This window comes from Aristolochia californica, unplaced genomic scaffold (genome assembly GCF_029961685.1).
Source record: "Aristolochia californica isolate CCGP_79_NKW_82.1479 unplaced genomic scaffold, dmAriCali1.0.hap1 SCAF_7, whole genome shotgun sequence".
NCBI lineage: Eukaryota > Viridiplantae > Streptophyta > Magnoliopsida > Piperales > Aristolochiaceae > Aristolochia > Aristolochia californica.
In genome coordinates, this window is record NW_027182268.1 from 7,578,941 (window position 1) to 7,648,635 (window position 69,695).

Below are 69,695 nucleotides of genomic sequence, written 5' to 3' on the forward strand. Positions count from 1 at the left end.
TTTCTGTGTAAATCACATCTTCTTTTTCTGGATTCTGCTTCGGTTTTTGTTCTGGTAGAAACTTGGTGAAAATTCTGTGTCTATGAATGTGAGGTTCATTATCTGAGTTCAAAGCTTTCTCTGAGAATTGATCATTGTAACAATACATCACTGTCTATGATAGCATTTAAGTGGACTGTGGCTGATTCTAATTGTTTGATGTCTCAAATTGATTGTAATTGCTGGGGAGAGTTTTGACCTATATTATTGCGTTTCCTAGATGCATTTTAATGTGTGGATGAAATATATTGTCATACTTGATTCTTTCCCATGTTTTGGTTATTCTAAATGCTATGTACATCTGTGTTTTAATTCTTAACTCTGGTTCCAAGTTTGTCTGAAAGATGGTTGTAATAGGTAGTGCCCTTGCCAGCATAAAACATCATTCCTAGTATGCCTCCTGGGAAAAAGTTCATGTTGCTGTTTCTGCCCCCAAAGTCATTCAATAGTTAGAATAAGATGCCTCTTGTGCTGACCTGTTTCTTTAGGGGACCACATTAGAAATCCATAGGCAAATGCTGCAATGTCTTTTTCTTTTGTTTGCACACCTTAGTTATGTCACTGGACTGCTCTTAAGAAGCGTTGCAGTACCTAAATTGGGGGTGGGTTTTCACTTTGGATTCAACTTTGCTTTTCTGTTTAAATCTCATCTTCATTTTCTGGATTCTGCTTGTTTTTTGTTCTTTTAGAAACTTTGTGAAAATTCTGTGTCAGTGAATGTGAGATTCATTATCTGAGTTCAAAGCTTTCTCTGAGAATTGATCATCTTAACACATCACTATCTATGATAGAATTTAAGTGGGTTGTGGATGACTCTAATCGTTTAATGTCTTAAATTGATTGTAATTGCTGGTGAGAGTTTTGACCTATTTTATGTGATGAGTTTATTTTGTGGGTTACTTGATAGAAACATTAATGGGCATGGTCTTGTAGCCTTGGGTTCTCTGAAACTTGTTAGGTGAGCCATTGACTGGAACAAGCAGCAAAAACTCAAGAAAATCTCGATTTTGATTGATCAAATAGTTGTAACATACCCTATTAGTGTTTTTCTGATGCAGCTTCCAGTCTGGAGACGAACTCGTAAATCTCAGTATCAGTGATCCTGCTTGAACCAGTCGATCTCCTGCCAGCCATTACCGAACAGAAACTAGGACAAACTCGAATGCAATTTATTTTTTTCAGAACCACAAACAGATAGCACAATCTTTTTCTTTTTGGAAATATATGAAATAGCTCTTCATGTTGCAATTTATTTTACCCAGTTTTCAATCAACTGTTTCTTTTCCGTTTGCATTTCTGAGAGATCCCTTGCTGGACTTGGTACATGGAGATGTTTGGGTCTAACGGGCCTATCTATGTAATGAAAGTTGGCAGTCCATCACAAGTTTTTGATGGTTAGGGAGGCCAGACACCTAAAACATACTTCAGGGATGTGTTACTAGGCGTAATTCATTTTGGTTGAGTCGTTCCAGATTTTCACTATCTTGGCCTTTTTACAATCTGATGTGTTCTTAAGTCTTAAAGTCCCTGGTTAATTTTTCTTTATTCTTTAACCTGTTTACTGTTTTGAGTTGGAAATGAATGAAAAATGGGTTTAATTCTGTGTCTTGGATAATGATCTGTGAGTTGAGCCTCTTCTGTGTCTCTCTCCATTCCAATAAAAAACAAAGAGTAAGTGGGAGTAAGGAGTAGCTAAGCCCTTTCTCTGTGAGTTGAGCCTCTTCTGTGTCTCTCTTCCAACCATTTTTGGAACCCATATGCTTGAAACTTTTTTTTTCTTTTCTCAATTGCCTTCCCTGTTAACTCCGGTGGCTCCAGGCACTCATCGGATCGCTATTGAGTCAAGTTTCTAGTGCAAATGAAAATGAAAGAGTGGTTTCTTTTGGTGCCTACCTAAATAGAGTATAAAAGACATACATGAGGAGGCATGTGCCTTCGTTCAAAGATTCACTTAAACCCCTTAAATTTTTATTTTAAAATTCAAACTTCCCAGCAAAATGTAATTAAGAAACTGGAAGTAAATAATAAAATTTAGTTAGATTCAACCGATCAATCGTTTCGTGAATTCTTCATATCTCGGAGCAATGGCTTCAAAACCCCTTCGGCTGATCGACAGCGCTCACTGACTCCTGCTGCTTATCCGCCATGAGAAGGCAGTATTCTGCGATCTCCCTGAACCTGGGCACGCTTCTCAGGTCCACCTTCGTCCCGTCCGTCAGCGTGATGACGATATCCCCCCACTCCCCAATGAACCTCGGCACCACCTGCACTTTCTTTATGACCTTGTACGAGAAATCGCTCCGGTCCTGGCCAGTGAGGCCCGAAATGACCGTCACCCGGAGGTTGGTGAACCTGTACCGGAGAAAGAAGGCTCGCGAGACGGCGGCGAGGGTGAGCGGGAGCCAGAGCAGGGTAAAGCCCAGGAGGAGGTTGGCGACGAGGTCGCCGTAGTGGGCGCCTCCATCGAAGAAGATCCGTTCCTGGGCCGGGGCTTTCTTGGAAGTACCAGTACCGCTGGCGGCAGTGGCGGTGGGGTTGTTGTTGGTGGGGGAGGAGGAGAGGGGTCTCTGCTGGGCGGTGAAGAAGAAGGGCGCTGGCTTTGAGGAGAGGAATTGGAGGGGTTTGGGGATGGAGGAAGGGGGAGAGAGAATTGGAGTGGAGGAAGAAGACGACGCCATGGATGCTGGAGTCGATCTGGATGAGCTTTGGTTTTTCTAAATTAGAAGTTTCGTTTTCCTTTGCTCTGTTCGACGTTCCAGTGCTTGGGAATACTAGCATGACTGCTTTCTAGCGTGGGAAGCCTAAATAGATAGCCAAGTAAAATTACAAAAAATAAAATATTTAAGAATCATTCACTTGAAGTCCCTGTAGCCTTAACAGCTGAATCAGTATTCTGCCTAAAATCCTGATTCATCCGCTTGAACTCGTCCGGACGCTGCCTCTCACGACTCTCTTCCTCCCGAGTTTTTTTCCTCTCTCTCGCTCTCTCGCTCTCTCTCTCGGCATCGTCTCCTTCTCCCTCTGGCAATCGGCCTCCCTCTCCCTCTTGGCCTCCCTCTCCCTCTTGGCCTCCCATCGTGTTGCAGCCTCTCGCTCACGATCTCGGCGAAATTATCATCTCCCTCTTACTCTCGATCCGCAGCTGCACAACTCTCCCGCTCCGACCTTCCTCCCCTCTACGTCGTCTCCGACCTTCCTCTCCTCTAGCCTCTACCTCTCTTTTTCCCCCTTCTCTCGCTTCTCGCTCTGTTTTCCCCTAAAAATACTCCTGATTTCCTTCGATTTTCCCCATTACGGTTTCAATTTCCTTCAATTTTCACTATTTCGGCGTCGATTTTTTCGATTCTACTTCGATTTCCCTTGATTTTCCCGTTGGGCTTCGATTTTCCCCAAATTTCAGAAGGTAACCCTAAACCCTAATCTTGTTTTCAATTAATTTACAGTTGTATTTGATTTATTTTTAATTTCTATGTGCAGTATTTGTATTGATTGTTTAATTATTGCATAATTTCAAGATTTAGGGTTCAATTTCGTCTTTAGAGGGGTATAATTTTGGGTTTAGGGTTTTGGGTTAATGGTTTATGGTATTTAAGGTTTAGGGTTTTTTTTTTTTTTTAAGTTCTTGGTCTTAAGGTAGGGTTAATAGAAATTAGGGTTTAGGGGTTTAAAGTTTTGGGTTTAGGGTTTGGGGCTGAGGGTTTAGGGTATTGGTTTAATAGTATGGTTTACTATATGGAATTAGAGTTAGGGTTAAAAGAAATTAGGGTTTAGGGTTTAGTAGGGTTTAGGGATTAGGGTATGTTGGGTAATGGAGGGTGGATTGAGTCCAGTTCAAACTAGGCTGAGTCGCCTGCATGGGTATATATTAACTAATGAAACCTGACCCCCATCACTGACGTCGTACGGTTCATTGTGATTGTGAAGTCATATGGGGCTCTACCAGGAGTTCTCAGTGAATTTGGACTTTATGAGTGTGTATTTGCATTGTTTTAGTCATCTGCAATGGAATTAGATTGATTAATTTTTAAATGTTACAGAATGTTGTTGAATTATTTTGAAGTGTTATGGAATGATCTTGCCATGTGGTGTGGAGATTTGGGTATTATAAATATCCACCACATGGTATTTTTTTTCAATGTTTTTTTGTGTTTCCATGTGTTCCTAGTTACTAAGACAAGTAAAGGTTGTCTGATTAAGTTTTTTCCATGAGGACCATCTCGGATTTAGATTATATATGGCTGAAAAAAAAAAGCAGCAAAATGCTCAATCATATGACATTTGGACCTTCGAAGAAGACAACAAAATGCTCGATCTCTTGGTCGAGTAGGTCAATAGGGGGAACAAGTTGCCCCATGGGGTTTGGAAGCATGAGGTGTATAAGAACTCTGTCAATAAGTTCAATGAAGACGTAATCAATAAAAAAACTTGTGAGCAACTCAAGAATCGAACAAGATCATAGAAGAAAACTTACCAAACATTAACGAGTTATCTCAACACTAGTGGGTTCGGTTGGGATGCAACCACACTGCGAGTTACTGCATGTCATTCTGTACGGCAAAACTACATCAAAGTCAGTAAATCATGTTGTATTGCAAACATTTTTTATGTTTTTCGCATTACTAGAACTCTATTCCAAGATGTCTTAAAGATGTTTTTTTTTTTCTAGTAGGAGCATAGAGATGCTGAGAAGTATAGACGTGAAGGGTGTCCGTTTTACGAACTTGCGTAGTTTTGGGTGATGATCTCCTCCGTGAGTCAGAACGGACACTGATGGATGAGCTCAAGGATGTTGATGTAGGTAGGGATACTTCATCTCCATTCCTTAGGGGGGGTTAGTGCACATGACTCAGGACATGATCTTCATGCGCATTATGCAGGTCATGTTCTGATGTCGTTAGGGAGCGCCCAAATTCATGTCATGTACATGAATATACATGAATCAAGAGTTCATGTCTCAAGAGTGATTTCCGCCCAATTTTGAGAATCATCTACATGACTCTCGCGCGGGGCTGTCTCTCGGGGCTCTCTCTGCCATTGCATTCCCGTAGCCCTCTCTCTTTCTCTGCTCCCTCTCTCGTCTCCTTTCCCGCAGCCCTCTCTCATTCCCGCAACCCTTTCTCGTCTCCGTTCCCGCAGCCCTCTCTCGTCTCTGCAACCCTCTCTCGTCTCCATTCCCGCAGCCCTCTCTCATTCCCGCAGAGCACGGGAGGTCGAGCATTTGCAGAGCTTCTCGGCCTCCCTCTCTTCTCCCTCTCGGCGTACCGTCGGAGCGCCGCCTCTGTCGGCATTGCCCGCCGCCGTCGCCGGCCGTTGCCTTTGCCTAGCCGTCCCCGTCGCCATCGCCCCGCTGGCTCGCTGCCGAGGAAGACGAAGATGTTTAATTTTTCCTAAGTTAGGAAAAATTAAACTATCTTCATAAAAATTATTAATTTATAATTTTTATTTATAAAATAATTATTTTTATTTTACAATTACTATATTAAAATAGTGATTTAATAGTTATAATTAAAATATTATTAAAATAAATATTTGATAAATTATTTTGGCATAATTATCTGATTGTTATAGTTAATTAAACCAATGGTTTTAAATTTTGTGATAATATATTATTAATTAATAATACATAAAATATATTATGTACAAATATCTAGTGTGTTAAAGTTATGATTAGATCAATTTTTTCTCTTAAATTATTCATTTTTAGGTTAAAATATATCATATGTTATTAATAAATTAATAACTTAATGTATTACTTTTTTTTATAATGTTATTTATTTATTATTTGTAATTAATCATATACGTATTTCATTGGCTCATGTAATTACCATATTAATGTACAATAAAATATCTAATTCAATTAATAAATATATTAGTATATTTAATTATACATTCAATAACTTATTCGTGTAGTAATAATGGTTGTTTTACCTAATTTGGGGTTTAAGGATTATGTTGTAATTAAGTGCACTGTAAAGGTTTAGAAATTCTCTTGTTTTTTATGTTTTTCTCATGTTGGGGCACTAACACTGGAAACTGTTTTCCAGTGCACATGAAGTCGTCAACACTAACACAAATTCTTACTTGATCTTCATGTACATGACATGACATGATCTTCATGTTGGACATGACTTGATCTTCAAGAATCCACTTTGGGGCACTAACCCCCCCTTAGTGGGAATGAGTCGGCACCTGAGCAGTCTCTGAGAGGTAACCTATCTCCTTCAACTCGTCGTAGAAAGAGAACCAAAATGTCCATTGATGACACTGGCAGATTCATTGATGCAATGAAGGATATTATTGAGACATTTAGTGATGTCATCAAGTCTAAAGTTGGTAATGCCAATAGTGATTGGTACGAAGCCCTCCTAGAAGTCCTGGACTTGCCGATAGAGTTGAAGTATTGCACTCTTGAATGGTTGGAACGCCAAATAAGAAGGTCATATTTCTGAAGAGTGACTTGAGTGACTTAAATTTTGTTCTCATGAATTGTAGTAATGAGTTTTAAATATACTATCTACTTTGGGACGAGTGTTTTGTATTTTAATGATGATTTTTTAATTATGACATTATAAGACTCATCATATATCTTTTATGAATGTCATTATGGTTGAGATTTGTTTTCATGATAGTTATGTTGTTATTGTGTGGATGAATACGGTGAATGAGTATGGATGTGGACCATTGAATGGATATGGTTGTGTAGGGTTGTGATTAAAAGTAGGATGTGTGAATGAAGGTAGGAATGTGGGAATGTAGATGAAAATGGATGTGTGAATGGATATGGTTGTGTAGAGGTGTGATTGAAAATAGGTTATGATTGAAGATTGGGTTGTGTTTGTGTTTATGACTTTTAGGAAGAAACAAAAATTATTTTTGTCGTTGTGATTGTACTTATGGTGATTTTATTTGCAGGTTTCCATGGATATTATGACCGACGAAGAAAAGGAGGTGATGAGGTCTAATTAGGTGTAAATAATGATGAAGATAGCGATGATAACAATGGTCTTGTGGATGATGACAACTAATAAATAAACATTCGGAGGCAGTGAACATTACAATCCACAAGAACTGTACAATACCGAGATGCCTTAGTGACTCGCACGTGGAATGATAATTGATTGTTGTATTTTACTGTTTTTGAACATGTATCTTGTTGTTCATATGTACTAAACTAGTAATTTGATAATTTTAATATTAAAGGCATGAACTCGTTATCTTCAGAGAAATAAACGTTTGCTTTTATGCTACAAATTGTGGACTGTTACGAGTTAAGCATGTTTTTTTAATTTTTAATTTTATATATATATTATTAATAATCTATCTTATGTTATTAATACAATAGTTTATTTATTTATTTATTATATTCATTAATTTTATTACTATATTAAATTATATATTTAAGATTGGTAATTAAAATATTGTTAAAGTAAGCATTCGATCAATTATTTTGGTTTAATTATCCTATTTTTATAATTAATTAAAATAATCATTTTAAACTTTGTGAAAAAATATTATAAATTAATACTACGTAAAAAATACATCTTGTGTTATTAATCAAATAATATTTTTATTTATTTATTATATTATATTTAATTATTATATTAAATTAGTGATTTAATAGTGGCAAATTAAAATATCGTTGAAAGTAAGTATTTGATCAATTATTTTGGTTTAATTATCCTATTTTTTTAATTAATTAAACCAATGGTTTTAAATTTAGTGTAAAAATATATTTTGTGTTATTGATAAAATAACTTATTTATTTATTATATTCAATTTATTACTGTATTAAATTAGTGATTTAAGAGTGGTAATTAAAATATTATTAAAGTTAGCAATTGATCAATTATTTTTGTTTAATTATTCTTTTTTATGTTAAAATATATCTTAAGTTATTAATAAATAAATAAATTTATTTATTATATTTATTTATGTTATTTTTTACTTTTAATTTATTTTTTATAATTTATCAGTGCACAGTTAATTGTCACACGTAATTATTGTATTAATGTATGATAAATTGCAATCATTAATTAATATAATATCTTATTTAATTAATTAGTATATTAATATATTTAATTCTACATTAAATTGCTTATTAGTGTAGTAATCATGTTTATTTTGGTTAATTAAATATTTAAGTATATATGTTTTATTTAAGTATATTATAATAAGTTACTCATTTTCTTGTTTTGGTTATATTTTTCATTTTGGGGCATTAACACTAAACTGTTTTTCAGTGCACTTAACTCGTTTACACTAACACCAACTTTCACATGAACTTGAATTAGATCATTTACTTGAAGTTGAACCAAATGTGCACTAACCCCCCTAAGCTAGAAATTCGGAGGTGGAGCCCCCACCCCTATATTCACACATAGACTCAATATTAAAAATATTTGGTATATGCAAAATAACAATTTTTTTGTACCTATACAATAAAGAAGTGGTCCAAACTTACAATACATCCTTTTTTGGTGACAAGGCTTCTAATGGTAGTCTCATGGGAGAGAGTCTCTTAGTGAACCTTCCATGTGACATCCATAACTTGTGGTGGATAAAGCTTTTGGGTAAGGATATCCGGGAAGCTTAATTTTGCCAAGATAAAAAATCTCAGGTTTGATGAATCACATTTGAGAGGCTGTGATGCAAATAGAGAGCACAGATCACAGGCGGATACTCCTTAAATCATGGAGATAAGATCTATTTAGTTGCTAAAATTTTTAGGCGTTGTTAAGTTATTTAATTGATTTCCTGTAAGACTCGGTTGCTATATTGGCAATCATGTCATAGTTTGTTTCCTGATTTTCAGATGTAATCCTTTAAAGATGGAGAGTTGAGAGAAGAACAGTCGTTGCCGAATTTCAGAAAGAAAAAAACAGAGAAATTTCATTAACGGAGAGATTCTGTTCGTTTTTTTTTTCCCTCTTGGACGTCAACGGGAGGTTTTCACCTGGCTGCACCTCAACATTTTCTTAAAGGTTATGCAAACAACCCAATCTTCATAAATTAACCCACAACCAGCCCCAATTAAGGCAAAAACACTGTTGGCCGTTGACCCTTCCCTACACTCATGTGGCCTTGCTCCCTTCTCTGAGACAATCCCATGCCCCATACTCATCTTACTATATTCTCTCATTTTAATTACAATCAGAATCTCCACACATGCAAGGGGGATCCCTTATTCCTATCTATCTTAATCTAATAATTCCACCATCACTTAATAAATTAATGGTTCTTTTGCAAGGTATTAGGTCATCTAACCCTATCATCCCTCTACATCTTCTTCTTAATCTTTTCCTATTAGTTAAATCACTCTAATTGCTATTTCGAGCTGCATTGGCCCTAATGCTTTGCTTACTACTCTTAAACAACATTAAACACTAGTTTAAACAATGAAAAAAAATCTAAGCATTGGATTCGATGACTCGTGTGTCAACTAAACGATATTTTTTTTATTCTCTAATGATGCGTCTTACTAGTGAAGATTAACGGTTTTAACATTCTTTTTTCTAGTACTCGTTCTACCTTTGACCTGTCGGTGCTTAATTATGTGTTTACATTAGCATAACGAAAATATTATTTTCACGAAGACCATATTTCGATGAAATATTAATACAGATACATTTATCTTTTAACCCAAATTTACTATTTTTTTGTTAGCTTTTAAAAAATTCAAAGTACTTGATAAGGGATGATGTATCGACTAATACGGATTGATACTCAATTTGGTACTACCTCCGATCATCTGTAGGGTTTTCGGGTCTCCATTTACCGAATACAGATTTTTACATTACTATAACTATAGCTTATTAGTATTAACAAATACTATATTACTCATAGTTCATAAAATACATGCCACAAACATCTCTATTTTTTTTTTTATATTTTTTTTTCAAATAGAAGTTCATTCCTACTCTTGTTCGTGGAATGGAACTGCCATTGTCAAAATCAATGAAGGGTTGACAGTCACAGGCCATGCACCTTCAAGCATGGTTCAAACTCTTCAGCCACATAAAATTGGAAAGTTTATAACGTTTCTTAAACTTCCCGACATTAAAAGTGTCACAGAGATTGCAGAAAATAGCGCAGTATGTTATCCAAAGCCACTGCTCTCATTGAAAGATAGAAAGCTTAGGTTTCAAGGGACAAAATACACAGCACCTTTTTTCTTTTCTGAGGGGGATCATTCATGGGGTTGTTGCCATGTAAAGCTGCCTCTTTCCTTCTGTCTCTCAAGAGAGAGCCTGCTTCCCTACTCTTCTTATCAAATCCAATTAACTCACTTTTAAATAAGAAATTTTTTTGTTGAAGTGGGTTAATGTTTATTTGCAGAGTTGAGCCAAGAATGAGACCATTTCAACGATACACTCGAATCTTGATCCTGTAAACGCTTATTAAGGGTTTAGGGTTTAAGGTTTAGAGCTTTTTGTTATTAATTATTCAAGTTTTAACTAAGTTATATAGTTCAAAATGATATAGATATACTTGGTAAGATGCTTGAAGCTATCAAGGAACAAAAACTATGCAGTGGTAAAAAATACCATGAATCTCTAGTAGAATGTGGGTCCTGCCACAAAGCCAGGCTTGAAGGAATCTTCCCTGCCCAGCTTAAGTAACCTTTTCTATGTCACACCCCATATGGAGGAAGCTGTTGCCTTTGATGACATAAGGGGGCCCAACACCTCCCATGTTGGCCCCCACATGAGGGTCCCACTTGAGGAACAATGGGAATCCAAGAGTCAGTACTTTGGCAGTGTGGGTTGTTCAAGTCACATGGAATATGTACTGAAGTGGGTCCAGTGAAACACTGTGATACCCTCAAGGAGAGCAGAAGCATCTTGTGTGTCTGGATGCCTGGAAGCTGGTGCACTCACATGCATGCCCAGTTTTCCTTTGTTTTGAATCTGTGCTGACACATTTTTGGAAAAATCTGGGCTTCCATAGCTTTCTCTGGTCTCTTCTCCTTGATTTATCTCTCCTCCGGGTGGTCTGCCACGGTGAGGCTTCTTCTTCTTCTGGCTGTCTGCCCTGAGGAAGAATGGTTTGGATTAGTGGGGGTGACAGCTGATACGGGTGGTGGTGGAGAAGTGAAAGAGACCTGTGTCCATATGATGGCTCAAGGAGTGGCTGGAATCCATGCATCAGAGAGAAATAGGCGCCTTCTGCTTTGGAGGATAGCCGTTGTAGTCTATATTACTGGCTGCTACAGTGGTTGCTTGTCCTTTAGAACACTCTAGTTTATAGAGACGGGACTGTGGATGGTCTTCATCAACAGTACAGTGATTTCTTGCTTTGGATGCCAATGGGTGGAGAAAGAACCAGAAGGTAGTGGGTCACTTGCAGGGTTTTCTAGACTTCAAGGCTCTGACCATGGGACCAGAGAGAGCATGAATTGTCAGCAACACTACCAAACCTCTTGGGCTCCTTGAGAGAGAGACCATTGCCAAGCATGTTGTTGTTTTCTTTCTCTCTCTCTCTCTCTCTCTCTCTCTCTCTCTCTCTCTCTTTCCGTACACCGGGTAGTGAACTTGATCTCACTCCAAGCCCAGAGCGTTTCCAGTTTCTCTCTCCTGAGTCTGGAGTACATTCTGGGTAACCTGTGTTTATGGTTTTTCTTTAAGAAAACCGAGTAGATTCTGTTCTCATCTTTGAGCTTTATTACTGGTTGGTGAACTGCCACTCCCCATGGAAGAAGAACTTTCTCTGTCAAATACTCCAATCCATTCTTTTATTCCAAGGACATGATTTCACAGAAAACAATGGCTGAAGAGTAGGAGAGAGAAGAAGAGATTCTTCTCTTTTTATTTCATGGTCCACGCTGGAGCTCAAACCAGCTAGCAAAAGCTGGTATAAATATATATATATTAGACTTAAATTTCATTCATAATCCAACCTAACAAACATCTCTCAAAACAAGGGAAAGTACGGTATAATTCAAGGACACATAACCCCTTTATTCCTTTTACTGCTCTCTCTCTCTCTCTCTCTCTCTCTCTCTCTCTATACACCAACCTAAGAAGAAGGTTCTTATCAACTTTGGGACACCCAGTAATTAACTTAAGATTTTCCGCTCTGGTAATCAAATGGGTCTCCGTCGATGTAACAGTTCCGGAAAAGAATTGAATCGATCAATGGAAATTGTGGTGTTCAGACCACTGCCAGAATGCTGATTGATCTTCAATCCCACAAAACATGTTACAGAAGCTCTCGTCTTGGATGGGTTGTTCCATTTTCGGACACTGGACATGATCTGACCTGGAGGAGCTTTGGAGCAGTTGAACGACGCCAGTGGGCTTCATGGATTGAAAGAGGTTTCTGCTCGTTGGGTGGGAGGAGAGGGGACTGTCGATTGCTGATGTTCTTGAGACGTCCAAGTTTATCTCAGAACTGTTTTCACTTCTGTTGCTGCACGACCCTTCAGTTTCTTTGTTGAGATTGATGGGTTCGGAGGAGTCTCTGCTCTTGAGGGCCAAGATCTGCATGATATCAATTGACAGGAATTAAATATAATATAGGCCAATCATATGAAATTAACCCATTGAAGTCAATCAGAAATTTCTTATAGGAAAAAAAGAAAAAAGAAAAAACTGATGTGGCTTCTGCCAATTCTTCAATAATAAGATTTCTTTTATTGCTTATAGAAAGATCTTCATTTATCTCTAAATTATTAATTGATTGATCTTCATTTAAAAAAAAGAAAGAAAACCATGATCTCTTGACCCAGAAGAAGAAGCAGAATCATCAGCTTCAGATCTTTCTCATTATTTTCACAGATTCAGAACAGACTATCGCAAAAACCTCAACTCTTAAATCTTCAAGTTTTCTGGAAAAGAAACTGGCAAACAAATTTCTTCTTGACATATTCTTGCAGAGAGAAAGCGGAAGAATACAAGAGCCATTAAGCAGTTTTAACAAATTAAGAAAGACTCAAATGAAGAACTGGAAAGAAAGCGTACATCTGCTTGGAGCTTTTTGTTCTGAGATTGGAGGACATCATTATCAGCCATAACTGCATCAAACTGTCTTTTCAATAGATCATAGTCCTTCTCCAATTGCTTGGTTTTCCACCTAGCTCTCCTGTTCTGAAACCATATAGCAATTTGCCTGGGCTGCAGACCAAGAGCTCTTGCCAAGTGCATTTTCCTCTCGGGTTCTAGTTTGTTTCCCAACTCAAAATTCTTTTCCAGGGTCTTCACCTGTTCCATGTTCAGCCTCCTTTTCTTCTCCCCGGTCTGCGAGCAGTCATCAGACAAGTCGTCGTCTCCATTCATCTCTTCACATCCTTCCAGGCCTGAAAAGGACATGGATCGCTTGCCCAGAAATGATGCTACACCTGAAACAGGAAATACCCATTAGAAGAAATAACATTTTTTGTCGATTTTGTTCTGAGAATTGTCAATTCCAGTTGCAGAAAGAGGACTCTTTTGGTTCATTAATTGCTTTGACCCATGAAAGAACTTAGCTTCATATCCAACAGGACTAAAAAAAATTTCTAAAAGTTTCAAAAGGAAGAAACAAAAAAATCTGCAGAGAGTACAGAGAGGAAAATGACCATGAAAATCTTGAGGTGCACAGGTGGGATGGATTGGATTGAGAGAGGAAGGAGGGTGCTCATCTTCATGGGAAGTCTGCAACAAGAAATTCGGAAAGAATGCCATCCCATTGCAGCTCATGGTTCAGGCTCTCATCTGATACCACCAATCCAACAAGCTTTCCTGAACAAGAAAAATGGTGAAAACGAAAAAAGGAGTCGTTCAAAAGCTTGGAAGGTGGAGGAGGAGAGAATTAGAGGACGAGGGAATGCAGGAGAGGGAATATATCATACGAAAATGCACAGAGATAAGAATTGAACAAATGAATTTTAATTGGGACAAAAATAAGAAAATGGGTTGATCAGATAAATCGTTTTTAATAAATAATTGCAACAAGAGGTTGATCTATTTATGGATCTCTTACTTTTTCTCCCTGTAGAGAGAGATAGAGAGAGAAGGTTGATTCTCTTCTCTTTGGTATTATCTGTTGTAATAAACAAATTCCTCTGGAGGAGAAACTTGAGGGTTATTTCGCTTTTTCTATTTACATCTGGACTTCCAGTCTTTGTCTAGAACAATTCACCAAGTAGTTGTTTGAATCACTTATTGCAGGCTAACCTGTCTTATGGTATATAAGAGAGATTACATGCATGAGAGAGAAAGTGAAGCTAACCAGATCTGAATGAGGATAATCGATTCTATACTGTTTGTTACAGAAAGATTAATTAAAAGAATTAAAAACAAAAGTAAGTGGGTCATATTGTACCGCCTTCTAGACAAAAAAATGGCGAATTGTTTATTGTCGTTTATAAGTCAATCTGTTAACCCGGAGAATAATTCTCATTTTAAAAGGTATTTTCTGTAAGACGTGAGCTGCTTAAGAAGAACAGAGAGAAAAAGGGTAAAACAGAAAAATACTTGGTTTTAACTTTACAGTCATTCAGGACTGGAGAGTTTTCCCAGAGAGAAGACCACTGGTAATGTCATCTGATTTTTACAGTCAGTAGTGGAATTTTTATAGAAGAGAGAAAAGGAGACGACGCTCGAGAGAGAGAGAGAGAGAGAGAGCCCTGTTTTAATATATAAATTTAGGGTCTTTAAGAGAGAGAGACGAAGCTCAGTTATAAACTATAATTATAGGGTCATTAAGAGAGAGAGAGAGAAGGGGGGAAAGGGGCTGGAATCTAGGATGGGTCCTATTGTTTGCAGAGCATGTTACCTAACCCTCCTACAGCTATCGTGCATCAGGTTCTTTCTCATCCATTATCCTCAGCAATGGGCAGTGAAAACCCTTAGCTTAGCAAGCTGGGTTTTTGTCTCTGTGCCCTGTGTCCATCTCGATGCCAATGCCTCCCCTGCCACACCCAAATGGCCCTTGTCATGTCCTATCCTCTTCCTCTTCCTCCTCCTCCTCCTCCTCTCTCTCTCTCTCTCTCTGATTTCACAGCAGCAACAAAGACAACGCTTTTCTCTATTGCCTCACCCATCCGGTTTCTCACATTCAATTCAACAATTCTCAAGTACCCATTAAAAAACAGAGAGAGAAAGAAGAAAAAAGAAAATAATTTACTGGGCAGATGCAGAGGGGGAGAGAGCTCTTTCGATGTGCCACAAACAGTGCTTTTTTCCCTTTTCATTTTCTTCACCACCCCTGATTATTTAATGAGCTAGTTGCATGTCATACTCATACAACTCAACCCATTTCCTTAAACAGAAAACATAATATCCTCTGAGGGTCCCATAGATCTTTAAGTAATCCTAGTTTACCAAAGTTAAGGTTAATCCCCCACCTTCTTCCTCGCTTTCCCATTAAAATAAAACCCACTGATTGATCCTTGGACACTAACAGAAAAATAATGGCCACTCTGGCTGCCGAATTGTTAACATCTTTAAGAAATGGGATTGATTCCAACTGCTTTTACCAATCATTTTTACAGATTTGATCGCACAAGTGATAAAGAAAGACCAATTTTTCTGAACCAGTCACCATCCCCTGGTTTCTGTATGCTTGCTGTTTGTTACCTCTCCTGAAAGGACATAAAATGCTGACAGCAGCCTCCCATGACTTCATCTCTTTTGGCTAAAGTCTCTGCACTTCTCTTTTATATATAAAGTGGCATACAGGGAGGTGTTTTGTCTTCTTTATAAGAGCTGTGAAGTTTTGCATTTCTTTCAAAAGCCTGGCTGATATTTAAGCTACCATTGCATAAAAATCTGAAGCTGTCTTCCCTCACCAGAAAGAGAGAGAGAGAGAGAGAGAGATTGTCAACACCTTTCCAAGATGATGGACATGATGGAAATGTACTTCTCAACTAATCATGTTAATTTCTTGCAAAAGAAAACAGCTTAAACATGAAACACAAAAACATCATATGTTGAAAATTTTCATTTCTGTTAATTTTTTTCCTTGAATTCATCAATTTGGTTGGATTCTCCATGCTCCATTTTGCATCAAGGTCATATCTGCATATTCATCAATGGGCAGGATCTAAGAAAGCAGACATGAAAGGAATCCTACTATTCACTGAAGGAGAAGAAACTCTTCTATACCTGAAGATCAGATAGCATGAAACTCACTCAGTATAGAGGACAAATCCTTGATCAAAGATATCGGAAACAGATTTTTCAGATGCCAATCAGTCTTTTGAAGGAGCCCTTTTGGTACTTAAAATGTATGGGGAAGTGCCCTTATTAAGGTATTATGGGGTCCTTCAAATGTCAATCCATTGATGGAGAAATCATTGTTTCACATCAATTTTTTTTATTTTTTTTTATTTTTTGTAGGGAAGGGGTGAAAGGAGAGAGTATCCAATCTAATCATGTCCCAGAAATTTTTATAAGCCTTAAAAAAAAAAAATATGAAAATGGGTCCTACAAATTACTTTTAGTCAGGCCAACACCAACTCCCACATGCTTTTATTAGGTGGAAAATTAAGGGTTCCCCATTGGAATGTGGTGGATGCATGTTGGTGCTGGTTTGCTCAACTGAATTAAACAAAAACTGGCAAACCTTCATCCCACATGCCCTCTGTTCTACTCCCCTTCTATACTAGCACCATGTGCTGGGATGGTGCAGCTTTCTTTCTTCTCTCTCCCCTTACTTAATAAAATGCCTTCCAAACAACATTTTCTTTTATCATCAAAGAGAAAGAAAGAATTCAAGTTTAAAGTTGGCATTTGCTACTATTGAGTTAAAGGTTCCAAAGTCCCCTCCAATTAACAAAAGGAGAAAATGGGCATAATAATAATGTAAAATCGTCGACTTAAAAAACTAACAACACATTGATCTAATCTAATCTAATTCCCCTTTCTTTTCATGTGATGGAACAGGTTTTTTTTTTGTCAAATGAGGTTGAGGTTGGGGATGGGGTCTCTTCTGGTCAGTTATGTGTGTAATCACCATCACTTCCACCACCTTGAGAGTCCATGCCAGTTTGAAATGTCAAAACTTGACTAGAAAAGATGGGGTGCACGCATGGTGTCCCTTTGGGCAGGGTGCAAAGATGGCACAACCATGTGGCCTATGTTTGCCGGCCGTGGGCTGTGTCTCCATCCATCACCCTGTCAATGGCTAATACCGTACCCCAAGCACATAGCCAATTACATCAATCACACTTATTAATGGTTAATGAAGTCAATTCACCAATAATTTTATTCAATTTTTTAAGAGAGATGATATTTAATCTTAATTATTGGGATGATTAATGGGTCACTTAATTTTAAAAAATTATAATTTAATTTTTTAATATAACAGTTATAGATAGTAACAATGGGAGTCCAATGAAAAACCCATCCTGTTTTATAGGGAGACCGAAGAAGTCCTGATTCAAGTTAGGGACATGCTTTGTCAACTTCGCCCTAGAGGCGGGTCCTTCTGTTTTTCCTTTTTCATGAGAGAATTTTAGAGATATAAGTTTAAGTCTTAACCTTAAATTTAAGGAACGGTGGGTGTTAGAGCTAGGTGGTTCTATCTACCACTGATGAGTTATGTACTTGGTTTTTCGTACTTAACAGATTGATTTGTTAGGTTGTATTGGCTAGGTGTTTGACAAAGGCATGTTTGGAACCCAAAAAATAAATAAATAAATAAGAAAATTATTTTCTATTGTTTGGCAATAGGGAATTGGTGAGAGAAAGAGTTTGAGTTAAACCACCAAAGAACCCGGTTTTTTTCTCCTATGCACATCGCAAAAAAACAATTCCATGAAGGAAATAAGAAGGGTTCTTCATTTTCTTTAGCGACCCGTTCATGTTGTCCGAATTGGAGGTTTTCAACCGGCCTATTTCTTTAAACGAAGAGAGAGTCCAATAAATGAAACGCATGGGCCAACAACCACGGGAACAACATCATCCAATTAAAGACCCAACCAAAAAACTAATGGGCCTCAATTTTCTGATGCCATTTCAATTGATCTGAGCCCAAAACTATGAGTACAAGTGCATCAACACAGACCCGTAGTGGCCTCTCTTGAGAAGTAGGATTCGTTTTAATAATATTTTGAACCAGAACGGTCGGAAAAGCCACCTCAGAAACAGATGCTTTGAACGAGAGGACACAGAGGAGAAACTCTACAAGAAGTCACTGAGAAAGAAGCAAGGTTGGTTGAGTCTATGCAGAAATCTGGGCTTTCAGACTTCCATCCATCAGCGGAGCAGCCCAGAGGTCTTTGTCAATGGAGGCAATTTAACCTTTCTTTCGAGACAAGAACAGTCGATGCAAGCGCATTCGAAGAAAGAATCAACTCGTTTTGAATTAATAATAGAATGGACTGCGACTTTGTTGACGGTGCGAGTGGACTTCGTAAAACCGTCGCCGACGAAGAAGTATTTTTAATGGTTATATTCTGTTATAATAAACTTGTCGGTGATGAAGGTCTTCCTGCGGCGAGTGGACTTCGTCAATCGTCGCCGACGAAGAAGTATTTTTAATGGTTATATATAGTGTTATAATAAACTTTCCACTCGCCGCCGACGAAGAAGTATTTTTAATGGTTATATATAGTGTTATAATAAACTAGTCGGCGATGAAGGTCTTCCTGCGGCGAGTGGACTTCGTCAATCGTCGCCGACGAAGAAGTGTTTTTAATGGTTATATATAGTGTTAGAATAAACTAGTCGGCGACGAAGGTCTTCCTGCGGAGCAGCGGCTAGCCGTGGGGTTTGAATAAGGGGGGGGTTAGTGCCCCAAATGGATTCTTGAAGATCAAGTTCATGTCCAACATGAAGATCATGTCAGTCATGTATATGAAGATCATCTTCGCATTTGGTGTTAGTGTTGACAACTTCATGTGCACTGGAAAACAGTTTCCAATGTTAGTGCCCCAACATGAGAAAAACATAAAAAACAAAAGAATCTCTAAACCTTTACAATACACTTAATTACAATATAATCTTTAAACTCCAAATTAGGTAAAACAACTATTATTACTACAAGAATAAATTATTTAATGTATAATTAAATATATTAATATATTTATTAATTGAATTAGATATATTATTATGCATTAATATGGTAATTATATGAGCCAATGAAATACGCACATGATTAATTACAAATAATAAATAAATAATGTGGAGTTATTAATAACGTTATAAATAAAAAAAATGAAAGTAATACGTGGAGTTATTAATAACATATGATATACTTTAACCTAAAAATGAATAATTTAAGAGAAAAAATTGATCTAATCATAAATTTAACACACTATATATTTGTATATAATATATTTTATGTATTATTAATTAATAATATATTATCACAAAATTTAAAACCATTGGTTTAATTAACTATAGCAATTGGATAATTATGCCAAGATAATTTATCAAATATTTATTTTAAAAATATTTTAATTATGACTATTAAATCACTATTTTTAATATAGTAATTATAAAATAAATGTATTAAATAAATAAAAATAATTATTTTATAAATAAATTTTATAAATTAATGATGATAGTTTTAAACTATCGTCGTTTTCCTCAGGGTCATCGTCTTCGTCAGGGGCGAGCCAGCGGGCAACGGCGACAGCGACGGCGGCGGGCAATGCCGATAGAGGCGGCACTCCGACGGTACGCAGAGAGGGAGAAGAGAGGGAGGCCGAGAAGTCCAAATGTCAAAATCAAAGAAAAACGAAACTGAAACAGGGGAAATCGCAAGAAATTGGAAGGTCTTTTGGGGGAAAAAATGATAGCATGAGGGAGAAGGGAGTGAGATGCTGAAAGGGAGAAGAGAGGGAGAAGAGATAGAGGGATAAGAGAGAGGGAGAAGCGAGCGGGAGGTTCAAAGGGAAAGCGAGTCCGAGAAAGAGAAGGACGCCGGAAGAACGTTTGCAGTGAGAGATAGAGGCAGTAGAGAGGGAGACCGGAGACGAGAGAGCGAGCAGAGAGCTCGGGCTTCACGGAGACGACAGAGAGTTGCGGGAACGAAACGAGCGAAATGAAAAAAAAAAAGAGCGAGACGGTCGAGCCAAAGAGAGCCCGCGCGAGATAATCAAGTGGATGATTCTCAAAATTGGGCTGAAAGCACTTTCCGCCCATTACTCTTGAGACATGAACTCTTGATTCATGTATATTCATGTACATGACATGAATTTTGGCGCCCCCTAACGACATCAGGACATGAACTGCGTAATGCGCATGAAGATCATGTCCTGAGTCATGTGCACTAACCCCCCTAAAAGAATAACAGGGGATCAGGGGACGTTACTCCAGACTCCCTGAGTCCTGAGGAACGCGGCTAAGATGGTTCTGCTAATATAATTAATTGTCTTTTAAGCATCTCAAAAGTTAACTATAAAATATAAATAATATGAAATAATAGAAATAATTTAAATTTAAATTTAAATTAATTATATCCTATTCAATTATATATATAACGTACCTAACTTTGATACGCCTAACCAATACTACCCAACAGATCGATCTGTTGGGTCCGAAAAACTACCGCCTACAAGAGTGGACGGAAACACTTGGACAGATATAATCTCCACAAGAAAGAAATTTCGATTTGTCGGATCCGAAAAACTACCGCCTACAAGAGTGGACAAAAACACTCAGACAGATATAATCTCCACAAGAAAGAAATTCTCTCGCTATTGCAAAAATTTCAGTGTAACAAGTAAACCTTGACACATATGTATTAAGAGGGATTAACATATTTTAGATTGGTATAGGGGTGTAACCACAGTCACCCCAAGTTGAAAAACTGAAACAATTAGGTGAAATGCCTAATAAGAATCACCAATATTAGCACCATTGATACTAGAAATAATGTGACAATGAGTTATATTGGTTGCCAGCATTGTTTAACCAATGTGTATGGCCACTTTTGAGTGTTTAGTCAAATTGAGCCGAATATATCACGTTTGATCGTTATATGCCTAATTTAACTAGCATTGATAGATTCAATCCAACGCTATTGGATTCATATGGAGCAATGTTGAATATTTATTATACCCTTGTAACAACATTATGATAACTCACATGATTCACTATTATATCATTTCTCTCCCTCTCTTAGAATATAAGTGAAGTCAATGGTCAAATATTTGTAATTTCATGATAAAAAATTTTGATTGAAGTTGAAATAAATATTTAATTGTAAGTGGGCAGGTGATGCTGGTAGTAGTAGTAGTAGTCATGATACTGAGTTTCTAAGATACACCTAACCAATTTAATAGATTTGTCACTTTGGTAGGAGTAAACTCTCTATTTCTTGAGCAAGAGACTTGATCAAGGGTGTCCATTCCACGGGTATTGCGACTCGTTGGGTAGACTTGGATTTGGGAGTGGTTGCCCTTGACTTGCCCTAGGTCGCAAGAGACTCGATTCGACTTGGTCACATAGAATATCATATGAATGGATTATCCTAATTCTATTTTATACATAAGCATGTTTTAGAAGTCTTAATAAAATCTATTATATTCATTTACCCTATTTACTCATGAAAATTATCCCCCATTATATTACCCTAATTTCATATTATGCGATTTTTTTAGTACAAAAAATGGGATAAAATTGACAGCTCTATTGAAATTAATTGGACCGGTTGGTATACACATGAATACGAATTATGGTATGAGATCCGGAGATTCTTTATCTACGTACATAAATACCTCCTGAATAAGGACGTCATACGCGGACTTGAGGTACTGGTCCCCCTCTCTTCTAGCGCATAGGGCGCACCTGCGTATTCATGATTCCCTACAGTTGGCTATGGCTCTAAAGCCGAGAGATGTGACCCGCGGGACAGCTGCGTGAGGTCACGTGTCAAAAAGCGGCAATGGAGCACCATCGCATGATCCGATGACGCGATGATTGGCCGGGTGGGAAAAGAAAGACACGTTGGATTTCGGTAATGAGTGGTGGGCGTATTGATGTTAACGAAGATGCTTGCCCCGAGTCCATCGGATTTTTGGACCGACGACCTGAGTCAGGAGTTTGGTTCAACTCAATCAATCTGACTCGGATTTTTATTTATTGGAATCGGTCCCGAGTTGAATTACCAATTCGGATCTACATATTAACCTTAATTTGAGGTAGAATGTAGAAAGGTATCAAATTTTAAGGATTCCAATAGGTACCCTTTAGAGGGACACCCCACCAAGTACCAGGTGCTATAACATTTTTTGCACAATTGGCACGAAACTCGGAAGTCCACTCGTGCCAGTTTCTAGAATTTCCAGGGTCAAAACTGACGTCATTTCCTTCTTTTCCCACCCCCTTTGGCCGGCTGCGTTTGACGCTCCAGAACACTGTCGACAACGCAATCTACGCGTCTCATTGAGATCCGTTCTCACCTGAAATTCACGTCCACAAGCACTTCACTAATTGAGTGGCTAATTACTGCGCCTAAATTGTAATAACTTATTAAATACCCTGATAGATGCATTAATTTCATTTTAAATTAATTTAATTGTGATAAATTAGAATTTAAGTTTCTTTTGCTTGAACTCGCAGGTACATCTAATTAAACTACGTACTCGGGGGAAACCCCTGAACGTCTCAGGTTAAGATAGTCTCGTGGTTAGAGTCCGGTTCACGAATTTAAGCGACGCACCGCGTAACTGAGGACTAATGGGGATCAAGAACGAATGGGGAGAAGACACGTGGTAGAGCCGATGCTGTCGTCGTCGAGGATTTAAATTGCAGAGACGGGAGGCCTGGTGTCTTCTTCTCTTCTGAAAGAGAGGAAAGAGGAAGTTTTTTACTGGTCTGCCGGCTTGGGCGATCTTTCTATTTTCCGTCGTCGAATAGTGATTCTTGCAACGACATTCTCGGCGTGACTTTGTGTTATTTTCTTCTCTGTTTTCGGCGCGTTTGGATTTTTGTCGTTCCCACGGAAGGAAATCGTTGAGCGGAAAAGATCGATTAGTTGGGTCTGCTTTTTTCCGTCGTTCGATCTATCGTGTGGGGGTGTTGGACGGGGGAGATGGTTTTATCGTGGGCTTGCTATTTGTGGAACCGTGCGAGGTCGGTTGGCCTCGCGGACAGGTGGAGATTATTGAAGCTTTGCTGGGTTTCCTGTTGAGATCCAGGCTTGCGCGGGGTGATCCGAATCTGAGGTTTTTGTGGTGGGAAGTTTGAGGAGGCTGCTCGACTCCTTAGGGGTGGGATTTTTTGTGGTTTCGGAGGATCGCGGGATTTCTTTTGGAACGGCAAATGAAATGAGTACTTTGTTTCGTCCTTCCAAGAGGAATTTGAGGTAATTGGATATATCCAATCCTGTTTGATGCTCCTGTTTTAAGTTCTGTGTCGTCTCTGAATTTGGTTCATTGTGTGGCGAGTTCTTTCATTCAGTCTCTTCAAATAGGGAAAAGGGGAAACATCTTTCTCGTCTGCATTATTGGTTTGGTGTGGTGTGACTATTCAGACATTTTTCTTGTCTGAAATCTGAATCGATAAATTTTTATTTGTTTCTCTTTTTATAAAAAAAATCCGTCAGTTTTCATCTTCGATTTCGTTTTTAGTTCCGATAACGTGAATCTCCAGGAATTATGCTCTTCATTTTTTATCGCTTTATGAGAAAAAAAAAAATCCTTAATTTCCGTCATTCCCGCTCGTTTGGTTATTAAATTCACAAATTCGAACTCATTCTTCAGAGAATGTTCTATAAACTGATTCATAAATCCCAACTCCCCAGTTTCCGAGCTTAATCGTCTTACGAAGCCCTAAAACCTCACTTCCCCTTCCGTTGCGTCTGCCTCCTCATCCATGGGTTGTGCCAGCTCCAAGCAAGGACGCTTGGACCGGAAATCCAAGGGTCTTGCCACCAGAAGCTACTCCATGCCTCACAATCCCCCAAGAGTAGCCGATGGCTACCATGTAGTGGCTCTTACCTCCACCACCTTAGGCTCTCTGAAGCTCGAGTCCCTTGAACAAAACCCTGTCTTCAACGGGGCTAATGGGTGCGAGAAAATGGAGAAAAGGGAGGGAACTGAGCCAGCTACAGACTTCTCTAAGGAGGTTTTGCAGGCCAAGACGTGGTCCAACATGATTGAAGAGAAGATTCCTAGAATTCCGAGAACGCCTACTCTCACCCCACCAAATGAACCCGAAATGATCAATGCCTGGGAGCTTATGGAAGGCCTGGAGGATTCCAGCCCTTTTCGGATCGCTGGTGGTTTTGGCTTGGAGCGCTCCTTCTCATTTCACAGTGCGTATGATCGTCGGTCAGATATTGAAAAGAAATCGAAAGAAATGTTCTCTATTAGTAGACCACAGAATGGTTGTTTCTCTCCTAATCCAGCTGCAGATGAGACGATTACAAAATCGAAATCAACGTCTCCTTCTAGACCACAAAGTGGGTATTTCTCACCAAAACCAGGATGGCATAATGCTGATTCAGTGGTCACAGAGTTTGATCCAGAGCTCATCTCTGCATTCCAGAAAGCACTCGAAGAAATGTCCCCCAGTAATGGGTTTTCCCTCAGGTCACCTACGCCGGAGAAAAGTCCAGTGGTGGTGCCATCCCATTCAAGCAACGCCTCCGAGAAGACGAGCCTTGTTAAAGCCAGAGTCAGTGATTTTCAGAAGAAGATAGATTCGAAAAAATTCATGGTCGAGCAGCCCTCTAAGTGCCCGCCCCACGGCGAGGACAAGGTGGTCTTCTATTTCACGAGTTTACGAGGGATAAGGAAAACATACGAAGACTGTTGCAGAGTGAGTTTGATCTTGAAGGGTTTTGGAGTTCGAGTCGACGAGAGAGATGTGTCCATGCACCACAGATTCAGAGAAGAGTTGGACGAGATCTTGGGCGAAGGTTCAAGGAGCTTGCCGCAGCTCTTCGTGAAGGGCAGGTATCTGGGGAGTGCTGATGCTGTGAAGCAATTACATGAGGTTGGCGAGTTGGAGAAAATTTTGGAAGATTGTGAGTTGGTTGAGGACGGTGCTTCTGTCTGTGAATCCTGTGGTGACGTCGGGTTCATAAACTGTGAGACCTGCTATGGCAGCTGCAAGGTCTTCTACGAGGACGAAGAAGAATACGATGACGAAGGAGGTGGCGGAGGAGGTGGTGGTTTTGAGAGGTGCCCGGACTGCAATGAGAATGGAATCATTCGGTGTCCCGCCTGTTGCCCATACTAGATGGTTCCGAAGTACTCCATTTTTCATACTAAATAACAGGATTATTCTCTGGTTCTCGTGTTTGTATTTGCTTGTTTTTCAAATTGTACAGAGGAGAAGAGTGTCGATACTGGGAAAATGCAAACGACGAAATTCCATTGTGTGAGTGAATCATAAACAGAGTTTCTTTTCATCACTATACGATTTTGTAAGGAAAAACAGAAGAAATAATGCTAGAAAATGCAAATTTTGTTCCTCAATCCTGTCTTCCTGTCACACTTCCCATTTTCCACTGAATATTTTAAATTTGAAGCTTCAGAGTGCTGGCCCAAGGATCTGCAAAAACTGGACAGACCCATGTAGGAATTAATGGGTTAAGTGGTTGGATCTCGCCGACAGCAACCACATCATGTGGAGGCCATTAAAGCCATTGAATTGAAGCAAAAGCTGATACGCTTTCTGAAAAGCTGTGTAATAATATAAAGAAAGGAAGACGGAAGGGAAGATTGAAGACCCTCCTTCTATCTGAAAAACAGGAACTCTTATCACTCCCAAGGAAAAAGAAAGGGAAAGTAAAGTAATTCAATTAATATAAATAAATAAAACAATTAATAATTTAAATTTATTTAAAGTGATGATAATGTGATTTTTAATATATAACAAGAATATTAATTTTTAAATATTTTGAATTAAATAGCATAAATTATAATTTTGATACAACAGATTAAATTCATAATTACTTTGTATAATAAAATAATAATAATATTCATATATTTTTAATCAATCTAATTTTAAATATAAACTAATAAAAATAATTTTTTTAAAAAAAGGAAAAAAGAAAAAGAAGAGAGAAGAAGATGAAAAAGAAAGACCCAATGAGTATATTGTAGCCCTATACAAACCCAACGATCGAAAGTGAAATTCCAGCCTGAGAGATGGAATTTCATATTCCGTTTTGGTAAGAAAGGAGGTATTCACTTTCTCTACATTCTAGGTTAATTGACCTTTTGAAACCAGTGAATTCTCTCCTTACGTTTTTTTCTGCAGACTACGTGGAGGAAACGTAAGTTTAATTGCAAGCACGTACAGAATAATTGCAGAAGACAGGCAATGGTGGTTGACGATGCTGATGTTTGCAGTCCGCGGTCGTCAACCCTGTATTTTTGCCTTTGTTTTGTTTTCCAAGTTACGCCTCTGGATCTTGCCAATGTTCCACTGGAGGGAACCTGCTTCTCAGCTTTATGTCCATCTTAGCATAAATTTCCTGATCAGAACCGTGACTGCTGCTCAATGGTTCTACACAGATCCAGCTACGTGTTCCTGATTCGAGAACATAAAGCCTTTACAACTGCTCCCATTCAGGCACCTGCATGGAGAAACCCAGAATCTTTCGCGCTCTCTGGGTAGCAATTCTGGACCAAGGTTCTCCTCACATTGGCTAGTAAAAGTGGACCTGAAGTTGGCAAAGCTAAATTCGATGCCATGAGATCACACCAGAATATGTGGGCCTTCAGGTGGTGGTGCAGCTGCAATGATGTTTCCAGACCACCATTTCTGAAACTTCAACTTTCCCATTTCTCCGCTCGTAGAGAGAAGGATCAGATCCAGTTCAGAATTTCTAGAGAAACAAAATTGTTGCCAAAGTTGAGATGGCCGAGTTGGTCTAAGGCGCCAGATTAAGGTTCTGGTCCGAAAGGGCGTGGGTTCAAATCCCACTCTCAACAAGTTATTTTTTTTAGGCATTTTCAATCTTCAAATACCTTCTTTTGGATTCAGCAAATTTCATCAGCTTTCACGACAACTCGTAATTTCGTAGTAAGTCTGCTAAAATTAAAATCAGATTCATGTTTAAATGATCAAGCAAACTTATGAGGTGCTTTTCAAATAATAACTAAAAAAGAATTTTTTTTAACATGCATTTGTGTAAAGATTATTCCCGCTAACACTCTCATTGAGATCTAAACCAACACAAATGAATAATAGATAGGCCCAACAACACAGTATCTCCTGCTCTGCTTCTATGTTTCCAGGCTAAAATTGGATCTAAATCCATCTTTAAAAAGCAAGGTCGTGATGATATCATCTAGATCCCTTATCCAACCAACCCTTGATAATAATCCTGATTACACTTTCCCTCATGTCTAACCTACATAAACAAACACGAGCATGAATAATTCTAATAAAATACATGTTCTGGTCTGATATCACTTTCAAGTTGCATCCAAGTCCTGCCATTGGAATAGCTAGAGCTAGTCTCCTCCGATCACTTACGTGTGATTCACCCATCTAGAGAGAGAAATTTCAGTTTGCCATAGAACCTAGGGTAATTTATATGAGACAATATCAAGTGTACTCTTAATCGGGGAGAGCAGAAGCAGAAAAAGTTTACATAACACGAAAAACGAAGAATGAACGTGAAATGTATTTGTATTCCATCTGTCTCAACTTTGGCATGTACAGAGAACCACCTTATCTTTACAAGATCGATACAGGAATAGCAAGCAATTAATAGAGGTAAACCTTTAATGCGGACAAATTTTACACTAACAAAACTTATTACCTAAAAATTAGTAATAGAATGAAAAAAAAAAAAAAAAAACTGGTGAAGGAATGAAAAAAATGAATTGGGTAGGTGATCATATATAAACGTTTTGGCAGAGCAAGGACCTCAGGGGTGAAAACCTGAAGACATGTAGGAATTGCTCGAAAGCTTCGGTAGCTTCAAAAGTGCAACAATGCCAGCTGCCAAGGCAAAGATTGAGGCCAGAACGAAAGCGGGGTCATTACCTCCACCAAAGAGAGCATCCCATGGGCCAGCTCCAAGAGACACAATCATCTGCAAACAAATTGTATGTCACTCTGTGGGCAGCTTTTATCATTGGATAAAATGCAGAGAAAAAAATGCAAGTTTCAAGTGATCCCACAATTTTTTTAGGATCAGAAGAGACTCGTCCATCAGGCTTCTGATGCAAATCATTTTATACAACATTTACCATGTCTTAGTGTCAGTTTCGTTTTGGTGAGAAGTCATGCAGCAGGGAACTTCATATCACATGGACAATAGTGTAAACTGTTGCTTATACTGACATCCAGAATGAGTCCTTAATGCATCCCACAGATATGTTTCACTAGTATTGCGAGCAAACTATGACTGTCATCTCCCCTTAAAAGTTTGAGAGAAAGGGCCTGAGATCAGGTCTAGGCTCATGTTCTATAACAAGAAGAGGCAACTGGAAATACAGGAACAGCCCCTAGTGATGGACTCACATGATAAAAGATGACTCCTTATCCTAAACCCTAAACCCTAGTGATAGACTTTCATGATAAAAGATGACTCCTTATCCTCTTTAAAGTTGCAACAATTTTATCAGAAAGAAAGTATAAAAATTTTCTCAATTCAGAAGAAGTCAACTAATGAAACTGTACTAGCTAATATCCTAGAGTCCTTAACACATACCTGAGGAATGACGATAGCAAGATTTAGAACGCCAATAGCCAAACCTGTTATGACATAAAAATATCAGTCATTGCAACAGAAAAGAATCAAGTACCAAAGAAAAATCAAAATAGCTCTGAACAACCCAAACCTTGTCCTCCTCCGGTGTCTGCAGTCAATTCTGCTGTCAGAGAAAATGGAACACTGTATGTGATCTGCAAAGAACCCAAGAGTCACTGAGCTGATTCTAATGGACATTCTGCAGGCACAGAGGAATATTAATCAAGACAGCAGTGCTGATAAACACTTACAGAGAGAGGAAACCCGAGAAGTGAAAAGACTACCAAGGCTGCAATTCTGGTTGCTGCACTCCCACCAATAACATCCTGGATGTTTTCAGAGAGTTTACTTATAATTGCAGTGCTTGCCATACAGATAAATATCATAAAGTTGCTAGCGGCCCAAACTAATCTTGAACCAAATTGCCGACACATTGGTTCAATGAGAAAAGAGCTGATCCCGAGCACGACCTAATAAGAAAGCCAAAACTTTAGTATGCAAGGGAAAGTTGGTAGTCTCTTTATTAATTTGGTAAAACGATGAGAAAGAGAAACAGAGCAGATCAATTTTGAGTTGATCCTCTTATAATCTCTAGGATATCTCAGGATTAATAGAATAATCTTTCTTACTGTTCTAAAAAAAAGATCAGTTATGAGTTCTTACTGAATTCAACAGCAAACCAAATGCACCTTCTCTGACACCTTTGTCATAAGCAGCAACTTCAGATGTGCTACCTTTTGGATCTCCGTCATAGACTTCCCGCCCCATCCAATCTGTATCAAAGAGGAAAAAGGGGAACCATGCCAACTGCATTGAACCAAATATTAACTTGAGTTTCAAAATAATAAAATATTCCTACAAAAAAAATCAACAAGAACAACGACTAATGCTAAGCATTTGCGCTAGTGGACAACTAATGCAATGACTGATCATGGCAAAAGAGAAAACTGGCAGAACTCCTTACCCAGGTAAGAGCCATGACAGTAAGCACTGAATGCATAGCGGGTGGTAAATGCCTCACGCTTGTAAGAATATTGACCAAGACAGCTCCTGGTCCATCCATAAGAGCTTCATTCTCATTACCTCTAGTTTTCAAATCAAGATGCACTGGATCTTGGACAGTCATTTTCTCTGCCCCTGCCTTTCCAGAGCTTACAGGCGACTCTTCAACTACATGTTGTTGACGACCATTTAGCAAAGGAGCAGAATCAGTTGATTGATTTGCTTGCTTATCAACAAGAGGGACCTCCTTAGCAAAATATAGGGTGGCAAGAGTACAAAGTGTGAGGTAAAGCTGTGAACAGATTAGAAGATTGTTAGCAAATGCAGCTTCCAGATTTTAAAGACGTAATATTCCTTTTTCTTTAGAAAAAATTTAATAGGGAATTGTTGCAACTGAGACTTGAATCTCTAGAAAAGGAATGATATTGAAAAATGAAGTACTGCCCATGACTGGGGCAAGGTGAACTATCAATTAGAAACAAATAAACTTTTGATTTAGGAGTGAATTGGTTCCAGTGACGAGGTTCTAAATCTCAGTGGAACTATTCCAAGGTTCATGCAACATTTTGAAGCATATACTAGCCAAACAACCTATAACAAATTAGAACTCCTAGTTTTCTTGTTGAAACAGAAAAGAACAAGTTTTCAAGTGTTTTAAGTAGATTGCCATGAAAAAAGCAGGGTAACAGGAATAAGAAATCACCATTATTAGATGATCAGAAACAAAAAAAAAAGTAAAAAAAAAAAAAAGAGATTGCTAGAAAATGCAGCAATCAATGCCCAGAACCACCTACAGACATCATTAAGAGAACCAAAAGCAAAAATTAGGAGACCTAATAAATAAAATAAGCATAACCATAGAAACTACACTTACCAGGGACCCCCTATATCCCCTTCTTTTCAATATCACAAGTGAAGTTTATGCTCCTTTTTGCAAACCCATACAACAAAATGAATGGGTAACAAGTTTTGACTGGATGATACAGTGTTTGCTATGGTTCTCTCGAAGAGGTGCTTGGCCTAAAGGCTCTTCCCTCACTCTATGAGGAAGCATCAGGGAGGCAAGCAAAATGGTAAAATCAGGAATGTACGGAATCTGTATATAGGTTGGATGGGCTGGTGAAAGTGCTGGGGTGCAATATGCTGGATTTCCCTTCTAGCTATCTGAGTCTGCCTTGGTTTCAGGGCCAAAGGCTCTTCCTTCCTCTATGAGGAAGCATCAAGGCAGAAAGTAAAACGGTGAAATCAGGTATGCATGGAGTCTGTATATAGGTTGGATGGGTTGGTGAAAATGCTGGGGTGCAATATGCTGGATTTCCCTTCTAGCCATCTGAACCTGCCTTTGTTTCAAGGCCACTCCAATGAAACTCTTAGGAATCCAGTCCTTGAAAGGTTTGAAAAGTAGCAAGCTTCTAGGGAAGGACGGTTTCTCTCCTTAGCAGGAAGAGTAACCATGGTTAAGTCATCATTGGCCGGGTTCCCTATTACTTTTGCCTGACAAGCGTTATTGACAAAATTTAAGATACTCAAAGAAAATTGCTTTGTTGGGGCCCCCGGGTAAGTTCCACTACCCTCTAGAGAAGTGGCAGGATGAAGGCTTGGGCCTTAAAAAACTGAAGCTCATGCATGAAGTTCTTCCCACAAATTGGCTATAGAGCTTCGCCCTTTATCTTCATAATGCAAGCACAGACTATCTGATGCATGTGAAAATCACTACTAGAGGTCTATGCGTGCAACATGTTGGTGGTTTCAACTTAAACCGACTAAGTCATCAATCTTTTTGTTTCTTTCAAGTCAATTTTCTACAAAGCTAGAATTCACATGAAAAGTTTCATTGATCACAATTACCATTATGAAGCCTTGTCCCAACTTTGTTGGGGACACAAAGTCCACATATGCAATATGATGCATGTGAAAATACTACTAGAGGTCTATGCATGCAACATGTTGATAACTTAAACCGACTAAGTCATCAATCTTTTTGTTTCTTTCAAGTCAATTTTCTACAGAGCTAGAATTCACAAGAAAAGTTTCATTGATCACAACTATCATTATGAAGCCTTGTCCCAACTTTGTTGGGGACACAAAGTCCACATATGCAATATTAAGTATTATTACTTATATACAGCAAGATGGTTATCCAGTGCCATATTTTCTTTGACACAACCCTTTCCATCAGAAAACAAAAATGGATCATCGTCTTCAAAAGGAGAAAAAAAAAGAGTCAAAGTAAAAGCAGTGTACAAGAGAAGAATTATGGTGGCATCAATTTATGAACAATATAATTCAGCCTGAAAAAACAGAGAGAAGCCAAGAAGCATAATCTTGATAAGATACTCACTACAGCAACTAGAAAAGCTGCTTTGAGATTTCCACATGCTTCACAGCAAGCTCTTGTCTTCAAAAATGGAAACCATCTACAGAAAATGATCACCTTTTAAACAATCTAGAACGTTACAATTTTAAAAAATGCATGTTAAATATGATTGAAAGCTGCATGCCTGAATCAATAAAGGAACACTCAGCTACTTAACCTAGCAAAGCTGAAATCAGAAGATCCAAAACATCTATAACTCCACTAGATTTACATGCTGTTCCTAATCAAAGAGCCTCTTTAATAGAATGACTGCATACTAATAAGAAAATATGCATGTCTATGTTATAACACTAATACCTCAAGTTGTGCACGAATAGCATCTATAGATGACACAAATTTAAGAAAACAGCTCAAACAACAAAATACAGGGTTTTTATGATTTGTGTAAAGCTTCTTGTTTGTCAGAAAGTATTAGACAGTGTATGCATACAGTAAATGACAAAGAAGAGTATGTCACCTGTGCCAATTCCCACTAGCACCAGCAGAAAAACCCAGGATGTTCCCAAGAGCCATCCATGAAGCAAATATTGCATTTGAAAGATTCTTTTGATCAGCTCCTATCAAGACATTAGTCAAAATGATTCAGTCCATTTCCCACTGAGGTTGCCTAAACCATCTTTCCCCATAAGATACCTTTTATTCTTATTTTTTAATATATTTCTGGCCGGAGAAATTTATATAAAAGAAACAGCAAATTCATGGTGCTGAAAAGACAATTTCACCTGAGAGATCAGCCAGAAGGGCACGAGCTGGACCCTGCAATTTCCAGAACCAGAGAAATTCAAAAATCAAGCACCATAAAAGCCGACTCAACATAGAGAAACATAAAAATGAAGTAGGACTAATTATCTTACTTGCACAGTATTGTTTGCAAGATCAAGCATCCAGAATCCAATGACAAATATAATTGCTGCCGCCGTTCGAGTTCCTTTGTAAGTGCTGTAATCATAGAGGAAAAAGTTGTCAACAAACATGTCCTGCAACTTTTGCTAAATACACAAATGTATAATAGCAGAACAAAAGCAATCACCTGCAGTGCTCTCTTGTATCCCCTAATATGTATCCTATGTCTGCAGAAAATCCAATTATTGTCACCTAGAGTACAAGCCACTTATTAAATGGTCACAATGACAAAAACTACAATTAGCAGTTTAAAAGGTCGCATGAGATCCAGTAACTCACAGCAACAGAAATCATGAGAGACCCAACCAAAATAAATGGCCGTCGTCTTCCATATTTAGAATGGCACTTATCACTCCAAATACCTACACAAGGTTGAACCTAAACAGACATGGAAAACACATTAGTAGCATAATTGACAAAGAACTACAAATCATATTGAGGGGAAAAAAAGACTCTGACAGATTAAAAGAGAGAAACGGCATTATGCCACAGGTATGGAAAAGGATGGAAAAAGAAGCCTAACAGTTTCTTCTGCACTTAAGTATTGGTTGGTTCAATTACATACCACAAGGCCTGTAATGGGGCCGCAAAGCCAAATGAATGAGGAAAATGCATGCCCTATTCCAAGCGTCTGAAAAATAAAGAGTGAAAGAATGAGAATCAGTAGAAAATATTAGAGCAAAGAGTAAATGATTTTGCTCACAACCATATTAAACCAAGGGACAGCTCCACCACTGAAAGCACAATTACAACCACAGCACAGCATGATTCCATTAACCATGCATTTGACCACAATCCAGAGAAGGAATGGTCTAACAAACCTAGTCTTTTTGGCAGTGGATGCACCACAGTATTGGCCATCAGCTGAATATTTGAAATCATCATACAATCATGGTGATGCATTTTCAACTTTCAGTCCTTTACTGACAAAATATACAATCTAAAACCTAGTTAGGAACGCACTCAAAGCATCATACTATCATGCTGTTGCATTTTCAACCTTCAGTCCATTACAGGCAAAATATACAATCACTAGTACTTAGTTAGGAAACCACTCCAACAAAAAAGAAAAACAAAAGCTGCTGACATAAAGTTCTTAAGCACACTGCAGGTGCGTGCCAGACTTCAAAAGCTTTTCATATAGATTAATTAAAGCTCCCACATTGCATAAACATCTGGTTCGCTTGAAAAAAGATAGTATCTAGTGGCACGTTCCACGATGAATGAGCGGCAATACTTTTATAAAAAAGTACTCACAGCCAAGCCTCTGAAAGTACAAAATGACAAGGAAAACGATAACAGACAATTGATTGAATTTCACTTTATTTTTTTTTCGTTTGCATTTGCAATTAACTGAACGACCAAGTTGTTCAAACTGAGACCAGCGTAAATTGCAACTGCCACAATTAAACTTCCTAACAGGAACCATAGCTTTTCCACTCCAGCTCCGACAATTCAAATTCACATACTATCAACTGAGATTTCAACTATAAAAATTGTGCAACAAAAAACATTGAAAATAATAAAAAATAAAATCGAGAGGGAAGGCCCGGACCTGGATATAAGGCGTCAAAAGAGAAAGCTGCAAAGCCCAACCAAATTGAACGCCGGCAGCAATCATAGAACCGAGAATTAACGTCTTTAAGTTGCTAGGAGGAGTAGCGGAAGGAGATGAAGCAGCTGGAGAAGAAGAAGAAGAAGAATCCATAGAAGTGGTTACTCCGTTGGAGGTCTTAGATTCGGGACTGATCTGGTCAGAAAAGCCGAATCCGACCAATTCGACTTCATTTTGCTTTAAATGTCTGTAAGGGACTCTGATCGAAACCGAATCCATCTTTCGTCTTCCACGAGTAGGTGAGTTCATTGAGCTGATTCCCCTCCCATTTGGAGGTTCTTCGAGGAATTGTTCACAGATCTCGCAGATCGGGAATTTGGGGGTAACACAGAACAGTGACAGATCTGCATTCGGGGAAATTTTGGAGGGGAAGGAAGCTATCAAAGAAAAATCAAATGTCAGGCTGTGTCGTTTGGCTCCCGGTCGCTGCGTTCCCACGGCTCGGTCGTTATACAGACTCGGGGTAAGAAAGACAAGTGCCACCAAGCCCATATTTACAAAGGCCTAAGGATCAAGGGCGTACGTATTCGTATATCGGCCGATACGCCTTAACACCTCGTATATGGATCGATATATCCGATTATAAGATCCTCTATACTTATAGAAAAATTAAAAAAAAAAAACATATTAAAAAACTAAAATTTTGATAATATAGTGAATGGGTGATTAATTAGGTTTGTAAATTAATAATTTCATAAATAAAAATTTTAAATTCTACTTAAAATCATGATAAATCTAATAAAAACCTATAAGAATGAAAATAATATGATTAATCATGTTAATATATTAATTAATATATTATTAAATTATTTTTAAGCAACTATTTTTAAACTAAATCATCACTATTTATAAAGAGAGGTTTTTTTACTTGCATACAGAGAAAAGAATATTTATAAAATAAAATTTATTGGAAAATAATAAATGGGTAAATTAATAAATATTTAAAAAATATTAATATTTTTATTTATGTTACTTTTTTTATAACAGAATAAAATAGTAAAATAAATAATTAGTTATAATTACCATTCTTAGCGAACCGAGCTTGCAGATTGAACCGGGTTTAACGAAGTCTTTGAAGATTAAAAAGTTGAACAGACCAACAGACCGGACCAGTGACGTGCTCCATGTGGCCAGGTGGCGCAGCTCCACCTTGTGTGTCGCCACTTGGCTTTGGTCCGGATTTTAGACATGCGACCCGGAGGAAAGATTAAAACACCAGGAAGTCTCTCTCGCTCGTCCTTTTCTTCCCGATTCCGTCGTTGAACTGCCATGACTGATCTCATCACATTTGCAGGTTTCGCCAATTGGGTTAATTAAATCAGAAAACACTACGTTCCATTCAGAAACAGAACCCAATTATTTTGAGCATTTAACTCACTAAAAGGCATAAACTGTCTCCCATTATATAAGATTTCAGTTGTAACGGTTACCATCATTAGTACATAATTTTTTTTCTGAATAGAGTACTTCAGCCCAGTAGTCTTTTCTTCAACTCCGGTTGCTGCCATGAGTAGCCAAATCAGCAGCCATTTTAGAAGCCTTCATTAGAGCACCAGAAACCCAAAGGGCACCGGAGGAGAAGTAACTACTATTGGCAACAGCGGTAGCAGCAGCCACTGCAGTCCTACCGGTTGCAGATGCAACAGCTTTGGTAGTATTCACAACATGGAACCTTTCGTCAACCGACTTAGCGGCCTCCACTCCGGCATTGATCTTATCGGTGAGCCCAATCCTCTTGCTCAGTTCCGCAACTTTGGCAGCAGCACTAGCTGAGACATGATGTGATTCGTCGAAAGCTTTGGCTCTGCTTAGTGCATCTTTGCCAAGAACGTATCCTTTGGCTACCATTGTTTTGACAACCTCTTGTGCCATGGTGACGGCTTCTCCGGTTGAAGATACGAAGTGGGAACTCTGTGAGATGGCCTGTAGATGAGATTTCAAGGACTCAGCCGAAAAAATTTTCAATGTAAAACATACTGAATTTTTTTCATATCTAGTGTCTAATCAAATATGGTGCATTTAGATTACAGTTAAGATAAGTAGAAACTAGTGACCCGGAAGAACAAGAAGGATGGTTTACATTAGAGTTTCTAGGATCAGTGTCTTCTTCAATCCTCCATGTCGGTCTATCCCAAAAATTAGTAACTTCATACTGCCCCCAACGAGAAATAGAGACTTTCTGGTCTACAATGGTTGCTCCCTACACAACAAAGTAGATAAAACTTCGGTAACAAAATAAAGTACATCAGATGTTCAACTAGATTACTCACCTATAGAACTAAAAAGAATGAAAGCAAGGTTTAAAGCGGTCTCATTGAACTACTGAAAGAAGTTGATGAATAAAACAGTTGATAGCATAGGAGAATCAAAAGCTAGCCTTTTCTTGATCATTCGAGAAGTAATAACTTAAACCATAAGTGACTACCCAGCATGCCTTTCATGAACTCAAGAAATTGGATTGCTAGAAAAGACTTCCCTCAATAGAAACCATATAAAACAAGAAATTGTGAAACTAAAACAAACTTCGGTTACACAAATGAACTTATACAGGAAAGAAGATTTCTCTCAAAAGAGCACAAAAAGCTTACAGTGAGCAAGACAGCAGTTTCCAAGGCATGAGGATCCCTGAATGTTACATAAGCAGTACAGGCATAGGCTCCTGACCTGTCCACCAACAAATCATCACACTGATCAGGAACTACTAGAAGGAAGCATCTGATAATACTACAATAGAAACCAGGGATACTCTGCATCCACGATCCTCTCAGATCTTACAAACTTCAAACTATACCTGCCAAATGCCATGTTACAAATTCAATGGTAGTTATGCAAGCTAACAACCATGGCCCCTGCCACCAAGTGCCCTCTCCTATATTTTGCTACACCATGCAGCATTTTGACAATTCATTTAGATTCCTCTTCCGAGTGGACTGAAACATACAGAAGTAACAAAACTACCCACAAAACATTTCTAGTTTTCTTATTGAGTGGTTCACAGCTTTACTGCAAATACAACCAAGGCTCAACTGGTTCTCAGAGTTGTCAATCTTTTATAGTCCCAAGACACATAGTCACATAAATGGAATGTAGACAGAGAAAATTAAGGATATTTCAGCCATCACCAAAATTATCCATTTCTGGTGAAATGTTAGTTTGCAAACAACAAGAAAGTTATCTCACCACTGCAACTCTGTTCATTACATTCCAGTTTAACATTATGCTCCTGTCATCTATATCCATTGTATAGAGTGAAGCCAACTCCAGCCCTTCCTTATTAAGAGTTCAAATTTACTGCCTTCTCCTTCATCTGTATGACATCCCCTCTCTCTGACACATAAAGTTTAAACACTTAACAGATCCAAATTAGAAGTGGCTGATAGGAAAACAAACAAACAAACCAGATTGAGGACAGAAACCCACCATAAAATTTAAATAAAATACCAGGATAAAGTTCAATAATCAGAAAATGAATACTCTTTCATCAAGAGACAATAACCTGTATAGATGAAACACTAAAGATCTGCATATTTACCTGACAATTTCAACATGCTCAATCACACCAGAGAATGTGAAAAAATCATAAACATCCTTTTCTGTTGCGTGAGGCGACAGATTAGTAACCTCAATGGTGTATCCGATTCCACTCATTGATATCCAAACTATAAAGCTCGGGATGATTTTCCTTCACCTGATACAGCAATCAAGAGGAGAAGAAGAGCATGAATTAGGTGTTTAAGGTAGGTAACTTTTCAGGAGAAAGGAAGAAAACGACAAAGAAAGACAGGCTTCGGTTACAGGGGTTGGACTGGTCATTCCGATTCCTATATGGTCGTAATTGTATACATGGTGAGAGCATATAACAGTACGCAGCTCACAAAGTGATGCGAAATATAAGTGCTAACTCGATATAGTTTTGGGCAAAAATATCGACACAGCCTTCCATATTTAGCCCACCATGAAGACTCTAATTGGATTCTCACAAGTAGTGAATCACACAAGAAAAGATTTGCACTTTCGCGTTTCGTACCTTCACACAACTTTCTCTGCCAGAATGAATTCCTGTGGGCGGCGGAGACGTCCTAGTTTCTTCTACTAGGTGTCATTCCAAATTTCTGAACACCCAGATGGAAGAAAGCAGGCAAAGGGAAGAGAAAAAAACACAGCACGGGACGGCAAAATGGTGTTTTCATATGACTAAATACGGACAAAGCCTGAAGCCTGACAAGAAATGAGGAGAGGGGTGGCAAGAATGACAAAGATTAATATTAGAACAAACCCAAACTAACAATTCCCAGAATCCTCAACTCTATACAAAAGTTTCTCCAATTTATTGTACGAAGACACAAACCGCTTTCTAAATGACCTCGAGCGAAAGCTCGGTAAACCCAGAAACGAAATACTTTGCACTCGCAGAAACGCAGAATTCTGCTATAACCCAGAGAAGAAATAACTGAAAAGTTCTCAAATTTACCATGTATCTGCTAATAAGCATAAATCGACGAATTTGAAGAGAGAATTCCTCAGTGACTCGCAGAGGAAGAAAACACAACAAACGACTGTTCTCAATCCAAAACTGAAAGAACTCGGAAAATTGTTTGTAATTGAACAGAAAAAATTGCAAAGCGAGTTTACCTCTACTCGTCGGGACGAACCGAGCGGAGGAGATAGAGATCGAATTTCATAGGCGACAGAATTAGATTCCTTCAACTTCTCGAGTCTTCGACAGTTCGGCCATGCTCCTTGCGTCCGATTACGCCGAACTACATTCAACTGTTTAATTAATTAAATTAAATTCTTTCTGGTGGGCCCAAAATTTCCAAAATCATGTCCATCTATGGGTGGGGGGGCCATGAAGATTCTCATTGATGTTCGAGTCAAGATGGATCTGATCAGGCCGTGAATGCCTAAAAAGGATCTAAGTTGGATAGGATGGATGAGGGACCACTTCACCGTCCATGCATCTTATTGTGTGCCATTGATGTGACATATGGGCCTGAAAATGGGCTTGGTTCAGATTGGCCCGTATAAATTATCCAATTAATTAAGAAATCAAGGTGGTCCACGAAGGTGTCAATGCGGTCAGGCTGATGCCCCATGTACCTCAATAGATTGTTATTTTGTGTCATGACTTATAAAGCCAGGTACAAATAAATAACCCACATGAAATTAATTATAATTTTAATACTATTACTCAATATCATCAAAATTAATTATATGGATGAGTAATTTATGTAAATATATTACTCTATATAAGTAATTTTATACCAATTTTGAACAAAATTAAGTTGTTTTTATGAAGAAAAGCCATGATTATAACAATTAAATGAGATTATTATTTAAATATCCATAAAATATCACATAAATACTTAATTTCATTAACTTTCAAATATAATGTTGGTTAGAAATATAGTTCAAAATTTTTTAAAGATTTATTATCCTTATTTAATTCATATAACATGGTTCTATTTACATAAGTCATCTTTGGGTCATCGAAGAGAAAAGGGAAAAGTAATATTACTAATGAACCAATGACTCGTATTGACTCTGATTCACTTTGGTTCAATTGGACTCAACTTGAATTGAATTAATAACATTTCGACTATTGAAAGAATTTTTTTATTAATTTTAATACAATACAAAGTAAATTTTCTTAATTTATCATTTTTTGAGAGGGCAATCACATTTAATTTCATATTTTTTAAATAACATAAATTAATCAAAATATATCTAAATCTAGTTTTTCTTGCTTTATTTCATTTTTTCGTAACAAATCTTAGATACATGAATTATCGACTTTTATATTCACTAAACTCTCAAGCAAAATAAGTCTAATTTTAAATCCTTAATTTTTTTATATTTTAAATTTCCTTAAAGAAATCGATTATCAGCTCTACTTATTTAAAAGAGAAAATGAGTTCCCATGAGGAGGAGGGGAACTCTTGTAATATTTCCATTGCATTAAATCAATGAGGTAAATAAAGGCAAATACCTAACTTAAAAAAGTGCATTGCATGGTTTTCATTTGTCGAGAAAATTGAAAAAGGCCGGATACATCTTTCTAGACTTGGATGGCCAAACTATCAAAAGACCCTTTTTATTGTTCCTTGTAATGGAATTGAGTCCACTTCAAATAGAGCACAAAACTAAACATACATATCAGACAAGCAAAAGACTATGGCTTCCCTTTCGGTTTGAAAAGCTTCATGGTTTGCTTTTGTTCATGCCAACACTTATCCTGATAAACCATTACATCAGTTGGATGTTGACCTTGATCATTATCTTATGCACTAAGTTGAACTGTATGATTTGGACAACTGAAATGATATAAGAAGGTATGGAAGAGACTTACATAAAAAAATCAGTGAACATGTTTGCTCAGGAGTCCTTGAGACATGTCTCAGTGTGAAACAATAATAGTGTTTGCCTACTTATGTGGGTCTCATGTGAATGGAATACGGATTTAGTTAATTTTAGGATTTTTTTATGTAAATAAAATGATTTTTGCCTCACTTTGTAGCACAGTTAGTTTTAATTTTTATTTTTTGTTGTTTTTCAATAGGTAGGATATTTATAAAATTATCATTCGCTATGTTACATTTAAAGTCATAATTTTCAACTCTATATAATTACTCAAAAATTAGAAAATTATATATATATATATGTAAAAGATATGCACCAACATGAAGAAAAGGAAATAATGTTTAAAATATAAGAGTTCTAAATATCACTAACAAAATTTTGAGAAAAATTAATATTGGGAGCCCATTTGTTTGAATTAGTTGTCAAAGACATTACATGATTACAAGTTTTACTAATATCAAAGGTCAAGCAATGGCTAACTATAAACCAAGGCATTAGACGTCGAGGCAATCTATATCAAGTAATCGAATTGATCACTAAACTGACGAGATTAATTATTCATGTAGATTGAATAAATTAACTAAAATATATCTTTTACCCCCATCTTTTGGATATTTTACATTAACTATCTGTACACCATCCAATCCTCATATTGATCATAGTATGTTGTTTGGAACCAAGCACATAGGTATATATGTGGTTGTGTGCATGTATGTATTTGTTGTGTACATTTGAGGATATATGTATTCTTTACCTCTAGTGAAGAAGCAGTTATTCATTTTTGTAGAACATAAAAATTCATTAAATCCAGAATTAATATTTAATTAGGATAATAGTTCCTTTCTAATGCTAAGGAAACATAAAAACATCACCTATTGCTAGATAATCCAAAGTGATGCAAGCATAGCAAATACACAAGATATAATTAATTCTTCTATTATTCTTATAGGGGGAATAATGAAAAAAGAACTACAAAAAGAATATATAAACATACACAGTAACAAAATTGAATACAAGAAAATTAATTTATTAAAATTTTACTAAAAATTCTTATTATTTTTTATCGTAACAACAACAAACATGACCATTGAATGGCACCGAATAAATTATATAATGTTTAATCAATCTCTAGGGTTAAAGTTACATTTGTAGATTGTCACATCATCATACGATTGTTTGTTGTTGTTTGTACTTTTGCCTGTAACTATTCGTAGACTGTCACATCATCATACGATTGTCTGTTGTTGTTCGTGCTTTTGCCTATAACTATTCATAGACTGTCACATCATCATACGATTGTCTGTAGTTTGGAACCCAAGTAGTTAGGTATATGTGTACATTTGTGTGTTAGTTGTGTCTACATGTGACCATGTAGTACATGTCAGTAATACTATCAACGCACTAAAATATGAGTTTGGTATGAGAGGCCAAGACAACAACATGACATGTTGCAACAAAATCCAAAGCAATACAATGCATTAGCAAAAGATGAATAAAATATAGTTAATTCTTCTATTACCTTATAGAAAACAATGAGAAAAATAAACTCAAAACACATAAAAAAATCGTCACACGGAATTTATTTTCATTAATGTTTCAATAGCAAATAAAAGTCCCTAAAGGGCACCAACTAAATTATATAACATTAAAACATTCTCGAGGTAAAATTATAGTATATTTGTACTTTTGTCTGAAACTAATTGTAAATTGTCACATTCTCATATTGATTGTTTGTTGTTTGGAATGCAAATAGTTTTAAGTGTACATTTGTGTTTGTGTGTGTACATGTAGGGTATTGAGGGGTTCTTTCGGTTCTTTCCTATATGTACATAACTCCTACCAAAGAAACCATTTTTTGTCTTCTGTTAGAAGCCAAGAAAAAAACATGGCATGTTGCTAAAATATTCTAAGTAATGCAAACCTTCTAGCAAAAAAACACGAGAAATAATTAATCTACCTATTACTCCAATAGAAAAAACATGAAAACACACACACACACACACAACACAAAAAAAAAAGAAGAAAAAAAAGTCACTAGGGTTAAATAGTATATTTTATGTTTGTACTTTTGTTTGCAATTGTTTGTAGATTGTCACATCGTCGTACTGATAGTTTGTTGTTATGAATGCAAGTAGGTATATATGTGTGTACATGTGTGTGTATGTTTGTGTCTATTGTACATAACTGCGAACATGCAGTACAAGTGGGGATGTATGTTTTCCTTCCTCTATGTACGTAATACCAACCCAGGTAAACCATATTTTTAGTCTTGTGTGACTATGAACTCTCAAGACAAAAACATGACCTACTTCAGCAAAATCCTAATCAAATGCATAACATTAATAATAATAATCTTAATAATAATAATATTTGTAGTAATAATTGTTACTCTAGAGGAAAGTATGACAAAAATAAATCAAAAAGCACATACAAAAAATTATAAGTACTAGAAGCAATTTTCCTCTTACTAAAAAAATCAACTAAAATTTTGGCTACGTTTTTGTTTGTTGTTGTTGTTGTTGTTGTAACAATACAGACGGTCTCAGAAGACCAATTAACCTATTCAAAATAAAATTAGCAATACATGAAATCAAGAAGGAAAAAATAGAAGAAACAAATAAACCTCCTATTACTCCAATAGGAAACAATGACGAAAAAATAAATGAAAATATTCAAAAATCCTAAAACGAAATTAGTCCTTCCACAGTAAAAAATCCAAAAAGGGAGTGAACACATTCTTGTGTTTGGTATGGAATTGAATCCTCTTTGAGCTTATTTTTTTAATCTCAAGCCATCTTTTGGAAGAGACCCAATCCTGGAACTGGCGTGATTGAGGGCTTTCACTTTGGTGGAATTTGTCCCAATGATCACATTCTCCATGAAATCGAATTGAGAAAAACATTTAAGACTAAGGCCAGTATATCATTATTGGGGAACCACCACACTTGCTTGATTTTCTCAATCAGTTTTGTTTCTTAAATCTTGAGCTTGGATTGAGGGAAAAAAGGTTGTTCTTGGTGAACCCACGCATGCTCTGGGCTTTGAAATTTTTGACCTCGAGTTTAATCTTGTCAGATGTTTTTTCTCTTTTGACCGATTGACCTCTTTCTTGGGATTTTGTGTGGAGAGACAAGAGCATGAATCTCATTGTCGTTGAAAATAGGAACAGAGATTATGGCCTCCCTTTGTCTTCTCTCTCTCACTAATTTCAGTTATTAACAACCAGACAAGAACAGTCTTGTAATGGATCAGCATTCAGCAGTTTACTCCAATCAAGCCGCCCTATCGCTCTTAGCGTTGGTGAGTGCGATGATTCAAGGTGGGAGTATTAGTGGAAATAGTTCCAAATAAAGATCATTTAAGCTCGAGATGATTTGAGCATGGCGTCTGCAGTGTTAAGCCTAGTTCTTCCACGGTTTAGTTTTATATGCTTTCAGATAGTCGACAAAATCATTTAGTTTGTACCCCGTTTGTGTTATTCAGATTTGCTATCAGATAATCAAAACAATTTTTATTTTCTTTTACACGAATTACTGGATCTTTGGAGTTGAGAATTATCTTCATCAGGGTTTGTCTCATCGGCCTGGTAAGAGGTGAAGAATTAACCAGAGGACCCATCGTCTGCACTTTAGGTCTTCCATTATTGATTCTGCTTGTTTCATCTGTCTTCTTATCGACAAGGCTCCTACCCATGTCTTTCGTTGCTGAAACGAAAAGCTGATTCGAACCGTGAAGCAATTTGCTCGACTCTAAGAACAAATCGTTCGGGACCACCCACATGGTCTGGATTTCCACCATCCGACAGAATTAATCCCTCCATGAAGTGAAACCGAATTGAGCTCCGGTTAACACCTGCTGCTGCTGTAACTGGATTTTAAACTATCCGCCGCATTCATGGGAGAAGCTATAGGCTCGGCACCCAGTAGTAGGCTTTTGCATAAGCTCGATGTTCTCTCGCTGTCACCCCGTTTGTCAGCAGAGCCACAGACATGAGTTTGATACTGGGGTTGGTTGTGTTTGCCTGCTCGGCAGGCCATGCTCGGTGGGTCATCGTGTTTCAGAACCAACATTTCTAACATTACTTCAATGATGCGGCCTTCTGCTTCCTGTCCATCCCTGCTCCTAATCTGTACTCCTGATTCTGTTCTTTTTATCATCAACTCGATTCTGATGTGGAGTTAAAAACCAAGATAATGGAAGAAAAAGATCTGGGTTCATGACAATTTGTTCTTCTGAATCATTTTTTACTGGGAGCGAGCTGTTGCAATGTCAATTCAACTAAAAGCCTTCTGAAACTTTTCCAGATCTTTCCATATTACTCGATTTGGCTTGGTTCTGTTTATTATTCTCACAAGGATGAAAAACTGAAAACGATTCTGTGGTGTGTTGATCCTGTATGATCATTCATGACTAAAAGTGAGAAACAACTTTATATCGCCTGGTCGCTTGAAGAAAATTTGGCTTGGACATGGAAATATCTGTTTATTTAAATATAATATCTCGAGAAGTGGGTCACTGAGCTTACTTAAATCATACTACAGGTTTCAGTTGAAGTAAGACAAACTAAAGATGCTCCTACTAATCTGTGAAGAGGATGAGCTGCAAGTAACAGACAAGGTAGGTCTGAAGTCTGGAACTATAATTCCTACTAGAACACATCCAGTCCAGACTTCTTGCTGAAAAAAACCCAGAAAACAAACCCTTGTTTGAGATCTTTGCCTCCTTCCTTCCCTCTGGTTTTCTCAAGCAACTAGAAGAAGTTGTACTACCTGCTACGTACTGGGTTTGGGTTTTGAGCTTCAAGTTGCATGCCTTAATGAAGAGAAACTGGAAAACCCAATATTACATCTCTGATTTCATTTTAAAGGTTACTTCAAGTACAAGTTTTAACTTCTTTGTGTAAAAACTGATCATAATCTGTACCGTGAAAACAATCAATTTGAACCAAATGAGCAGAGCTGAGAGGAGTACAGTTTGCACTTCAATTGTTCAACTTTGAGATGATCCTCAGACGAGTACTAACCCGCGAAGGATAAAAGGTAGGACTATCATCTTGCACCAATATTGACACCCAGAGCAAAACTTTTCCAGAAAAGTTAATTAGAAGAACTGATGAACTGTAGAAGCACATTATTTCTTGATATATGCTACTGTTCGTGTTCTCGTTTTGTCTGGTGAAATTAAAATGTCTCATGAGAGAAAGAGAGAGAGGAGGTGATGGCGAGATCAGTCAAAATTGCATATGGAAGTGTCACGATCAAAGATTCGAAAATTAAGTATATTAAAGTCATCGATAATGGCAAGGGCTCCGCATCTTAGGCCTGAAAAGCTTATAACAATTATTTAATGGACGGAAGATAAGGAATTGGTAATGAGCAAACAAAAATGGGAAAAATTCTTAAGTGCAAGTCCTTTTATTATATAACTGAAGTTACCACATGTTTGGGCTAAAGGGTGTCCTGGAACGCAAGCCAACCCTTGTTTCGGTCCACGAAACAGAGCCTAAGAAGGAGGAGGAAGAAGAAGAAGAAGAAGAAGAAGAAAGAAGAGACTTGGAAAGCCAAAATTCTGAGACCATTACATGAGTAAACTCCTAATTATTGCTGCTTGGGCGCTACTGGTGTCTGTTGTGGCCAGCAGCTCGGAGAGCCTCTCACTGAGATCATCGACCTCTCTGTGTAAGCTCCTGATATAGCTGCAGGTCTCCTGCAGGACCTTGGTTGCCGATACCTGCCAACAAATGATCACAGCCTGCTGTTAAGCAAGATCCATACTCCATACCCATGATCGTAAGACGGATTTTATTTTATTTTTGTAAGAAAAGGGGGAATAAGCTGAAAGAGTTTGGACTGTACCTTGTCTGAGCTTCTCTCTCGAATCTCTGGGAGTAGAGCTTGTAGCTTGGTGACGAGATCAGCGATCTGGTCGTCTGATATCCTGGAAACCCCTGATTGCCTCGAACGCGACCTTCTGCTGGACATGTTTGTGGAGTAATAGGGTCTGCCGGGTTGTGGGTTTGTGTCAGAGACTAAGTTGACGACGACCCAAACAAAGAGACAACTTGGGATGGATGGAGCTGTCAGAGAGATGGGTATGGAGGAGATAAAGAGATAGAAGCTTTATCTAAAAGTATATATAGAGCGAGAGTAGCGGGGGGACTGTGACACCTTAAATGGGAAGGAATCAGAGAGAAGAAGAAGAAGAAGAAGAAGAAGAAAGAAGAAAAAAGAGGAAAAGCACAGCACAAGTGAGGATACAACCACAAGACAAGTAGTGTTGGGTCGAAGAAGACCAAGTGCACGGGAGAAAGGAATGGGGTGGGGCTGTTTTTATATAGGGATTTGTAGAGAGAGAAAGAGAATCAGTTGTAGGGATACGCCATACTGTCGACTCGAACTGTGTCTCCCATTTTGAGATGGGAGAGAGAAAGAGAGAGGGAAAGGGGAGAAGGAGAACAGTTCCTTTTGGAGCCAACGATGAGGCGGGACTTCGTGTCAACCTCTAAACAAGCAAGCCATGTTATTTTTTCTGCTAAGCTACAAATCCATTTCTAGTTTTTTCTTTTACAGGCTTCGTTTATTTTAATCCCCACGAAAATCTCTCTTGCTTTCTCTCTCTCTCTCTCTCTTTCTCTCTCTTCTGAAACTTATACCTGCTGGAAGCCAAGAGAGATAACCGGCGCGAGCTGCATGAAGAGAGTGGAAGGAGGTTTTTTCCCGTTGACCCGTCAAACTAGGTCCCATCTCCTAGTTGGCCAGAACAGGACACGTGGCGAGTAGCGGTCTAGGCGTTGCACCGACCCGATTCTTCTGGTTTCCTCCACTCGGATCCGTAGAGGTTCCGTTGAGAGTCGTTTTATGGTAAGTGTATATTCAATAGACTCCAATACTATACACACGAAATCTGGACCATTGGATCACATGAGACCCACAAAAATGGACGGTTTAAAACTCTTCTCTGCAATCTCATCTGGTTTTCTCTGTTTTTTCCTGAAAAATTTCCCTTGTATGATTTTTTGTTTTTTGGTCTCCACCTTTTATGGACTTAGGTCTATACACCTATTTTTTCTGTAAATAAATACATAATTAAATTCTAATTAGAAAATAAGAGCTGGCCTATTTTATTCTATATTAATACTTAACAGGAGCATGGAGCTCCATGGCCACGTTTGCGGCCATTGATGCACACTCTTATCCAGTACCAATCGAGGAACAAAAGCCAACCCAATTGTCCAAAAGCGCAGAATTTATCAGATAACAGCCAAGAGATGCAGCGTGATCTTTCATCCGAGCACAACTGCTCACAGACCAAATTTGAGCTAAAACAGATGAAACACGGGAGAGAGACACAGATCTCAGCTAGGAGATCTCCGTCATGTGGAAAAGCTTCAGTAACGTGGTGGATAACCACATGGGACATGAAAGCCAATTCTTACTAGAAAGTTGCAGAAAAGATTGATAACACATAGATATAGTTCCTTCTCTCTCTCTCTCTCTCTCTCTCTCTCTCTCTCTCTCTGTCTCTCTCACTCCCCAGATCTTTAGATTATTAATTACATTCCCACGATGATGCTAACGTATGAGCTTCACCAACCATATTCATGGCGCTTTTTCTCATTCAAAGCAGACCCAGAAATATTTTGTTGCCTGCCGTGGGTGTTGTTACTGGTTCGGACTTGAGTGTTTCCTGCAAGTGTATATCTGGGTTAAGTTTGGACTTGATGATGGGAGTACAGATCGTCGTGGAAGAAGCCATGAAAATTTTCTGAAATGGGAATGTAAACAAGTACCTGACTTCATGGAGTCCCTTCCATTCAAATTCTTCGGATGCCTACAGGTGCAAGATTAAAGAGAGTAGTTTGCACAGTTTAGTTGCAATAATGAAATCTGAGTCCCCAATGGAGCCAAATGCATCGAAGTGAAAACCATGTGGCTTATACGTTTCAGTAGAGAATCGTTTTCCTTTATGAGAAACTACAGTGAAAGAGAAGAACAAATATTCAGTTTTTTTATTTCTAACTACAGAAACCTGGTTTTTAATACTGGCAGAAATACATTTCACCATGCAGACTTGACTGATCCAGACGGAAATACAAAAAACCCGTAACCTGTAAACAGCTTACTAATTTCATTTAAATCACCTTCCGATCACCTCAGAGTACAATTATTTCCTGTCAAGCATCTTCCAATAGTACAGAAACTGAGTCAGAAGACGACGGTGTGCACTAATCTTAAATAGAAGAGACTGTACGTAAACTTGATCCCAGTGAAAATATAAAAAGAATAGGAGAGAAACTGTATTCATGATTCCAAATGTTTAACACTAGAAACCTCTAAAAGCAGGTATAAAAATGGAGGAGCTGAAATAATTAACGGAGGAGGATTTGAATCCAAGGTTGCCCGGGCCAGCGCGCATCACGGGTCACATGAGTTTGATCCAATCGACAGCTTGGACAGTAGCCAAAGTCATGAATCAACCCTATTTCTTTAATCTCCACAACCTGTGGGCGTCACGCTCCCTTGTTCCAAACAGTTGCCAAAGCATTGAAACCCAAGAAAGATTGATTCATCTTATATTTTATATTTGTTTCTCTCTGCAGCATTTCATCGAATAGTTTATCTGCCTCCCTCCGCGCCAAATAAAATTTATAAATGAAATGTTCCACATGATATTTCTTGACGCTAGTAGACTATATTCATTATTCACAGCTCTCCTGCTTCAAAACCCACTTTTGAGTGTCAAAATCCAGCCAGAAAAGAGGAAGTCGGCTTCGTCCCAGAAAAGCTAGAACTGTTCAGTTTGGGCTAAACATGATAGCTTACTGTATAAGAGCGTAGTATATCATTTCACGACATAAAAATCAGAAAAAGGGTAGAGATTTGATTGCTGTAACAAGTAGATATCATATAATATAAATTTCACAGTCATATGGGCTTCTCCAAGTCGGTGAAGGCCATCCGCCATTGGGAGGAGAGCTTCAACGAGGGCCTTAAAACCGTCAGAATTAAACAAAGTAACACCGACCCTGACATGTTTAATGAGAAAATAAATTGAAGAGTGTAAATATTGTTTATTTTAATGGTGTCCTGGAGGGTAGGGCTCGTGGGGGGGGAGGAGACGAGCTGCTGCTGCTGGTCATGGGGGATTTCAAGGTCGGTTTTTGGGTCGTTGAATGGAGTTAAAAGGAGTGCACGTGCAGCAGATTGAGGCTAGACTCGAACTCCCACACCTGGAACGGACAAAACCCAGAAAAAATATGGGCAAGGAGAAGAAAGCTAATAATTCTCTGGCATGCATTCATTCGAGGTTTTTTCCATCTCCTGTTACTCCGGACATTGAAACTGGGGAGAAGGAGAGGGAAAAAAAAAAGCAGAAGAAAACGAAGAGAAATTAAAGCAACACGCAGAGAGAACAAATACAAACTTTCTCTGTAGGGATCAGATAATTCTACTAGGACGAACGGACGCTCTGGTGATATCAATAAATAAAGAATAAAAGTAGAAGAAAACAAATTATTAAGCCAAAGAAATGGACGTTTTTTTTATTTTTTCTGCATCAAAGATCAAGCATCACATCTAAACTACGTATTCAAATCGGCGAAGTTGCAGGATAAACCCAGAAAATTATCTGTAATGTGACTATGATCCTTCACAGAGTTGCTCAATCATCTTTGACCATGAACTGAAATAGTACTCCAGACATCCCCCTCGCATCATAAGATTGAAAGAGAAAGAGAAAGAGAGATTTCACTGTCATCAGTAACAGAGTTGCTTCCAGCCGTTCCTGACAGTCAAATGTACGCTCAAAACGATTCACATCCACGACCGTCAAATCCAAGATCATGGAGACTCACTGGATTCTTCTTTCGTCCAGACGCGGGCATATAATATACCCCCATCATCAACAAAATCTAAGGAAAGAAACTCCCAAGTTTCGATATGAAAACAGCGCTGCAATCACTGGAACAAGTTCGACAGAAAGCAAGGCCCAGCGGAATCTCATTATCCGGAGAATATCATGGGTGGCGCCGGCATGGAATCGCTGTCAGTTCATGATACACGGTGATTACAGTCACTGAACTTGGACTTAAATTTCGTCAGGAAAGATCATATCAAACTGCTGTGGAGAGAAAAGAAAGCAAAACTCAGACCCATCTGGGATTTCAATCATTCGAAGTTGCAGTTCATAAGAAAGTTCTTCCTCAACAAAAAATGGGTTCCAATCATTTGCAGCAACCACGCGAAATTGAGAACTTTTTTTTTTTTTTTATCTAAAAGAATAATTAAAATACCCAAAAAATTAAAAATCTCTCTTTAATTTTTAATTATAATAAAATTTAAAATTAATATTTAATTTAATTAGGTGTGGATCCCCCTAACCCCTAATGAGCTAAGGAAAACATTGTTTAGCGAGCCTAAGTATATGCTTTGGGGATGCTAAATGCATCCACTCTTCGATGAACATAGACCTCGGTTGTCACACCGGCCCACGAGAACCCTCGGTTCTCTCTTCACTTTCTATCACTTCTAGTAAACACGGTTAGACTTGATTAAACAACTTTGATCTCAGGAGCATTGGGATCCACCAAATGGGGCCCATTGTAACGAGCTCTCATAAGTTTGACGAATAAGGTCAACATGTGGTCCACAGTCCAATTTGGTTTCAGGCCCATTAATAATCAAATCACCGATCCTCATAGTGGGCAATCTAAATAAAAAAGTAGGAGCGAAATTTATGGGCCTGATAAGAAGCTCAATAAGGGCATGGAGTAGAGCTAATAGAAATGTGTAAAGTGGGCCTCATGGTTTTCTATTCATGGACCCTTACACTTCTTCGATGAGTAGTTTTTTCTGGCTCACTGACATTGAATATCAGTCATCTTGGGTCCATGGGCCTTGTACATTGATTCACTCTTTGGGCTGCCTAATTACGTCAGGAAAAAGGTTGGCCTGGGTTTGTGAAACTCGCGAGTGTAGCTTTGGGTTTGTGTTGTCCCTGTGAGTCTGTGACACCCTGCACTCACGACCCAACTTGACTAGGTAAAATCCGAGTTAACTCGTCCATGCCGAAACTAAACCTACCCAACTTTACAGGTTTTTTTTTTTTTTTCAAGAGCTCACAGTTCAGAGGGAAGCCATGAATGATTTGACGAGGAAATGGGTAATGAGAAACAGCGGGGCATGAATGCCCCAAATGATAAATCTCTCTTCCCATGCAGCCACAAATCATGGCCTCCACTCCGTCTCTGCTTTCTCTCACCCATAAAGGCACGAGAACATTGCCCAAAAAAGGCCGTCGCCATGTTTCCACTGCCTTTATATCTTGCTCCGGCGTGGCCTTATCTGTCCTGAGCTTTCTGTCGGCCTCAAACTCCATGAAATCAAAGCAGCTTTAACGGGTCGAGGAATTAAGTAGTCATGAATTCGAGGAAGCTTTTCGTTTTAAAATATACGCATTTAAGCGACTCGCCGATGAAGGGATTTAGGGGAACCTTTTGGAAGATAAGGTGAGATAAGTTCAGCGCCCACTGTAACAGGTGGAAAGGCCTTCCGTTTTTGTTTCGATAAAGAGAGTGTCTGCTTGTTGGCTTTTTGGTTGCTTTTAGCTTTCGAGTGATGGAGCTTCATCTTATATTCTATCGAGCACTCAGGATTCATCTCCCCCTGGCAAATGACTGCAACTTCTGTGTGGTTTTAGCTTCAATGATTATTCTCCAATTTCTTTTAAAGGTTGCAAAGATCATCAAATTGATTTCAGGTTCAACTCCACATGATTAATCAGGTTAAAAAACCTGAGTCCTTGTCAGTTCATATTTCAATACTCACTCCTACATTACGTTTTCCTAAAACGACTGGAGGTTAAGCTTAATTTATACAAAACGGTCCACCCAAATTAAAAAGTTTTTGATACCCACACAGTTCTTGTAATAACCCATAGGAGAGTACTCTAACATCATTCATGTTTAAGTATAACAGTTCTTACGAGTCCTCATAGAATCCGGTTTTCGCACTTAAAAAGTTAGGAGTGAGGAAGGTACATGATCACCGAAGCCAAAATTGCAGATGAAGTGACAGAGGAATTGACAGAGAGGAGCCATCATCGCTATCACCCTTGCGAATACAAGAAGAAAAGTTCACAGAAACATTGGGAATGGATGGAACCCTTGTTACATTAAAAATACTTTTCAGGTAGATCAGACAAACAAACTCCTCCCGAGTCGCAGTATCTACAGCCACCACCATCGAATATTTTCTCCACTGGCTTCGCAATCCGATACACAAGTCTTCAAAAAAAAAAAAAACAGTTTATCCGATCCATGCACCGTGCACCGCTACCCCTCAAATGTGGTGGTGTTGGAGCTGCAACAGCCTCGAGTAAGCCCCGTCCGGCCGACTCACCAGCTCCGAGTGGCTACCCTGCTCCACGATCTGCCCCTCCTGCACCACCCCGATGCAGTCCACGCCTCTGATGGTCGACAGACGGTGGGCGACCAGCACCGTCGTTCGCCCCCGCATGAGCCTCTCCAGGGCCTCTTGCAACACGCACTCCGACTCCGCGTCCAACGCACTCGTGGCCTCGTCCAGTAACAGAATCGCGGGGTCCTTCAACACCGCCCTCGCGATCGCGATCCTCTGCTTCTGGCCCCCAGATAGTTGCACCCCTCTTTCCCCCACCGGCGTCTTGTACCCGTCCGGCAGTGCGCTGACGAAACCGTGAACGTTAGCGGCGCGGGCGGCATCCATCACCTCTGCCTCCGTCACACCTTCCTTCCCGTAGGCGATGTTGTCGAAGATGCTGGCGGCGAACAACGCGGGCTCTTGCTGCACTAATCCGATCTTGAGGCGGAGGGATTTTAGGTTCAGGCGTCGGATGTCTTTCCCATCGATGCATATCTTCCCAGCGGATGGGTCGTAGAACCTCTCGATCAAGGCGATGACGGAGCTCTTGCCGGAGCCGCTCGCTCCGACGAGAGCCTGGCTCTGTCCCGCCCGGATTCGTAGGTTGAGGTCTTTGAATACGGGGACGTCTGGGCGGGAAGGGTACGAGAAGTCGACGTGGCGTAAGTCTATCTCGCCTCTGAGCGACTCGACCGGTTCGGCGTCGGGGTCGTCCGGGTCAATCTTAGTGTGCCGGTCCAGGATAGAGAAGACGGAGCTGACTGCCTCCCCGCCTCGGATGATCTCGGGGGCGAGGCTGACAGTCTCGGCGACAGAATTAGCGGTGATCACGAGAACGACGAACACTTTTATGACCTTAGAGAAGGTGGACGTGCCGTGGGCGACGAGACGGGCGCCGTACCAGAGGATGAGTGCCTCGGACGCGTAGAGGGCGAGCTGAGAGAGGCCGAAGAGGAAGCCCGCGGACTGGCTGCGACGGGAGCTCCGCTTCTGGGGGACCCGAAGCTCGTGCCGGAAGAGTGAGAGGATCTTGTCCTGCGCATTGAAGGCGGCCACGGTGCGGATGTTGCTGACGCCCTCCCCTGCGATCATGCTCGTCTTCGCATGCGCTTTAGCCGTGTCGCCGGCGAACCCCTTGAGCGAGAGTTGCTGCGAAGAGGATGGCAAAACAGTTTTTGGAAAATAATACTCAAAAAGTAATGAAAAGCATATCCTACGCATGTATATCGTATCCAAACACTGGTGCCTGTCAATCCAGTATGAGGAATTCAAGACGCAAAAATAACGGTACGAAGCTAGCAGACACAGGAGTATGAAAGCAAAGAAGATAAAAACGAACAGCGAGAACGTAAACAACTAAAGATCACGGGGGAGCATCTCTCGAAAGACTCGTCCTGCAGCTTAGTTTCTGCAACATTTTACCCGGAGCAGTAAAACCTGCCAAAAGCTTACTCCCTGCACGACCGTCATCGTCTTGATCGTCTAACTTTATATGGCTCTCCAGGCACCGGTTCCTGCTCTCTGGGTATTGACGTAAGTCGAAACAGACAGCGGATAGGTCCGCAAAATCATTAAAAAACCTACAGGTAAAACAAAGTCGTATCTACGAAGCCCGAAGCCATCGCGCACATCGCTGTTATTTACTACTCTCTGTCACGGCAACGGAATATCTCGAGATGTACGCGGTATTAGTCGCAGCAAACTTGAAGCTCGACGATCGAGATGTTTGTGTCGCTTTCTGCTGTGTACAACTTAACTGCAAGCTTACAGTGTCCAGCGCGGACAGGCTCAGCTTCAGACCAGGAGGACACAGGCAAGACGACGAATATAAGGGACCCGCGGGGTTGACGAGCGGAAGACCAAGAATAGCAAATGGGAATTACTTCTTATTAATCAAAATAGTCTTCCCCCTTGTCAAAAATCTCAGTCCAACCTCGAACTCAAGGAATCAAAAAGTCTCCCTCTCCGCCAAAATCAACCACGATCTACGAAGATTTATAATGCATTTTCGATTTGTTAATAATCAAATGCCCTTACGAGCAATTGACGAGATTTGACTGCCTGGTGATTAATGAGAAAGAACAGAGGAGCAATAAATTGGAACGGGTTATAGTTTACCTGTGCAAAGTTGGCGAGCACTAGCAGGGGGAAGGTTGCGAGGATCAGGAGAGACACCCGCCATTCAACAATGAAGGCGACAATGAAAGAAGTGAGAAGGGAGGTCATGTTCTGCAAAATCACGGAAATCCTCTCTGCTAGAGCAGACTTCACATCAGCAGCATCAGTAGCTAACCGAGCGGCAACAAGGCTAGAGTTGTTCTCCTCCTCATCAAACCAACCCACTTCATTCCGCAGAATTGCTGCAAAATATGAGTTTTTAGATAGAGAGAACAGACAAATTAAAACTGTCTTTTTCAGATTAAAAATAAAATAAAAATAAAACTGCACCTGCAAGCATCATCCTCCTCACTCTTGTTGTGAGGTTTTCCCCCATGATACTGAAGAAATAATGCTGCACAAGATAGGCAACAACAGCATAGAGTCCTGCACCAATATAGATGAATACAAATTCCCTGGTTTTTCTTTCCATCTCATTTGGATCGCGATAGTAGAAAACCTCTATCATGTTACTCATGACTAAGGCGAACGTGGGGCCTATAAAACCAGAAAGCACAGAACCCACCGCGCCAAGGATGGCATACGGCCACTCGGGAGCATTTAGTTTAAGAAGCCGGCAGAAGTATCCATGCGGGGCTGGATGCTTACGCTCAGTGTCAGCATTTGAGATCATCTCTATCCTACCATCTGCTCCGGTGCTATACTGGTAGCTCAAGTTCCTTAAACTTCCAGACCTGAGGCTAAGTGATTTGGTAGAGAGTGAATGGCTTAGACGTGATGAACGGGATCTATGGGTAGAAGGAATGCCAAAGTCTTTGTTTCTAGCCATTTCCTGGAATCGAATCAATGACGCATAGGCCCCGGAAGTCCCTTTAGCTATCAGCTCTTCATGCGTCCCGGTCTCCACTACCTGCCCTTGTTGGATTACAGCTATTGTATCAACACTTCTGATGGTGGAGAGACGGTGAGCGACAACAACAGTTGTTCTGCCAACCATGAGACGGTCTAGAGCTTCTTGGACAATACTCTCGGAGCCTGCATCAAGGGCACTGGTGGCTTCATCGAGGAGGAGGATTTTCGGGTTCTTCAGCATTGCTCTAGCGATAGCAATTCGCTGCTTCTGGCCACCAGAGAGTTGAACACCTCTCTCACCTACCTGGATTCAGTAGACAGAGACAACGTTATATGGTAACGTCTAATTCCTAAGAAGATATTTTTTTTATTGTTAAATCAGGATGTTCTAAAGCATGCAATGAAGGTAGAGGCCCAAATTCGCAAGTTCTCTTTACAATTTATCATAGAATACTGTTGAGAATATTCTACTTTTATAATGAGCCAACTACATAGTGCACAATATGGCAGTAATCTAGTAGAAATATGAGAAGAAACACTTGAAATACTCAAAAACAGATCAGAAGAAAAGAAAAAAAAAATCAAACCAAAAGTTGACATAACGTGCAAGTGCTTTTATTTACCATTTACATACAAGTGTAGTTTATATTGTGAATCATATAAACCATACTGTCAGCAAGAAAAAAAAAATTAAACCATAGTAGAAACAGAAGAAATAATCAGTAATTACAAAGTCCATTTTTAGTATAAAGATGGTTCAATCCTTCCAAAACAACTACTTAGCAAACCAGTTGCCACCAAGTCAAAGGATAATAAGAGTTCAAACCATCAATAAGACAAGGTTGAAGCTTTCACTATGTCATATCAATTTTAAAATTATATTCAGGTAAACTCTATTAAGTAAGCAGCCGGCTACCTATTCCTTCTCAGAAAAAAGAAAATAAATTGTATACCTGTGTATTATAACCATTGGGAAGCAGAGTGATGAAGCTATGAGCATTTGCAGCAGTTGCAGCAACTTCAACTTCAGCAATAGTGGCATCAGGTTTTCCATAAAGTATGTTTTCAAGTATGGTAGTTGCAAAAAGAGCCGGCTCTTGATTCACTAGACCAATTTGATCTCTTAGCCATCGCAATTGAAGTGTCTTTATATCCACGTTGTCCAGAAGCACCTGACCTGTACATCAGTCCGAAATCAGGAGACTAATCTTTCATTTCCAATTAATATTTTATTTAGCTTAAGCTAGCAATTTACCCTGATTAGGGTCATAGAACCTTTCAATTAGAGAGACAACAGTGCTCTTTCCAGATCCACTGCCTCCAACAACAGCAACTGTCTTCCCCGAGGGGAAAAAGATGGAAAAATTTCTGAAGATGAATACATCTGGACGAGATGGGTAACTAAAGGTGACGTCTTTGAATTCTATGTTCCCATGGACCTCAGAGAGACACTTCCCATCCAAGGGGTCCTGGATTATAGAGGGTTTCTGATTGATTATCTCCATCAGCTTATATCCAGCTGCTTTCCCTTTGCTAAATGCTCCCAGATTTGAAAATGATTGTCCCAGACTCCTGCAGAACAGAGAAACTGTAAGGTTATCCAAGAAACTTTTAAGAGAAGAATAATGTTCTAAAGAATATATAAATGTTTACGACCATCCCAAACGGATTAACTCCAGAGCAAAATCAGTCCAGATCAACAATTATATGAGAGAAACTCTTGTCATTTTTACTGGCCGGTCAGCTCAATGGACGAGATGCAGACGTTATCAGAAGCAAATAGTACTTAACCAGTCAATCTCATAGGAGATCTAGAAGACAAGCTCCTTTCATTACTAAACTAGATCATTCAGCAAAACAGTTTCTGCAACGGGTCAGAAAACCAAGAGTAAGCACTAATATACTGCTGTAGGTTCTTACATGCCCCCAACGATAGCAGAGAAGATTGCTGTAAATGCCTTCCCACCATCCGTCTGCCCGTTGCGGATGAAAACACCAGCATACCAGAAAACGAGGGCCCATGACATACATGCAATCCCATACGTACATCCGATGCCCAGCCCTTTCGCCATCCCTGCCTTGTACCCGAGCTTCAAAGTATTCTGTATAGCTTCAGAGTAGGAATCTAAGGCCTTGCTCTCGCCAACAAATGAATAAACCGTCCTCACTTGTGCAATTGCCTGATGAGAAGTAATGCAAGAATAAATGTAAACGCAGCAGAGTGAAAAAGCTTCGGCCAGTTTAGTCCTTTCGATATACAATAAAGACGGGATGTATTGCCGCAGAAGAATCATAAGAGTAGTCAAAAGCACGGAAGAAAATTGCCGTCAAACGTGTTTCGAACGAGGACTGATCACCTGTTCAGCGATTATCCCAGCATTTGCGTAAGATTCCCGGCTTTTGGACGTGAGGCCGGTGAGAGTGTAAGCGTAGAGACCTCCGGCGAAAGCGATCCCCGGAATGACGGCGACGCTCAGCAGGGCCAGCTTCCACGCAGAGAGGAAACCCACGACCAAACCCGCCAAGAAAGTGGACAGATAATGAATGAAGTTTCCCACCTACAGAAGGCAAGCGAATCAATAAGCGTACATTAGACGCAAAACTAGCGAACCACTAACATACGCCTCCGTCAGAGGTGACCGTTGAATGTGACAGGAGATCAAATTAGTGGGTTCCACATTATCAGAAATCATACGGAGCTCGCAACGGGCAAGACCATGGGGAAGCTCCCTGGCATTAGATTGCTCCAGAGAAAGAAGAAGAAAGAAAAGACAAGATAGAGACGGCAAAGGAACCTTCTCGCTGATCGCATCTTGAACAAGGAGAGTGTCCGTGGAGACGCTGAAAACGATATCTCCCGTCCTCGCGTCTGTATCGAAGAAGCCCACATCTTGTTTCAGAACGGCGTCCAAATACTTTTTTCTGAGGGTACTGACCTGCCTCTCCCCAGTAAACATCCAGCAAGCTATCTCTGTAACAAGAAAGGGGGAAAAAGAGAAACAAACGATGAGATTATTTGCAGATTTTAATGTGCAGAAATAAACTTTTATGAAGGAGTTTTTTAGTGCAAGGAATAATCAAAGAGAAAATATATGTTGCAGACATGGCTGCAACAGCAGTAGTTCAAGCGAAGTTTGCGACTGGACGAAAGCTCGACTAATGGCATCCCGCATGCGACGACTGGAGAGGCTCACAGGACACGCGTCTTGTGTCGGCCACTAAAAGGAACTTCTCCCGGCAGAAAAACTGCCCGTGCTTTAGTTGAAGGACAGAAAAAGCACAAAAAGAGGACGCGAAGAAGAGGAAAAGCTCACCTGCGTAGGACGAGAAACACACAACCAGCCCAAGGTAGACGAAATACAACGCATACTGCAACGGATAAAACACGTTAAGATCTGAGAGACTAGTAATTGAAAAAACAAAAAAAACAAATACTCGATTTTATTTTTTCCATTCTATATTTCTCATCAAGATTCCAGAAAAAAAGACGACAGGATTCTGCCAATCCGGCCACAAACCTTGCAAACTTCATCCGTCATCTTCTTCAAATCCGACTGGTTTTTCCCAAACCCGTTCACCAAATCTCCAAACAAGAGGAAAAAGACCGGCATGGCGGAGCCGTGAATCACAGCTCCCACACTCCCCGTCACCATCAAGAACCAATCATACTTATCCGCAAACGATAACAACTTATAGAACGGGAGACTCTGCTCTTTCTTCTTCTCCGCCGCCTGCACAGACTTCGCATCCCCACCTTCCGCCATTGTACCCCCTCCAAAACCTCCTTTTCCAACTAACCCCAGAACTCCCCGATTTCAAACGCACGACCAAGATCCCTTATGCCACCTCCATTAAACCGCGCACACGACCTCGTCCATTCAAAAGAGAACTAAACAGAGTCTCCTCACCATAGTCTCAGCGTCTTTCCTTATCTTCCTCCGCCATTAGTGCTGAGATCGAAGCATTTTGGCTCAGAGAACTGACAAGCACCTGCGTGTGGTTGATCAGTCCGAGACGGGTCACCGAGCGCAAAAATTAGAGAAAGGAATGACTTGGGTTCAAAGAGAGAGCGATCAAATAGGGAAATAAAGCGTGGGATTATATAGGGAAAGATTTAACTCAACGTGGGGTAAAGCTTGGTAACTCCGGTTAGATGGAATCTGCTCCCTCGAGTCGTTTGCGTCGTTTTCCGCGCGAAATAAAAAGGCCAAAATAATGACTACACTAAAATAACTATTAATCGCTTTCAAGTTTCAACTTCATTTTTAATCATTCGTGTTAATTACAACTCTCGCCTTGTCATAATAAAAAAAACCCGAAGTAAAATGGAATAAAACCTTAAGGTTCGGTTCATGCTCCGGCCGACCGGTCCGACTTTCCGACTCGGGAATTGCTCAATCTTAGACAAGTACTCCTAACTCGGCCGAGGTCCAGAAAAAAACCAACCCGACTCAAAACCTACGCTGATTTGATTGGACCAAGTCAGGATTCCATGATTTACCCCGAGTGGTCCTTGTTACCCACGCCACCTGAGTACAAGTACTTTTCGACTACAACAACCATGCCCAGTGAAATAATGAGGTTACGAAAAGGTGAATTGTCAAAAGTGACCTGACATGTACTCTGGACGACATCGACAGCGAGAGTGAGACACGAGGGTAATAATATAATTGAACTTACCCTTGTTTTTAGTCCGAAGGCGGTAAATTTTCGACGAGACCCACTGTTCTACTCACCCAGCTTCCTATTTGGGAGATGGTGCGATTGGAGGAGCATCGGAGGGACAGTCGTCAGTGAGTTGCTCAAAGCCTGTCCGTCCTGCTATGTTGCAGTGATTTCTTTAGAGGCTAGATAATTGACTTCCACTATTGTAGACCGTTCTAGTCTTCAAAGGTCCGAAGAGATTCGGTATGATTTTTCTTTTTTTGATCTTTTCACCAGAATTTTGGGTTTGGTGAACTCAAAACAGGTACAATCTTCTGCGACCCTTTTACAGCATGAATTGAAACGCGCTTTTCTAATGTCTCTTCATTTCTTCATGGAAGACGACCATCATCACGGTGGGGCTGGTTGGTGGTTTGTTCTAATTGCGTGGCCAAGTCCGTTTGAGGGGTTAGTAGGTTGTTTCGTTGCTGCGGAAGAAGCCAATGGGATCAGAAACGAGGTTGAGTTGATGCGAGCGTCGCAACGAATGCATTGCACCCGTATGTGAAAATGCCTCCGAGAAGAAAGCTCCACGGCGAGGGTCTATCGAACGAGAAGACACATGACGTGTTTGTGTAGGCCATGTGCATATCTTCTCGGTAAGAAAACAACAAATGGGAAAACACTAGATGATTCATTATAATCGTATTCTAATAGGAAATTTGGACCACTGAAGTGATAAGAGAAGAGGACTTTCTGCGATAATTCTCTCGGACATCTCACCCAGATTGAAAATTTGGGTTTGTGATTTTGATAACGGGGAAGGACTTGGACTGGAACATCCGAAATGAACTGATCATGGGACCCATTTTTGTGTGGATTCATGCAGCAGGCCGCGTGGTTCTGTTTTCTCAAATGGGGTCTCATGATTTTCGTTTGACAGAAGATTTCGACTCTCAAGTGTGATGCATCGATCAGCTACATAACCATTGGACAATCCAAATACAGGAATTCTTATCTTGAGCTCGGTTCTTTAGTGCTGCAGACTGAACAACCAATTTTTACCTTGAGTTTCACATATGCTTTTATATTCATTTGTTTAAATAAACTTGTCAGCTCAATCTCTGTGATAAGTTCTTCCATTTCTTTGTGAACCATGTCCTTCCATAGATAGATTCACACTAATATGTGAACAACACAGGTCTGTCTCTATTCTTTCAGCACACTGAAGTTTCCTATGAAGGTGATGGTGATGGAGGTACATGCTGAGCTGAAAAATCATATCTTTGACCAAAGGTAATGAATGGTAAGGATTTGAATTCTCTATCACTGCTCATGTTTTTCTTCATTTTTAATTGAATAACATTGATCTCTTATAGAAATCCTTCCCAATAATCAACTTAGTAATCCAGCATTTAACAAAATTAATTCACAAGCCCATGAACGAAAGCAAAACATGATTCCATAAAATATTTCCAACTCTATACCCTCAATCAGGTATTGTATATAATATATGTCAACTGAGATTTTTTTCTCCTTGTTTATCTGTCTAAGATATATTGATTAAGCTGTGATGAAGATTGACAGGGACATACTACCATACTGAGAGGCCAAGTGATCTAAGCTTCTTTCTAGTCTCTTTGTATTACTTGTTTCAGCTTAATAATTGATCAATAATAAATGAAACAAATAGAAAGCTACTAAAAGAAATAACTGCAGCTCAGTGGGCATAGAGACCATTGAAGAGAACTCAAGGGTCAGAGAGCCTAGCTGTTTTTTAGTTAAATAGGAGCCCCTCAAAAAGTCTCCACAGTGAGCCTAGCTGTTTTTGGTTAAATAGGAACCCTCAAAAAGTCCCCACAGTCATTGTATTCTTCTTGGTTTAAAGCATAGAGCTGTTCTTTAACTGTCAAAGCAAAACCAGTACAAAGCTTCCTTGGCTTCTTGTTACATGTGAGAAGCTAGAGTCACCCTACTTAAGGGGCCTAGGCTAGGATTTAAGAACATGGCTGTAGATCTGAGGGATACCCCTTTTAATCTTGATTAAATTAATTAACCAGCTAATTAGTCTGACATGATTATGAGTAATTAATGTGTTACTATCAGTGGAAAAAACCCTAATCAGGTTTAAGGGAATGTGAGGCCAGTTCAAACCGGAGAACCATGTGTTCCGATGGTGGTGGGCAGGCAAGCAGCCTTACTGAAGAAAATGGACGGCCAGGAGAGGCTGTGACAAAGTTAGCTAGGTTGTAAAGAGTGGAGGCATGGTCGGGTGATCATGGAACAGATTAGTGTACTTGTTTGTCGTGTGGTCACATTGGAGTTTGGATATGGACAGCAAAAAAGTAGGTGACCAGCTCCTTAACATGCTTAGATTAATCTTAAATTAATGGCATGTTTAGAATTGTAATATGTGGTTTAAGGCTTGACTTAGATGGATTTGGTTTTATGGTTGGGCTCATCGGGGACATGGTTTACATTTTGGTCTGGCTGGGACCACGGACTCCCCACGATCCATACAGTCCAGTTTGTACAATTGGTGAAGCCCATTGGATTGGTGAACTTTTGATCTGGTCTAACATGGATACTCTTGCTTTTTCAATCCATTTGCAGACCAACCGACCAAATCCAAACTATTAAGGCTTTGATGTGGTAGGAAAATAAGTTTTTAATTATTTATATAGAGAAAAATAAGCCAATAAAATATTTTATTAAGAATAAGTTAAAGAGAAAATAATATTTTAAATTATTATTATTATTATTATATAATTAGCTGATTTTACTAAAGCTATAAAATGTATAAATTATATCTTTTGATAAAGAATTTAAAATAACGATTCATGATTTTGGGATAAAATATCAGCCAGCGTGGCATTTATGAGAATCTTGAGATTCCATGTCCCTGAAACTCGCATGTGGATGAAGACGAAAGCCATCACCATCGCTGCTTTTCGTAGCCCTCGGTGTTTTCGTTGTTTATCTGTTTTTCTCAGGTTCGATTTTATAATCATCGCCCGACTAATATTAAAATTTCTTTTAAATGATTCTTCCTTGTACGAGGTGGGCCACTCAGGGAGTCGACACGTCGGCGTGATACGTGGCAAGCTCGTTCGATTTGTGGGACCGGCTGCAGAGGACATGTGGGGTCTGTAATTTCCATTTAATTAGAAATTTCAATAAAAATTTAAATATCTCACTTTGCTGCTTCCTTTCAATTCTTTTTGAGTAATAATAGAGTTATTTTTCCATGATTATGAGTATTTTTACCTTTTTGTCCCTTACCTTTTCAAATTTTATATATTCTCTATATTTAAAAATATTTTTATGCCATTTTATGATTTAAATTAATTTTTTTTTAAGCTATCAGGATGAGTATTATTTTTATCAAATCATTATACCTCCGTTGAATTATATTAAGTTGAAGGATAAAAGACAAAGTTAGTGGGCCCCGCTGAGTGGGGTCAGCTTTCAGATGTCCCCCATGTGCAAAGTAGAAGAAGGGGAACTCGCTGTGGGCCCCTCGATAGATGCCTTTGAACCTTGATATGTCGCGTCCATCAGTCAACCACGTGCTCCCAGCTGTGTTCGTCTCCCTCTAATCGACGGGGAAAATGATACTGCCCTTCGCGAGTCCCGAGGTTCCATGGCGCTCTTACTGAAATCAAAGCAACATTAATTACGACGGGGGATCGATCCCACTGTCGAATCCTTCTGGTGCACAGTAATAACAGTGACGAGTGACGAACAAGATAAGTGCAATCGCACGGCGAACAGGGGTGTATTCGTTACGGCCGGCCCGGAATCAGTTGCAGGGAAAAAAGACGTATTTTTGCTTGCCAAACAAACGGCAAAGCAGCAAAGCAGCAAGGCGCATAATAACTCCAAAGGTTAAACCGAGACACAAGGTAGCACGCCAACAAGTACACGAAGGCGGATCGAAATGGGGTTGTAGCCAGCAGGTACGCAGGTGGATCGAAATGGGTTGTGCACAATCAGGATTCCAGGCGGATAGAAATGGGGTTACGCGCGACTAGGACTCCAGGCGGATAGATATGAGATTGCTCGTGGCCAGGACTTCAGGCGCATCCGTTGGCACATGCACGACAAGGACTCCAAATGGAAATGGGGTTACGTGCGACTATGACTCTAGGCGGATCGAAATGGGGTTACGCGCCAGGACTCCAGGCACATCCGCTAGCGCACGCAAGAAGGACTCCAAGCGCACGCGCGAGCGACATGGTCAACAGATGCCTGCACGTGAAATGGGGTTTCCAAGCTGCCCGCGCGACCAGGACTCCAACTGACACCTGAATGCGAATTTTCGTGATCTGGCGAATTTCTGGGCGTTTTTAGAGATTTCAAAGGGCCAGGGCGGATTCTGAGTTTTCTAAAGCCCAGGGGAGGAGGCTATAAATAGGAGGAGTCTCTCCCATTAAAAAATTTTGGATTCTTAGCATTGTTTGCTCTTTAAGTGTATAGAGAGAGTGAGTGGGTGGCCTTCAAGAGTGTTTGGCCACCTTTTGTAAATTTGTTTTCTCAATACAAAGTTAGCATTATTCTTCCATTTCTTTGGTCTCTCTATCGTTCTATTGGCTGGAAACATCGAGTGTGGAGCTAAGGTGGAAGATCCGTGAAATAAGGAGGCTGACTAGTTCTTGGGAAGAGTTAGGCCGCACGGGGTAGATATTTCGTTAGGGCTAGACAAACTGAGTCCGAATCTGACCGCGTGACAACTGGTATCAGAGCAACATTCCATCTATGGCGTCCACAAGTGGAGATGTAGCAATAAGAGGTATGGAAACACTCTCTAAAACTGATTTACGTTTTAGTGATTTCAAGTTCAGGCTTGTTAGCTTGAAAAATCAGCTTTCAATACTGGAGGAGTTCGTACGTGACATTGCGCATGGCCTACACCCTATCCCTTACTGGTTCCAAATGTTTGGGGACAACGTACATAGAGCCAAGGCAGTGATGCGAGCTGAAATCCAGAGAGTGGACGGAGATGTTACGACCATTGCGGAAGAAGTGGGGGCAAGACTCACCCTATGCGAGAGAGCCTTTGCGAATGGAGAAGGTTCGCAAAGAGGTGCTAAGATCCAGATCCCGGAGCCAAAACCCTTCACTGAAAAACGTGACTCAAAGGTAATAGACAATTTCCTTTGGCAAATAGAGCAGTATCTCAATGTCTCTAAGTTGATCAGTGAAGAAGCCAAAGTCAGTACTGCATCGATGTTCCTTGCGGAAGATGCGGTGCTACTAGTGGAGGCACCAGTTTTGGTGCTGCTGAGAGAGACAACAGAAGGGCGCCAGTTCCGGTGCTGCTGAGAGAGGCAACAGGGAGGTGCCAGTTCCGGTGCTGCTGGGCGAGACAGCAGAAAGGAGCCAGATCTAGTGCTGCTTTCCAGAAACTGCTGGGAAAGGCAGCAGGGAGGCGCCAGTTCCAGGTCTGCTGGGAGAGACAGCAGAGAGGCGCCAAATCCGGTGTTGCTTCTAGAAACTGTTGGGAAAGGCAGCAGGGAGGCGCAAGTTCTGGTACTGCTGGGAGAAACAGCAGTGAGGCGCCAGATCTGGTGCTGCTTTCCAAGAACTGCTGGGAAAGGCAGCAGGGAGATGCCCGATCCGATGTTGCTGGGAGAGGCAGCAGAAAGGCGCCAGATCCGGTGCTGCGTTCTAGTAACTTCTGGAAGAAGCAACAAGCCAACCATGAGTGGGTGGCGTGTGTTGATGGCGTGCAGACGAGGACGTCTGCATTATGGCGGTGGGAGTATGAGACGAGAAGATTCTGGCTCGACAACGGATACTTCCATGATTGCAAGCTCAGCCCGAAGCAAGCTCGGTGGCAAGTTTTCTTGGCCGAGTTTGACATAGAGATGAGGTACAAGGCGGGGAAAGCCTATGCTGCTGCAGATACCTTAAGCAGAAAAACGGATTCTGCTATGCCTTTTGATGGAGAAAAGGGCATGAAGGTATTGACGCATGTACAACGCACAACACCAAATTGCACATCTAGAACACGCTCAGAAACAGAATTCGTGCGTGCAGCAGAGGCAGAGGCGCGTGTGGCGCTATGCGAACAGCACTCAGTAACCTCAACATGTGAATCGGCAAGCGGCAGACCCTTCATGAGTATCACGCGCGATGCGGTAGCGACTGCGCGAGACGGATATACGCGTGACACTTGCTTCACGCGCATCATGCGCGGTGCGGTTGCAGCAGAACCTAATGTGGCACACGATGCACGCATAGGCGCAGGAGACATGCGCTTTGTGCAAGGCGTGCCTGCGCACATGCAGGACCATCTTGTCGCTGAAACAGAAAATGCGACTTGGCGATTACAAGTCTTAGCAGCAATTACACATGTTAGTACTTCGTTGCTAGACCGGATTCGCACTAGACTTCACCAAGATGCCCAGGCCTACAGCATAGTGCAAGCTGCAACCTTGGGTGAGAGGAGAAGACTATGGCTTGACGACGGATTGTTCAAGACCAAAGGTAATCAACTTTATGTGCCTAAGTACGATAACCTACGGCATGACCTCTTGAGGGGATGCCATGATACCTTGTGGGGACGAAAACCAGGCCAAAGACGGACATTGGCCTTGCTCTTTGGCCAGTATTATTGGCTGGACATGGAGAGCGATGTGGAGGAGTTTGTGTACACGTCTTATCTGTCAACAAGATAAGTTGGAACAAAGAAAGCCTAGAGGCTTGTTACAGCCTTTGCCCATTCCAAAACGACTGTGGGAGTCTATTTCAGTGGACTTCATTTCTGGTTTGCGCAAGAAAGAAGGGTTTGGGTCTATCATGGTAGTGGTCTCTCGGTCTTCTCTTGGCCTCGCCCTCTCTTGCACCCCCTTTCTCGTCTGCGTGACTCCCTCTCATCTCTCGGACTCGCTGTCTCTCGCTTCTCTCTCTCTTATCCCTCCCGACCTCTTTTTCTTCTCTTTCTTCTCCCTTTCGGCCTCCCACTCCCTTCTCTCTCTGGCTATTCTCCTTTCCCTCGAAAATACCTTCCGATTTCATTCGATTGCTTAATTTCTACTTCGATTAGGTATCAATTTTGGACACTTGGGCATTGATTGCTTAATTTCTACTTCGATTAGGCAACGATTACTTAATTTCTACTTCCATTAGGAATCGATTGCTTAATTTCTACTTCGATTTTCGCATTCGGCATTGATTTCATCCTTCGGCTTCGGTTTTCCCCAAATTTCAGAAGGTATGCCTTAACCCTAATTTTTTTTCATTAAATGAGTGTTTTATTTTATTTAAATTTATTTTTTGTGCCTAATTAGGTGTTATTTGTGCATTATTGTGGGATTTAGGGTTACAGTTGATAGTCTAAATTCTTGATTCGTGTATGGATTATTTTTAGGGTTTGCTGCTCGGTATTTAAGGGTCCTGTAATTAGGGTTTAGGGCTTATGGTTAAGGATTTAGGGTATTTTAGGGATTAGGGTTTTTAAGGTTTAGGGGGTTTAGGGTTTTTAAGGTTTTGGGGGTTTAGGGTTTTTAAGGTTTTGGGGGTTTTGTGTTTTTAAGCTCTAGGGTTTTTTCGGTTTAGGGTCTGGAATTAGGGTGTAGGGTTCTGGGCTTTTAAGGTATTAAGTTCTGGCATTAGTGTTTAAGGTTTAGAGTTTAATAGGTGATAGGGTTTAGGATTTGATGGTTTAGGGTTTTTAAGGTTTGGGGGGTATGGAAGCATGAGGTATATATGGGCTGTGTTAATAAGTTCAATGAAGACGCAGTCAATAAAAAAAATTGTTGAGCAGGTGAAGAATCGAACAAGATCATGGAAGAAAACAAACCAAACGATAACGAGTTGTATCAACACTAGTGAGTTTGCTTGGGATGCAACCACACAACGAGTTACTACATGTAATTATGTATGGCTTGACTACATAAAGGTCAGTAAATCATGATGTACTATAAAATATTTTTTATGTTTTCCGCGTAAGTATAACTCTAATTTTATTTTTTTGTTTTTGTCATATGTGGAGATTTTGCTCATGCAGGACGTATATTATTTTCTACCATGAAGAGAAACAACTATAGTTTGTAAATTTATAATGGATTTATAGTTTTTATTTGGGTGATTGTAAATTGATAGTGATATTTCATTTAATTTTGTTGTATTTGATTATTGTATGGAGTTTATTTCTAATGTTATGCAGTGTATGGAGTGTTGAGACTATTTTATGGAGTGTATAAACAATTTCATGGAGTGTTTATAAAGTGTTTATGCAGGTATTATGTATATTGATTATGCCCAATTTTAAGTAGAGGTAATGCCGAATTTTATACATGTATTATATACATAAATTATGCTCAACTTTAATAAAAAGTTATGCCCAATCTTATACATGTATTATATATATAGGTTATGCCTAATTTTATGTAGAGATCATGTCCAATTTTTTGTAAAATGTATGCATAATTTTATATATAATTTATTTGATATATATTTTTTGAAAAATTTTAAATGTATGTTGAGGCTCGAGCTCGGCTCGAACTCAGTTAAAATTTTTGAACTCGAGCTCGTTAACAATTTTAGGCTCGAGACGAGGTTCGGCTCAAAGCTCGGCGCGAAATATTTAAATCAAGCAAAGCTCGTACATAGGCAGGCTCGGACTCGGCTCGGCTCGATGCCACCCCTGATTGCGATGGTCTTGAGGATGCGGGTAGCCAAGTAACATGCTCTCGGAGGCAGAGTGCATTAGAATCCACAAGAGCCGCACAATATTGAGATGCCATATCGACTTCCGTGTGGAACGATAAATGATGATTGTATCTTA

General features: G+C 39.6%; 7 protein-coding genes and 1 non-coding gene across 12 annotated transcripts; 2 read left to right on the forward strand and 6 right to left on the reverse strand.

Annotated features, from left to right (window-relative positions):
* Positions 1-2,129: 2,129 nt before the first annotated feature.
* Positions 2,130-2,717, reverse strand: LOC137937215 (uncharacterized). The gene has a single exon (XM_068782303.1). It carries the CDS (start codon positions 2,715-2,717, stop codon positions 2,130-2,132), a length of 588 nt encoding a protein of 195 aa, XP_068638404.1.
* A 9,089-nt stretch (positions 2,718-11,806) lies between these two features.
* On the reverse strand, positions 11,807-13,913 carry LOC137936956 (homeobox-leucine zipper protein ATHB-13-like). Its single transcript, XM_068781940.1, has 3 exons — positions 13,595-13,913; positions 12,999-13,375; positions 11,807-12,518 (listed from the first exon to the last, which is right to left on the reverse strand). Exons 1-3 carry the CDS (start codon positions 13,713-13,715, stop codon positions 12,171-12,173), a joined length of 846 nt encoding a protein of 281 aa, XP_068638041.1. The 5' UTR covers positions 13,716-13,913; the 3' UTR covers positions 11,807-12,170.
* An 8,856-nt stretch (positions 13,914-22,769) lies between these two features.
* On the forward strand, positions 22,770-25,372 carry LOC137936025 (uncharacterized protein At5g39865-like). Its single transcript, XM_068780516.1, has one exon. The coding sequence runs from the start codon at positions 23,787-23,789 to the stop codon at positions 25,155-25,157; it is 1,371 nt and encodes a 456-aa protein (XP_068636617.1). The 5' UTR covers positions 22,770-23,786; the 3' UTR covers positions 25,158-25,372.
* Positions 25,373-26,779: 1,407 nt separating this feature from the next.
* Positions 26,780-26,860, forward strand: TRNAL-AAG (transfer RNA leucine (anticodon AAG)). The gene has a single exon. It is a non-coding gene; the product is annotated as a tRNA-Leu (tRNA).
* A 696-nt stretch (positions 26,861-27,556) lies between these two features.
* LOC137936024 (sucrose transport protein SUC3-like) lies at positions 27,557-34,967 on the reverse strand. Of its 2 annotated transcripts, XM_068780514.1 has the most exons (14): positions 34,470-34,967; positions 33,480-33,545; positions 33,194-33,292; positions 33,042-33,106; positions 32,866-32,950; positions 32,734-32,767; positions 32,469-32,568; positions 31,976-32,051; positions 29,597-29,926; positions 29,296-29,439; positions 28,884-29,102; positions 28,724-28,787; positions 28,594-28,637; positions 27,557-27,972 (listed from the first exon to the last, which is right to left on the reverse strand). In XM_068780514.1, exons 1-14 carry the CDS (start codon positions 34,776-34,778, stop codon positions 27,805-27,807), a joined length of 1,803 nt encoding a protein of 600 aa, XP_068636615.1. In that variant the 5' UTR covers positions 34,779-34,967; the 3' UTR covers positions 27,557-27,804. The 2 variants fall into 2 exon arrangements, with proteins under 2 accessions (XP_068636615.1, XP_068636616.1); XM_068780515.1 differs by lacking the exons at positions 27,557-27,972; positions 28,594-28,637 and having other exon boundaries at positions 28,744-28,831; positions 28,917-29,102.
* A 921-nt stretch (positions 34,968-35,888) lies between these two features.
* Positions 35,889-39,267, reverse strand: LOC137936683 (binding partner of ACD11 1-like). Of its 4 annotated transcripts, none has more exons than XM_068781507.1 (6): positions 39,162-39,267; positions 38,557-38,747; positions 38,062-38,217; positions 37,118-37,193; positions 36,610-36,729; positions 35,889-36,452 (listed from the first exon to the last, which is right to left on the reverse strand). In XM_068781507.1, exons 3-6 carry the CDS (start codon positions 38,175-38,177, stop codon positions 36,018-36,020), a joined length of 747 nt encoding a protein of 248 aa, XP_068637608.1. In that variant the 5' UTR covers positions 38,178-38,217; positions 38,557-38,747; positions 39,162-39,267; the 3' UTR covers positions 35,889-36,017. The 4 variants fall into 4 exon arrangements, with proteins under 4 accessions (XP_068637608.1, XP_068637607.1, XP_068637606.1 ...); XM_068781506.1 differs by lacking the exon at positions 39,162-39,267 and adding an exon at positions 39,001-39,155; XM_068781505.1 differs by lacking the exon at positions 38,557-38,747.
* A 7,044-nt stretch (positions 39,268-46,311) lies between these two features.
* Positions 46,312-47,159, reverse strand: LOC137937154 (transcription factor ILI6). The gene is made up of 2 exons (XM_068782235.1): positions 46,745-47,159; positions 46,312-46,619 (listed from the first exon to the last, which is right to left on the reverse strand). Exons 1-2 carry the CDS (start codon positions 46,868-46,870, stop codon positions 46,467-46,469), a joined length of 279 nt encoding a protein of 92 aa, XP_068638336.1. The 5' UTR covers positions 46,871-47,159; the 3' UTR covers positions 46,312-46,466.
* Positions 47,160-53,007: 5,848 nt separating this feature from the next.
* Positions 53,008-60,314, reverse strand: LOC137935955 (ABC transporter B family member 19). The gene is made up of 10 exons (XM_068780395.1): positions 59,776-60,314; positions 59,572-59,626; positions 59,053-59,228; positions 58,615-58,815; positions 58,178-58,437; positions 57,513-57,829; positions 57,211-57,434; positions 55,736-56,561; positions 55,406-55,647; positions 53,008-54,436 (listed from the first exon to the last, which is right to left on the reverse strand). Exons 1-10 carry the CDS (start codon positions 60,019-60,021, stop codon positions 53,228-53,230), a joined length of 3,756 nt encoding a protein of 1,251 aa, XP_068636496.1. The 5' UTR covers positions 60,022-60,314; the 3' UTR covers positions 53,008-53,227.
* Positions 60,315-69,695: the final 9,381 nt, after the last annotated feature.

What these genes read in the sequence shown, in the direction of transcription:
- LOC137937154 (XM_068782235.1), bottom strand. Translation starts at nt 46,870, where the DNA reads ATGTCCAGCAGAAGGTCGCGTTCGAGGCAATCAGGGGTTTCCAGGATA. An exon ending in GAGAGAGAAGCTCAGACAAG is followed by an intron (nt 46,620 to 46,744) that starts GTACAGTCCAAA and finishes ATTTGTTGGCAG; the next exon opens with GTATCGGCAACCAAGGTCCT.
- LOC137937215 (XM_068782303.1), bottom strand. Translation starts at nt 2,717, where the DNA reads ATGGCGTCGTCTTCTTCCTCCACTCCAATTCTCTCTCCCCCTTCCTCC.
- LOC137936024 (XM_068780514.1), bottom strand. Translation starts at nt 34,778, where the DNA reads ATGAACTCACCTACTCGTGGAAGACGAAAGATGGATTCGGTTTCGATC. An exon ending in CTCTCATGATTTCTGTTGCT is followed by an intron (nt 33,107 to 33,193) that starts GTGAGTTACTGG and finishes CTTGTACTCTAG; the next exon opens with GTGACAATAATTGGATTTTC. An exon ending in TTGGTTTGCTGTTGAATTCA is followed by an intron (nt 29,103 to 29,295) that starts GTAAGAACTCAT and finishes CTTTCTTATTAG; the next exon opens with GTCGTGCTCGGGATCAGCTC.
- LOC137936025 (XM_068780516.1), top strand. Translation starts at nt 23,787, where the DNA reads ATGGGTTGTGCCAGCTCCAAGCAAGGACGCTTGGACCGGAAATCCAAG.
- LOC137936956 (XM_068781940.1), bottom strand. Translation starts at nt 13,715, where the DNA reads ATGAGCTGCAATGGGATGGCATTCTTTCCGAATTTCTTGTTGCAGACT. An exon ending in TGCACCTCAAGATTTTCATG is followed by an intron (nt 13,376 to 13,594) that starts GTCATTTTCCTC and finishes TTCCTGTTTCAG; the next exon opens with GTGTAGCATCATTTCTGGGC. An exon ending in ACAAAAAGCTCCAAGCAGAT is followed by an intron (nt 12,519 to 12,998) that starts GTACGCTTTCTT and finishes GATATCATGCAG; the next exon opens with ATCTTGGCCCTCAAGAGCAG.
- LOC137935955 (XM_068780395.1), bottom strand. Translation starts at nt 60,021, where the DNA reads ATGGCGGAAGGTGGGGATGCGAAGTCTGTGCAGGCGGCGGAGAAGAAG. An exon ending in AAGATGCGATCAGCGAGAAG is followed by an intron (nt 58,816 to 59,052) that starts GTTCCTTTGCCG and finishes TGCCTTCTGTAG; the next exon opens with GTGGGAAACTTCATTCATTA. An exon ending in CTGGGATAATCGCTGAACAG is followed by an intron (nt 58,438 to 58,614) that starts GTGATCAGTCCT and finishes ACTTCTCATCAG; the next exon opens with GCAATTGCACAAGTGAGGAC.
- LOC137936683 (XM_068781505.1), bottom strand. Translation starts at nt 38,177, where the DNA reads ATGAGTGGAATCGGATACACCATTGAGGTTACTAATCTGTCGCCTCAC. An exon ending in AAACTGCTGTCTTGCTCACT is followed by an intron (nt 36,730 to 37,117) that starts GTAAGCTTTTTG and finishes TTTGTTGTGTAG; the next exon opens with GGAGCAACCATTGTAGACCA. An exon ending in CTGATCCTAGAAACTCTAAT is followed by an intron (nt 36,453 to 36,609) that starts GTAAACCATCCT and finishes TCTCATCTACAG; the next exon opens with GCCATCTCACAGAGTTCCCA.